Source organism: Carica papaya, chromosome 1 (genome assembly GCF_054855325.1).
Source record: "Carica papaya isolate Zhongbai chromosome 1, ASM5485532v1, whole genome shotgun sequence".
Classification (NCBI taxonomy): Eukaryota; Viridiplantae; Streptophyta; class Magnoliopsida; order Brassicales; family Caricaceae; genus Carica; species Carica papaya.
Genome location: NC_142309.1, coordinates 15,643,969 through 15,716,057, shown reverse-complemented (window position 1 = coordinate 15,716,057; position 72,089 = coordinate 15,643,969). Strand labels below are relative to the sequence as shown.

Sequence of the window (72,089 nt, the reverse complement as noted above, 5' to 3'; positions counted from 1 at the left end):
ATGTCTAATATAGAGCATATACGAATGCAATGAATTTAAATTTATATGCAAAAGTTACATTATAAAATACAAGTACATTTATGAGGCATCGAAGTTTGCTATTAAAATTTACAAATACTGTCTAAGCTACTCCTACAAATTACAAAATAATTGCCTCTCAGAGTACAATGCACTTTGCACTCATCATTTAAGGATCAACGAACGGATCTAAACAAGCATCAAGGGACAAGTTAAGGGATAGATCGTCTTTTTCAATATTATCTGGAGGGATGGATTGGGTGAGTTTCATGAAACTTAGTAAGGAAAAAAAATATTAAATCCATATTATTAATGTTTAAAGGTTCATTAATGCAATCAGTGAAACACATTTTAACATTTCAAACACAAGTTTGCACGATAAAGACTGCTAAAAATTTCATAATAAAATTTTAGTCTAAATTCATTTACAATATCATTTCAATTTCATCCTTAATCATGAAGTTCAGTACATCAACAATAAAACAGTTAAAAAATCACAACTGACTACAACATGGCAAATTAAACAATCTTTTTTTTGTCCTAGTTTTGTCTATTCTAATTATTTGGACTAAATTTTGTTTTCATCCTCTACAGACCTTCGTGTGAAATCATTTAGACCTATATCAACGGAGAGCAGAGGGAATTCCCAACTACAACTGTGAATGGAGAAGTAGTTTAGTTCATGGTATAGTAAATCAATAAAATTCTATGATCACGGTATTGCATCACCACTATGACCTCTACAGTCAATCACGATCCACTCTCGTTAGAGGGAAGGCCAATAAAATGCCCATTTGCAGGGAGTGGTTCACCAACAATCAGTAAATAAAAAAATAACGATAACAACTCTGTGATAACAGTTAAATGGATTTTGGACTTTCTTTGTTGATTTACGTTTACATCACAACTAATTGTTCGTATACTATTCTTAAAATCCATCATATGTTTGCAGATAATCACATAAGTCTTACTATCCATCCCATTGGGCTCACCAAAACACTTTTCAAATACCTTTTAGCCCATTTGTCCCGTTTAAATGGAAATAGGCCCAACAAGGCCCATTATACCAGTCCCCGACCCATAGGGCTCACAAGACCTATTTCAATCCATTAAGGCCCATCAAATAAAACTTAGACCCTATTGAGGCCCACTATCAAATTTTAAGTTCCGTGATGCCCATCAAATAAAACCCAATCCAAATAGAGGCCCATTAACCCTTTAATGGCCTCCTTAAGGTCATTCGAGCCTGATAGAAGCCCATTAACCCTTTTCTAGGATCCTTGAAGCCCATCAAACAACACTTTTGGCCCATGCCAGACCGAGGCTCACGAGGGAAAACCCCTTTATACACTCACCAACTGGGCGGGGTAGAGGCTAGCAGTACGACCCTCTCAACATGTGGGTTTGCCTGGTAAGGCCGCATAACACAAGCGTGCTACATGTTGTAGCGCACCTAGGACAAACTATCCTGGTACTCAGCCATACCAGGGAAGGCCCTCATGCGCAGGGTGCATCTTCACTTCACTCGGCACAGTATGCCATCAAGTATACCCATGGCACAACGTACAAGCACACGCTCACGTGACACAACATGCTCGCGCGCACTCGCTTGACATGGCATGTTAACACTTACATTACCTTGCTCGGCACAAGGTGCCATTATATGCACTTTCTCAATGCATAACACCTGGTAGAGTGACATGTGCGGGCGCACCATGCGTGTCATAGGCTGCCTTAGCACTTTGAGTGCATCGGGTTATTCCCGTACACGCATGCGCATGTCTATTGTGGCTCTCTCGGGGCGTATGCGTGCTTGATAGAGCTTATGTGTTTGTGCACAGCTCGATGTATGCACACAACGTGCCAGAGGGGCCCTACCCTAAAACTCAGGTTTGTTTGGGTAATGTCCCACGCGCACCACCTGCACGGCACGGTCGTGCATGACAGCTATTATGTTGATCTCCCTTCTTTCACTTTGGTAAATTAAATTCCCAAAATTATGTTTCATGCATTCAACAAACATCATACAACTTATCAAATGCTTGAAAATGAGAAAATAGATCAAAATCACTTACGTGCATTAGTGAAAACATAAGCAAACATGCATGCAATTTTAAATATTTTTAACCATCGAAATCATCTAAAAGTCTCATTAAAAGCATTAAAATAAAACTCCATTCCTTACCCAAATTGAAGGTGATAATTCGGGTCTTTAAACAGAAGGAAATGGCTCCTTAAGACAGACATGGGGATCTACTTCCAGAAAACATAAGCTTTTTGTGTCTTTAGTTCGCGAAAAGAAGAGATGTTGTGAGTGACATGATCGAAGGAGGAAAAAGAAAGGATCAAAGGGAATGAGTCTTACCTCTCAGAGAAAAAATGGTAGATGGAACAACAAACTTGCAATAACAGAAAAGAATGCAGCAGCAGCAGCAGCAAACTTGTGACCTTCTCCCAGAATTTCACTTAAATTCCTCATCGAAATGCTCTCAACTCTCTTGAGTTTTTTCATCTCTTTGAAGTGTGAAATAAAATGAAGGAAGAATGAGGAAAGAAGAAAAAGCTCAAATCGGTGAGGCAGAAGCAAGGTGATCCGTCAGATCACATGCAAGAAAAAGTAGCACTTGTTCGAGTGATTGGTCGACTAAGCAGGCTCGTTGTGATCGTGGTGCTCCATGCAGTGGAGAGGAGCTGCGAGGGTGGTGATGGCTTACAGAGGGGGCAATTCGCTAGCTAGTGACACTTGGGCAGAACCTGTCTGTGTCCGCGGGTATACACATGGCCTATCCTGCTGGTAGAGAGAAAACTCTCGTGCGCCTTGTAAGTTTTGCCCTCATGTCGTACTTGCGACACAGGCCTCTTGCGGGACTTTCCTGCATGCTGGGAAATTTACTTTGCAGGTTAAGCCCACGTCTATGAGGCTGATGGTCATAGGCGGGGAAGTCTCATTACTTGTAAGCCACGAGGCATGCCTGAGGGATTTTATCCCACGGTCAGGGATTTTTAATTCCTGTGAGTTTTTTTAGGAGATTTAGGTGATTTTCATACTTTAAATGTTTGTAAAACTTTATGAAAACATAAAAAAATTAATTTCCAAAATAAAATAAACTGAAATGGTTTGAGAGTTTAAGATAACAAATTGAGGGCTGTCACATTCTCCCCTCACAAAAATTTAGTGTAACAACTAAACCCTAAATGTCAGTGGGTATAGACTCTACCACACTAGTTACAATTAGCAAAACCATTATATTTTACATATGCATTGGTATTACAATACATCCTTTGTAATGGAATAACAATTTATTCTCAAATACGTGAGACATCAAAAATTAATTACTGAATTCTAATATTAAATTAATTCCTATTTACTGTATGATTCAACACTGAACCCTACCAGGTTTCCTTTTGTTCCTAGAGGCGTATAAGCCTCTGGGCTCTTTTTCTTTTCCTCTTCTTTATTTTTCTTTTCCTTTTAATTATCTTTATATATATTTTTTATTTATATATATATATATATATACACACATACATATATATACAGATAATTAAAAGGAAAATAAAAATAAAGAAGAGGAAAAAAAAAAAAGAGCCCAGAGGCATGTACGCCTCTAGGAACAAAAGGAAACCTGGTAGGGTTCAGTGTTGAATCGTACGGTAAATAAGAATTAATTTAAGATAAGCATTCAGTAATTAATTTTTGATGTTTCATGTATTTGGGAATAAATATTTATTCTGTTAGAAGGGATGTATATTAATATGTAATACTACTGCATATATAAAATATATTGGTTATGCTAATTAGAACTAGTGTGGTAGAGCCTTTACCCATTGAAATTTGGGTTGGGTTGTTACATTTGGCCCTTAAAATTTGAAATTTAAAGTAGCTCGGGATACTTGTCCCACATCTCATCTTCATGTTCCCAAGTTGTTTCATCAAGCAAGTGATATTACCACGTGACCTTGACTGTGAGGATCTTTCTAGACATGAGAACTTTCTCTTGTCAATCTATAATCTTGATGGGATACTCCAAGTTGGTCATATCTGATCGCACTGGGAGTCGTTGGTGCAAAATGATATGGGAGGAATCATGATGATACTTCCAGAGCATCGAAACATGGAAGATATCATGAAGACCAGTGAACTTGAGGGGTAAAGTAAGACGATAAGCTACGAGACCAACATGTTCCAGCACTTCAAACGGTCCCACAAAACGAGGACTAAGTTTTCCTCTCTTCCCAAATCTCATGTTTCCTTTGGCTGGGAAAACCTTAAGGAAAACATGGTCACCAACTACAAATTCTAAATCCTTCGTTTTGTTATCGGCGCAGCTCTTGTTTTGGACAGTAAAGAGATTCTTGCGGATGATAGAGATTTTGTCCACAATGTCCTTAATAAGGTCTAGTATGAAGGGATGTTTGTTTCTAACTTCATTCCAATATATTGGGGATCAATAAGACTCATCATAAAGAGTTTCATAGGGAGCCATTGCAATACTTGAGTGAAAGTTGTTATTGCAAGTGAATTCCACTAATGGTAGATGTATGTCCCAACTACAACTAAAGTCCAGCACACAAATCCTTAGCATATCCTCAGAGTCTGAATAGTTCTGTCATATTGGCCATCTGTTTGTGAATGATAAGCAATGCTGAAGGAGAGACTAGTGCTAAGAACATATTGAAAGCTTGTTCAAAATTGAAAAGTGAAACGAAGGTCTCTGTCGAACACCACAGAAATTGGAATACCATGGAGTCTGACAATCTCTTAAACATATTGTCTCACCAGTTTACTAATAGAGTCAGTGACCTTTATTGCTAAAAAGTGGGCATACTTGGTCAGTCTGTCAACTGCGAACTTTATAACATTGTGAACTGAACCAGTCCTTCAGTAATCCTATGACGAAATCCATGGTCCCATACTCCCATTTTCATTTCGAAATAGGGAGGCACTATAAGAGAACATCAGGCCTCTGGTGTTCTACTTTAACCTATTGATAAATGAGACACTTGGAAACAAAATCAACAGTGTCATGATTCATACATGGCCACCAGAAGCGAAGCCTCAAATCTTGGTACATTTTAGTGCTTCTGGAGTGCATGGTCAACTTGGAGGTATGAGCTTCCTTCAGGATGTCTAATTTAAGTTCGAGGTCATCGGGCACCCACAAATGGTCTTAAAACATAAGAGTTTCGTCATTAGACATTCTAAAATCTAACTGATCTCCTTATTCCAATTTATTTTTTTATCTTTGCACACTAGGATTCGTGGATTGGGCTTCACTAATTCTCTAAATGAGAGTGGGTTGGATCTAAAGTTGGGTAAGATAGGCACCATAGCCACGATGATTCAATTGAAGATTCTGAATTGCTTCAAGCATCTTTTATCTTGAATAATTAGTTGTGCTAATAGGGATGAGTTCTTCCTGCTAAGGGAATCAACAATAACATTACCCTTTCCAGGATGATATAGGATCTTGCAGTTATAATTCTTTAAGAAATCTATCCAGTGTCTTTACCTCCTGTTGAGTTCCTTCTGGGTGAAAAAAGATTTCAAACTTTTGTGATCGGTATAGATTCCAAAAGTTTTGTCATATAAATAATGCCACCAAATTTTGAGAGTAAAGACAATAGCTGCCAACTTGAGATCATATGCGGGATATGAGTTATCAATATGGGGTAAAGGTTACTTGTTCTTTATAGTCACCTAGTTCAGTTCCCTGTAGTCAATGCACAATCTAAGGGTCTCATCTTTCTTCTTAACAAATAACACCAAAGCACCACATGAAGAACTACTGGACGTCTCTTAGTAAGCAGTGCCGATAATTGACGGTTCAATTCCCTAAGTGCTGTATGAGCATACGGCAGAGAGCTTTAGAAATTGGAAGCATCCCTAGTAACAAGTTGATGGAGAACTCGATTTCCTATCGGGGTGGCATATCTAGAAGTTCTTCAAAAAAAAAATTTGTCACGGATAATCGATATAAATAGTATGTCGTTTTTAGAATCCATAACTTCCTATATATAGAAAATTCATTAGGAAATGACACCTATTTTATTTAAAATTTTATATGTATAAGTAAAATAAAATTCATAAAATAAATACAATTCAAAATACATGTTTTAATTACAAAAGAAATGTTCATATAACATATCAATGAAAAAATTTCCTCTCGAGAAGGCAAAGAGTCACAGTTTTATTATTGCAATCTAGGACAGCACGATAGGCTTCAAGCCAATTCATGCCTAAAATCACATCGAAACCCTAAAAATCTAGAAGTATGAGATTTATGGCTAACTCTTTTACCAGAGATATTCACCTTACAAAACTTGTATATAATGTGAGCTTTTAAGGTTAGTTTGGACGGAGTTTCTACAATTAACATTTTCTCTAAGGGTTCTAGCTTTACCAATAAGTTTCTAACAAATTTACAAAATACAAAAGAATGAGTGGCACCAGTATCAATCAAAGCACGAACTATACATTCATGTATAAAAAGCGTACGCTGAATAATAACTCGTGTCACTACGACCTCTAGTTCATCGAGGTGAAAGACCCTTCCTCTAACAATAGATCTAGCAGCGTTCTTTGGTTTCTAGGGATAATTCTTTACAAAATGTTGGGTACTCACACACTTGTAACAAACATTGTTCAACTTATAGCAAGAGTGATTATCATGGTTCTTACCACAATATCACCACACCTGTGCAGGATTATACATGTTACCTGCAGAGGCGATGAAGGTAGAGAAGCAACCACACCAAAATAGTTGGTGTTGAGCCCGAACATGGTTGATTTGTTAGTACTGGGCAAGAAAGAATTCCTCTACTAGATGGGCATTTTTCAAAGCCTCAAAATAGGTAGCAGACTTCATCATTGCTACCCTATCATAATATTAGCCCTCATACCCTTAAGGAATTTTTCGGCCTTCTTGCTCTCTATAGCAATTAGTTCATTGGTAAAACAGGACAACTGAATGAATTTGGAAGCATAATGACTCACTAACATGCTTCCCTAACAAAGATCTTGAAATTTCTTCTCTTTCTTCTCTCAAACGTACACTTAGAGTAAGTTCTTATGAAATGCACCTAAGAATTGGTCCCAAGAAATAGGAGTGGGTAGGGTCTCCTTCTTGAGATGCCACTAGTGTTCAGCTTCACCAGTAAACATGAAGGCCACTAAGAGGACATTTTGTTCTTCAGTAAGTTCGAGAACTCTGAAGAGTTTCTCGATTTGCATGATCTAGGCCTCATTTACCATGGGGGAGTCCACCATCAAAAGAGGGAGGGTTTAATTTCTTGAATATAAAAATATTGCTAAAAATGGTACAAGCAAGGTTAGATTGGTCCTTTGCAGAATGAGGACGGTCATTATTTTGAGCACGATTGTGGCCCACGATAATAATGAAACCTTGTATAGCCCAGAATAACTCGGTGAATTCTGCCCTAGTTGGGGTAGCATAGGCTTTGGGTCTTTCAATAGATGATCTCTCTCGAGTCATGATCGCCTATAAAAGGGAGACAAGAATTTTATAAGAACAAATTTGTCTAGTGTTTCAAGACGACTATTTTTCTAAAGAGATTTTTTGAACATTTTAACCCTAAACCCTAAACCTTAATGTAAGGGGTGTCCCAGGAGTTTTCGCTCTAATACCACCTGCGATAGCTCACTACCCGGTGAGCAATAATGTCCAATACATAGCAGATACGATTGCAACGAATTTAAATTTGTATACATAAGTTACATTTATCCCTTAAGAAATATAAGTGTATTTATGAGATATCGAAGTTGCCTATTAAAATTTAAAAGTATTGTCTAAGCTACTTTTGCAAATTACAAAATAAATGTCTCTCAGATTATAATTCACTTTTGCACTCATCATCTACGGATCAATGAAGGGATCCAAACAAGCATCAAGGAGCAAGTCAAGGGGCAGATCGTCTCCTTCAATATCATATGGGGGATGGATTGGCAAGGTGACACGCGCTTGTGTGCCATGCATGTCAGAGGCTACCTTGATGCTTTCGGTGCACTAGGTTAGTCTCGCACACGCATGTGCGTGTCTGCTGCAGCTCTATCAGTGCTCATGTGCGCCTACTAGAGCCTGTTCGTTTGTGCTCAGCTCATTGTATGCACAAAGTGTACTAAGGGGGCCCTGCCCTGGCATTTGGGTGTCCCTGAGCAGTGTTCCACACGCACCACCTGCACGGCATGATTGTGCATGCAACTATTCTGTCAATCTCCCCTCTTTTATTTCAATAATTTGAATTTCCAAAATCATGTTCCATGCATTCAACAAACATCATACAACTTATTAAATGCTTGAATACAAGAAGCAAACATGCATGCAACTCTAAATATTTTTAACCGTAAAAATCATCTAAAAGTCTCATTAAAAGCATCAAAATAAAGCTCCATTCCATATCTATGTTGAAGGTGATAGTTCAAGTCTTTAAAAAGAAGGAAATGCTCTTTAAAATGGAAGACAAAGTTGTTGCAAAGGTGGGCATATGCTTTTAGAAAACAAAAGTTATTCGTGTTTTTGGTTCGTGAAAAAAAGATATATTGTGGGTGAATTGATCGAATGAGGGAAAGAAAGGAGCAAGGGGAATGAGTATTACCTCTCAAAGAAGAAAAGACATGGAATAGCAAGTTTGCAGTAGCAAAAAAGAATGTAGAACCAGCAGCAAACTCGCGGCCTTCTCTCAAATTTCACTCAAATTCGTCACTGAAATGCTCTCAATTCTCTAAGGTCTTTCCTCTCTTTAAAGTATGAAAGAAAATGAAGGAATAATGAGGAAAGAAAGAGCTTAAATAGGCGAAGAAAAAGCAAGGTGATCCATTGGATCACATGCAAGAAAAGCTACTTGTTGATCAGGTGAATGGCTTACCAAGTAAGCTCAATGTGACCACAGTGCTCCATGTGGCAGAGAGGAGCTATTGTGGAGGTGATGGCCTGTAGTGGGGTAGTTTGTTGGCTAGCGATGCTCGGACAGGATCTGCACGTGTCCGCGAGTTTACACATGGCTTATTACACTGGCAGGGAAAAAGCTCCCTCGTGCCTTGTAGGTTTTGCCTGCATGTCATGCCCCTAACACAGGCCTCATATTGAACTTGCCCACATGTGGGGAAAGCCTCATTGCATTTGAACGCATGTGTTTATGAGGCTGGCACTTGCTGGCGGGGAAGCCTCATTGCGTGCGAGCTGCGAGGCATGCCTAGTGGATTTTTTTTCCACGATCAAGGGATTTTGAATTATCATGAGTTATTTTGGGGATTTTAGGTATTTTCTTACTTCAAATGCTTGTAAAAATTTAGAAAAACATAAAACAATTAATTTTGATAACAAAATAAACTAAAATACTTCAAGAGTTTAAGATGATAGAATGAGGGTTGTCACATTTTCTCTTGGATTTTCTCTTAAATTTTCTCCTAGATTTTCTCAAGAAATGAGAATTGCTTTATACTTCGACTTGGAAGCTTTCATAACATCTTCAACTCAACTTCTACCACAAGAATTAATTGAATATTTAAAACCAAATCCAAGTCAAATAAGGCATGGGGAATTCGGCCATAACACCACCACTCTTTCAAAAGAGAAGACGTTTTAGTTATACTTAAGTTATGCAAATTTAATTATTATTTTAATAATTTTATAGATTAAGTTGCAATTAACATTATTATAGGATTCTACTTTTCTTAGTTCAATTAGAATTAGTAAGGTGAATTTCTATATAAAGGCCTCACCATTAAGTTGTATTGATCACTTTCAAATTAATCAGATTTAAGTATTATTTGATTTAGCTTTGTTAATTGTGAGTGTTCTTTAAGAAGTTCTTTAACTATCTCGTTGAGTTTGGAATTAAATCTACTTTTCGAGGTAATCTTGAGGTGTCTTTTCAATTCTTTTTCTTAATTCCATATTACCTTAGTTCAACTTCACATGTTGATTGTTCCGCATCAGCAAATAAGGAATCATTTAAAGGGTGGACACTACTAGAATACAATTCAAAGGCATAAGATTGATATTCAAATATGATGCAAATATGTGTGATACAAATGTGTGTATAGATCCAGAGTTAATTAAAACCTTAGTAGAATATTTAGAGGTAGAAAATATACCCTGAACCACATATGGCGCTGCCTCTACATCCTGTGCAGAGATGGCAAACACTCTACCTTCCACCAGTGGCTTGGACTATCCCTTAGCCTCTGGACGGTCGCAGATCATATGCTAGGGACTCCCACACTTGAAACACCCATGAGTGAGACATTAACAGAGCTTGCCAACATGATTTTTGTCCCAGTGTTGGCAAGATTATGCTGGTGTTGTAGTTGGAGTCCAAGACGGAGCAAGCTGTACCCCCTTTCGTTTCCTATCTTACTGGCTGAGAATTGGTATAGGTCTCTTGTTGGGCATGAAGGCCCTGAAACTCTCACCCTACTTATGTAGGGCTTCAATGAGTTGGGCCTTTTCCAAGACCCCTTGTTACGTGGGTAGAGTGAACATGGCTACCTTATTGTAAAGGTCAAGGTTCAGATCCCTCTTGGACCTCTGGGCCTTCTTCACTTTGTTCATCTTTACATCGGGCCCAAATCGACCAAACTCTATGAATTATTGTGCATATTCCACCGCTAGAATATTCTGTTGCCTAAGCTCTATAAACTCTCTCTCTTTTTGCTACCTGATGAATTCTAAAAAGTATTAGGCGTTAAATGCCCCCAAGAATACTTCCCAAGTGATGGGAAGGGTCAAGTCTCCTTTCTTTAGGCTCCACCAAAGCTCAACTGCTCTTGTCAGCATGAAAATGGCTAATCGTACCTTCTACTCTATGGTGACCTCCATCACGTCACAGACATTCTTATTCTGCTTGGCCCACTCCTCTGTTATCATGGGGTTGGATTTGCCTGCGAATGCTGGGGGGCCCAACCACTTGAACTTATCTATGTTTTTGGTGTCAACACCAGCATGCACAAGATTGTAGGGGTGAAACTAAGGAGGATCAAGGTGCTCCTCTCTTTCTTGGGCTGCAGTTGTCAGGCCTTCGACGGTCTCAAAGAGCCTGTTGAAGTCTTCTTAGCTGGGGTATTGTTGGGTTGGTGGTCAGTCCCCTGAATGTTGTCCTCTTTCTCTTCCCCTTCTCATTTTTCTTTTCCTGCATTCTGAAAATAAGGGGCTAGGGAAAAGGAGAAGAGGCATGCAAAGTTAAAAAGCAATTGAAGAAAAATAGAAAGAAAGAGAAAAACTCGAGAGGAAGAAAGAGTGAAACTATGAGTGAGATTTGTGAGAGGAAAATCAAGAAATCTTGGGGGAAATTATGGGGAAATTATGAGAGGAAGGGGAACAAAAGAAGAAGAAAAAAAAAGGAAGAAAAAAAAAAGAAAGAAGCCAAAAGATAAGAAAGGGAAGTAAACTGAGATGCAAGATAAAGGTTAAAATCATCTCGGGAGTCTATCAAAATTTTCAAAGAAAAAGCATAAAAAGCATTCTCGAACTCTGCCAAGATTAAAAATAATCATGGAACTCTGCCATAATTTTCGGAGAAAAAACTTAAAAATTATCCCAAAATTTTGCCAAAATTTCTAAAGAAAAAATCTTGAAGATCGAGGGAGGAAAGAGAAGTGCCCAAAAGAGTAAGAAAGTGAGTAAAGTTTATAGGAGACTCTGCCCGAGTAAATAGATAAGCTAAAGGAGGGATGGTTCAGAGTAACTTTTTTTAGGACCTAATATAAGTGGTTACAATGGAAAAATTAGCACATAAATGTTTTTGAGTATTTTGAATATAATTAAATGTATAAATATGGTATTGATTTTTGAAAATTACTACGCATGTGTTGTGATAAAATAATGTTTTTAATTTAAGTGTTATTATGCCAATATATTTTCAAAAATGAATTTCAATTTATCTTCATCATTTATAATGGAGAGATTCTAACCTTATTGACAGTCTATTCCCATCAATATTATGATTTAAGTTCGTTGTGCCCCGTTGTTTTCGTGTTTCGAGGGGAATGAGTTGTGCCCATACATGCAAGTGTTTGGGACTCAGGCATTATCGGTGGCCTGTGCCTATTCATAATATAGTCATGAGTTGTGTCATCCATAATAATGATGAAATTATGGCTCATTATATAATGCAGCATTGTGAACTCTGATTCCTAAATAGAGTATGATATATATGATTTAATACTTGTGAAAAATTATAGTGTCTGCACATATACTCTGTGTGATATTATACTGCTATGATGTCGTAATTTCTGCTTACTGAGATTTTGAATCTCACCCTTCCTATCACTCTTTTAGATACCGAGGATACTGCTAAGGAATAGTGGGTGATATAGAGAGGGACCTTTTTTAGAGTTAGGCTCTGGAATTGAGGTTAATGTTAATTATTTATATACTGTAATGAAAAATTTTAGAATCTTGTACTCTATGTAAATATTGCACATATTTAATGAATGTATAATGTTGTTTCATTCTTTTTGCATTTATAATATTATGTTATAAATTATGTGTTCCGGTCATGCCTTATAAAAAAGGGTTGTTACACAAAGTATAAATACTCTATGTGATGGAAATGGGTCAACCCATTGAATATAACTTATTTTCACTGCCAATGCTCAAATGTCTACTTTATTCTAAATTTCCTACACATAATAATCAATCATCACACTGAATAATCCACTGAATTTAGAATAAAATTTCTTCAATGGACCGAATGTTCTTACGAGTCAAAACTCCAAAAAAAAATGAAGGATACATAAAAATTAACCTTGAAACTGCATAGGTAAGGTCAACCATCTCACTTAAAAGGAATCAACAGAGATTGAGGTGGGAAATTAAGCAGTAGTTGAGGCCAATATGGTTCTTGTCAAATTAGAAGGAGACTAATCCAATTTCGAAGTCAAATTCATTAAATAAAAATTTTGGAAGAAGAAACAAAAAGGATGGAGGCCAACTATACATGTCAAAATGGACTATCATCGTGAAAGTAATAGCTTCATCCAAGTTCTATCCAACTTATCTTACACTTTGCTAAAGAATCCTCTATTAAAACATAAAGTCTTATACATGTATTTTGTCCAAAATTCTTTCAATCTAGCCCTTCATTGAAATGGATATTCTTCCAAAGTTCAGCCCTTCTACACCTTTTTTATGGTAACTCCTTAGTAAAAAGTAAGAAATAGGGACCTCCTACCTCAATCATGTTTCTTTTGAAAACCTTAAGATGCTTCGAGTAAAAATATTAATCTAGAAATTCCCTCCTCTAGGATTCAAATTATCCTTTGATCTTACCACTTGGATTTTGGACTTTAGGAACAACTTAGCAGTAAGATTCTTCATTGGTTATTTATAAGCTTTCTTTGAGTAGAAGACTCTCCCTAGATACAAAGATAATTTATGATATCATTAAACCATTCTTTGAAAGACAAGTAGTTCAATCTTATGTCATCTAAAAGGATTTGTCTAATAAGGAAGGTATTCCAGAAAGAGAGTATGTCTGCCTTTCTTATTTTTTGAATATGATGTTAGGAAACCAAGATCAGGTATAATACTTTTCTCTTTAGATATCTGGTGTCTCATGCTATAAAATAATTCATAAGACCAGACATCCTAGAAAAAGAAAATGTTTTGGAAGCTCCTATAAGCTGACATATGAAAGTGATAAAATTTTGAATAAGAATGGGATTCAAGCTAATAGATTTCTATAAAAAAAGATGTGAGAGTTACATAGCATACGTGGTAGAAAACATACTAGTGAAATGGATTTGCAACAAATATCAGTAGTAAAAGAGTTTTCAAATGTGTTTCCAGAAGATCTTCCAAGTATCCCTATTGATCGAGAAGTAGAGTTTGCCATTAATGTGATTCATGGAATGAGTCCAATGTCTAAAGCCTCTTATCAGATAGGTCGTGCTGAACTAGAAGTACTGAAAAAACAACTATAAGAACTGTTAGACAAGGGATTATCAAATCCAATGTATCTTCGTGGGGAGCACCGGTATTGTTAGTGAAGAAGAAAAAATGGTACAATGAAGCTTTGCATCTATTACAGACGGTTGAATCAAATAACAATCAAGAACAAGTATCTGTTGATTATAATTGATAATCTGTTTGACCAATTGTAAAGAGCTCAAGTATTTTTGAAGATAGATCTCTGATATGGGTACCATTAGCTAAAGATCAAGAGCGAGACTATTCCCAAGACTTCTTTCAGAAAGGTATAGACATTATAAATTTCTAATTATGCTATTTAGATTAACCAATACTTCGACTATATTTATGGATATAATGAACAAAATATTCAAGTCATTGTTAGACAAATATGTCACTCTTTTCATAGATGAATATTAGTTTATTCATCCAACATGGTTGAATATGCTAAGCATTTGGCTACTGTCTTTGGATATTAAGGAAAAAGAAATTATATGCCAAATTTTAAGAAATATGGATTTTAGTTAGATAAAATTGCATTTCTTAGTCATATAGTTTTTAAGGATGGTGTTTTAGTGGATCCAACAAAAGTTGAGGCCCGAATAAACTAGAAAAGAGCCTACAATAGCGACAGAGATCATAAGCATTCTGGGAATGACAAGTTATTACCAAAGATTTGTAGAGGGTTTCTCTAAGATTGCAGCACCATTGACTCAACTCACAAGAAAAGATGTTAATTTCAAGTGACTGATAAATGTGAGAAGAGTTTTCAAGAATTGAAGAAGTGATTGACGATTGCCTGGGTATTAACAATTCTCGAAGACACTTGAGGATTTTTATGACATCCCTAATGCTAATTAAAGCAGAAGGGTGTCAGATACAAAACAGATTACGAGTGCATATAAGATAAATGTATGTAGCGGAATAAATAATTACAAATCCCTTACAAAATAATAATAGAGTTCCATACAACACAGATGCATAAACAAAATTAATTACAAGCCTCTACAAAAATGGATTCATCAAAGTACGGGACAACTATGCACTCATAACGGTTCATGGATCCATGGGATCCTCAAAGTGACGCAATCTCCGCTGATAACACACTTAACCCAGAGGAGTGCAGGAAGCGAGCAAGTATCAATGAGCTTTCGGGAAACAAAAGAAAGCAATTGCAAGGTAACAATACTCTGAGTTACTTTGTTCCCGATCAAGTATCAAATAACGAGGCCAAATCCATTAGACACAGTTTCCAACCTAGGAAGAAACGGCACCAGAAGGTACCAGAAACTCGAAGGGTAACAGACCTTAATGTTAAGGAACGACTCGGCCCAAAAATCTCGACCCAAGACGAAAGCCCAAATGTAGTATGGGTTTGGGTACCCGTGGGGTACACATGCGTTGCAATGCACATACAGGATACTTAGCCTGCATATCTACCGGTGTTCCCCGATCCCGTGGTAAGGCATTCAGGGCGACCTTATACTCCGCAGAAAAATTAAAAAAAGACAACCTTCTCGAAGTAAAGATCTGGAGGCCCACACGTAGGAATAAAAGCCCACATGTACATCGGACATGCGGCCCAACCCGCATGGTTCCTGAGCATGCACGAACCGCACGCACGAGTGCACAAAAATGCCCATGCATGCAGCCCACTAGGCCAGCGCGGAACCAACCGCGCGCGTAGGCCCAAAGGCAAAACACGCTCATCCCATGCTGACAGGCCCGCAAATGGCCCAGCAGAACGAACCAAGCCCGCTAGCCCGTGATTTTCGTGGGCTTTCCCCCGTGTAACCCACGCGGACCAGCCGACCCTCTTTTTCTTTATTTTAAAATATTATTTAATATTTATTTTATTTTAAAACCCTTTTAAAAAGGCTTGGGACCCACTTTTTAAAACCTATATGTTAAAATTAGTTTCCACATATTTGTTTACTGAATTTTACATGGGATAAATATGAATTTAAAATTAAATATTATTTTAATGTAAGTATATCCCTTAGAATTATTTAATTAATTTATTTAGGATAGAATAATTATTTTATTTTGTATTTATCTTAGATTAAGATAGAATTTTATCTAGGTTAATATTTTATTAATTATCTTAAGATTTTGTACTCATCTAGATTGCCCGAGAAATGCTATAAATAGGTCTTTAACACACCGTTGAGAATAAATTTGAAAGAATTCTTGAGAGTTTCGGTTTTTTTTTCTTTTAGCATTTTTGGTAAAATTAGCTTCTTTAAGTTCTTCTGGAGAGATTATTTTTACTAACTCTTGTCTTTGTAGGAACTCTGTAATGTCTCACCAAAGCGCCAACAGCCGACCAACCACCTTAGAAGAAAGAGTCATGGACATGTTCACCCAGTTAAGTGTCTACTCTGGAAACATGGTTGCCTGTATGGATCACCAGGAGCGAGGCGAGCATCACAATCGCACCAGACGCCAAATAGTGCGCGATGAAACAGGATCGTGTGACGACGATGTAGGTGAAAAACAAGGAGGTCGTAGCAAATAGACGGACAAAGATCTCCATGACTTCAAGTTCTAGATACTAGCCTTTCAAGGGAAGAATGACCCTGAAGCCTAGCTTGAATCGGAACGGAAAGTCAATCATATTTTCAGTTATAGCAACTATAATGAAGAGAAAAAACTCAAGTTGGCCACCCTTGAGTTTCTCAACTATGCCTCAGTATGGTCGAATCAGTTAGCTCTTCTCCAAGAACGAGATGGAGACTTGCCTATCACTGCATGGGGAAAATTGAGATCCATCATGAGGAAGCGGTTTGTGCTAGCTCATTTCGACAGGGACATGAACCTGAGATTGTAATGCTTGACTCAGGGTTCTAAGTCAATGGAAGAGTATTATAAGAAAATGGAGATAACTATGATTAGAGCCTGAGTTGATGAACGCTTGGAAGCCACCATGGCTCAGTTCTTGGAGGGTCTAAACAAGGATATCACCAACATCCTTGAACTCCAAAACTATGTCGACTAGGACGAGATGGTGCACAAGGCCACCAAGATTGAAAGACAATTGAATAGTAGAGGAACTAATAAGGGGAATGTTAATAACACTCCCCAGGGAAACCAAAGATGGACTCGAAGGGATGACAGTAAGAAATTGAGTGACAATAAGGGAAAACAACCCACTAGGAATCCAACAATAAATTCTAAGGCACCAACCACTTGTTAAAGCACTATTAAATGTTTCAAGTACTTAGGAGTGGGGCATATTACATCCCAATGTCCTAATCGACGTGCCATGATTCCCTGAGATGATGGAGATATCGTCAGTGACCACGAAAGTAGTGATGAACAAAAAGATATACCACTGGTGGACGCAGAGAATATAGCTCGACCAATATAAGGAGACGTATTTGTGGCTCAACTAGCACTAAACATACAGGTTAAGCCCGAAGGCAACAGTCAGCAAGAGACTATTTGGCCATGCGATTAGAAAATAAAATTCTATCTTAATTTATAACTTAAAATAATAATTAAATACTCTTAAGGGATATATTTTTATTAAAATAATAATAATTTTAATATTAAAATAACTACAGGTTTTATCCTATGTAATTTTTGAAGAAAAAAAAAACACACGAAAATTATGCAAAAAGGAGTCCAAATTTTGGCCACAAACAGTAGCTCCACGTTAAGCATGCCAACCGTGCAGAAAAGCATGCCCGCATGCGTGCCAATTCGCAAGCATACGAACAGCCCCACGCGCTCGCCCCATGCACACAATTCTCCTCTACATGCAACGTGCGTGTGACCTTTCTGCGCACGCGCAATGCGAGCACGATTCTTCTAGGCATGCATGATTGCCTCCATGCATGCACGCTTCTGCAGCATGTGCCGCATGTGCGCGCAACCTACTTCAAGCATGCGCTTCTCCCATGTCGATGTAGTGGGTTGTTCTGCACATATATGATCCATTGCGTGCGGGTTGGCTTTCCCACATGCCTTATACACGTGCCTCACACTGGTGAGGTTCCCGCAAGCGCGATACCCCCTTCTCACACATGTGGTTGTTCGCACACGTATGTGAGTACGTTCACGTGAGTAGCTTGTGCTCCCATTTCTTCTCCAAGGCTGGTTGGCCTACCTTGATCCTACTATTTGTTTTTCCATTCTTGGGCCAGCATATTAAATGCAAGTTGGAATTTTTTTGCCCGGCTCGTTGTGATGGGCCCATGAGGCATTTGAATTTATTTTCCTAACTCTCTAAGGCCGTCTTCGATCCTCTTTGTTTCTACGTTTGGTTCCTGAGACTGAGTTTCCTTGCAGGTGTTGACTAGATTCACATCAATATGTCTTTGATGAGTGTAACAATATGATCGAATAGCCTTTTACAATTGTTTCAAAGACATAGGCAAACCAATTGTATCAACACCTTGAGGCCAGATCATTGTGTATGCCATGATGTCCAACCTAACCTACAGACTGCTTGGATAAGCAAACAACAAACTCATACAATACCTTATTTAAAACGTAGTTACTCAAGGTATCCATTTCTTTTTCCAAAATATAGTAGTTGTTGACCACATCCAAATAATCTAATATCTTCCAATAATTATCCATTGTATATGTTGCTGATCTTATACTTTCTACTTCTGTACTTGGACAATCTGAGCATCAAACTAATTCACAAATTGAGATTAGTTGCACTTAGTTAGGCCCTGACTAAGGCTTCTAGATATAAGGATTAAAGTGATCTATCAATTCAAGTGGATTAAATTGGTCTAACTAAATATCACATATTTTATAAAAGACATTGTTCAACTTTAGGTCGATTAATCCACCAAATCCAAATTAGTCTAGACTCTTAACAAGCCATGGTCATTACTACTCATCAACATAATCTAAAATCACCTTGAGCTAATGTGGTAAGAGTCTAGAAGCATGGTCAACAATTATGGAGAATGATCAACTAACGAACCTACATCTAAATGTGCTAATTCCTCACAACAATTATTTGACATGATTGGAAATAAAAGGAATGTAAGAGATCTTATGAGTACCCTGGATATAGACTAGCCACTCTTTAAGACTCATATCTTCGAAAGAAATATCAATAAGACTCATAAACGAGAATTTCAAAGTGGGATGATTTCTTTATGTACTTTCACTATATTTTATCTATTATACCTCCTAAGGAAACAACAATAACAAAATGAAGAGAACGAATAAGCAAGAAGTTCTTATAGTATACTTGCTCCAAAAAAGCTTTTTTTATTTATATTTCTTCTTTAGAAAAAAAATAAATAAATGCCAAATCCCTAATCAAGGATTTACCTTCAAAAAGTAGGACCCTCATTATATGTCTACTTAATACTCATCTGACAATAATATGCAACAAGTATTAGTTAAGGACTTTAATAACACGTAATACAATTATAAATTGATAATCTATAATAAATAAATTGAAATTAAATAATTTTTGTATAAACATATTTGATAACATAGATCAGGTTAACTAAACAAACAACACGAATAAAATAAAGTTAATCAAAGTTCCTTTCCTAATAGGTCCTAACAATGGGATGACTTTGTGTCCCTCTTCCTATGGTGGGTGTACCTTGAGATGACTCATATAGAGTTAGACTTAGTATTTAGAATATGGATAGATTGTTTGGCCCTATCCTACGAATAATAGGTTCTCTATTAAGGCAATCTATTCCTTCTTATCCTCACCCGCCAAACATATGTAAAAACCTCATTGTAAAACTATTTGGTTCCTCCTTGTATCTGAGTGATCTTACATTCATATCGATCTCGGTCTCTGATCGTTTGCTCACTAACATTGAAAAAAGTGTCGCACATTGTGAATGACAATAAATGCCCCAAATGTCACAATCACATAGAGAGCCCTTTCCATATTATTGTGACTACCTCCTAGCTAAATAGGTATAAAGTGATTTAATTGATATTTATTATTTGAATATTTTCTTCTCTCTACCTTTTAATTGAAAGTTTCTTTTTACTCTCATCTAAATTGAATTATTATTTGGGTTTCTACTTTCTAGGACTAAAAGCAACGTATTCCCTTTGTCTTATAAATAAACCGTATAGATCGAGATTTTTATTCTACAACATACTACATCTAAAGTTAAAAAGGAAGAAGAAATGCCACAAGTAGGGACAGACAACAACTAATGCACCTAGCAACTAAAATATCACAGTACAAAAGCAAAATAATTTTAAAATCAAAGCCACACAACATAGGAATTCTCCATTGGCATCAGCCGCCCTCATTGTTTGTCTTCTCTCTATGGGGGGAAAAGTTTAAAAAGATGTCTTGCACCACATCATGGACATACATACACAGGGCACACATATCTCAAAATACAGGACGTAACCAGTCTCAATTAAACACAAAATTAGCATCTGAATTGCTAATATGGTAATATCATACAGATATATACATAATTATGATCCGATTTTGTAGTGTAGTTACATTTAATATAAATGACATTTACTTCTCGACCCACTGTTAACCCACTACCAATTACATCAACTAAATGATAAAGGGTGTAATTTAGGTTAAAAAAACAACAAAAAGTAATCAAGTGGGAGGGGAAGGTATAAAAAAAATCTGGGCCGAGCATCACCCTAACTAGAAAATTACATTGGTACATATCTGCATTCCTATTTTGTGTCATCAAAAGTCTGACTTCATGAGCTTTGCTCGAGCCTTTATATTAATATTTTCGAAGGGCTTTGCTTGTTCTACGTGGATATAATCCTTTGTTTTCAGAACCTGCAAGTTCCAAGAACTTTAATAAATAGAGTAAAATAGAGAGAAAAAGAAAAAGGACAGATCCCAATCAATTGATTTCATTATGGGTTTAGCATAACCAAAAGATATTCAAACCTGGTTAAAAACAAAACACGCCACTCCTTAATTTCATAAATAGACAACAGTTAAGAGACCTAGCCCCTACATATCTTTGCTCTCACAAAATTCATACCAATGATTATTATAAGATTCTTCTTCATCAACAAATTGCCGAGCAATCGCACAGAACTTCAAAGTGCCAATAATATGTCCACAATAATTGCTAAAATAACCCAGCTCTTTTTGCTTTTCCCCTTCATTGGAGAAATTGCCTTTACTATCCTACTCTGACATGTATAATGCAACAGCTAAAGATATGAGTTACCTAGGACTTTCAATTCTTAACATTAGATACCGATCAATGAGACTCTCTCAATCAACAAAACCTGCTCTCTTGTTTTTTCCCCAATAAATTATATGTGCCCTCTCTATGGTAGAATCTACCAGACAGTGAAACCAACTTAAATCCAAGAAAGTGGGATACACATACCAGTGTCTCAAAAAACATCCTTGATGCTTCTTTACGAGTTTTACCACTTAATAGATTGTCCATCAAGAGGACCTTCCTTCCATTCACAGCTTCCTTGTCAAATAATGTTTGGAGGTAGTTGGCCACAGCCCTATTTAAAAACAATGTTATGTAAGTCACAAAGAACTGGAAGGACATACTAAAAAGGACTAAAACAATAGTTTGAAAGGCTCATTTCCTCTAAAGAAGTGATAAAATTTTATGTTACTAGTAACATTAGTACTACCAAAAACGGCATTTGCCAAGTCCCGGAAACCCACCTTGTACGTGAAGACCATCCACTGTTCTCAAGAAGGCGAGTTTCTTCATCACAAGGTATGCTGTCGTCATTGTCAGCTACCTCATCATCATCCGCATTCAAAAATTCTGGATTGAAGACACAACTCATGTAAAAGAAATTCTCTAAAGAACAATTCAACTAACCTAGTATTGCAACATTAATTTTCAACATCATGACACAAAATTTGGAAGTCACGAGCAAGTCAGTGTCCTTTATCATCAAAAAAGAAGCTTACCAACTGGGAACAGAAAAAAATAATTTTAAAAAATTAAAAATCTGTTAAAATGAAGTTTCCTATATAACTACCAAAGTCTTATAATTTTTTACAATGGAAATTGCCTGCGCCTATCCACCAAGATACCAAGTTTGCAGTAATCAATCCATTTAGCCAACAAAAGTAATCAAGACGTGTTTGCTTCTGAAAGTCCTCCAAGGATAGGTTCCATGTAGCAGATAAAAGCTTTTTCTAATATCCATTTCCAAATTCATATATTTATTAATAATAGCATTTCGGGTGGTCTATATTAGTGTAAATCATAAATAAAAAAGTTGTCAGGAAAACATGAAAAACAAGTTTGTACTCTTATGTCATCTCACATTTTCACTATCATTTTTCTAAATATCGTTTCCATTTTTAACCGCCACATTTTTTAATGTAAAAAGACATAAATTTAGAGAATAAAAACTGAAAAATGTTTTCAGGAGCCAGAGGGAATCCTAGTTTTTAATACCCGGTAATTGAAAGAAAATAGACCCTCTATCATTTCTGACTCCAGCGTTACCACAAAACCCAAAAGAATTGAAAAGAAGGTCCTTGATAAGTAGCTTTTATGTATTATTATTTGTATTATAAATATTGCCCATGGCAAGCATAAGAAAATAACACAAGGGTCCACATAAGTCAATTAATTCATCCTACTAAATTCATGAAATCGTGTCTACTTTCAAAGATCCAACAAGAATGTTAAGATTCTAATAGAGATCTTAAAAGAAAATCAAACCTGTATCATTCTCGACTTGAATGTTTTCACATTCCTGCATCATAAAGCCCAAATATATATCAACCATATGCATAAAAAACTTTATCAGATTTTTTTTTAGATAAACTAAAAGGCTTTATCAGTTTACTTTACTACATAGAATAAGACACTATGAAGCTACAGAAATCTTCATCACTGTAAGACAAGTTATTAGAAAATTGCAGCTTTACCAGAATTATAATTTTGCAAGAGTGAAATACGAATCAAATCAAATCAATGCTTCCACTCTATTGTTTGGTTTACAATTACTGCCAAAAAAAATTCCAACAGACTACTGTCTGATTTTTCTAATGTGGAATAGGATCTAATATAACAAAATTCAACACAATCCTCTGGCATTTACAACTAAAATAGGCATTCAGAATTAGGATTTTAACAAAGTTAGGAACTTGATTCTACCAAAAGTTAGTTTGGCAGCTTCATCTAGAGACACAACAAAAACAAGCCCACTTAAAAAGATGCAGACACTTCACTAGGAAATTAAGAACACTTAAAAAGATACAGATGCTTAACTTACAGCATTATTTACCATAGAAGCATGATCACCAGCAGTAATTCCCACATCCAAAGCACTACGTGGATCAACATCCTCAAAAGATGGATTTCCTCCATCATTAAATGAAGCATTTTGGACATTACTTTGTTCTTCTGTATACGGAAAACACTTCCTAGTTTCCCCACTGCACTCCTCATTGTAACTTGGAGCTTCATTAATAAAACCATTTTCGGCAACCTGGACTTCAAGACTTGCTACTTCAAGCTTGTTATTTTCACTTTCCCCAACAGTTTGGCTAACATCACCAGCTTCTAGAGTTTTTGAAAGGGAGTTGTTTGTACTAGCAATTGGTGCAGGAATATCTGGTTGAAGATCTTCAATTGCAACCAATGCACCAGCTTTAATTTCATCAAATGGAAAGTCGCCCCTTTCTTTCAAATCACTCTCAACAGCAACAATATCTCCAATATTATGTTCTGCACCTTCAATACCAATAACTTCATCCCTGTTGCTTATATCAACTACAAAACCACCCTTCTCAACAGGCTGACCATCCACTCCCCAATCAGATGGCTCACATGATAGATCCATCCCCATAGAAGTACTGGTAATATCAGTCCTTCCCCCATGCGGTATTTCACTAATATCTTCAGGAATAACACCAGTAAGGGATGCCATCTCCAATTCTCGATAAGCAAAGTGGTTCACTTCATCAGCCATTGCATTGCCTCGCCCGTCAATTTCCATGTCAGACTTCTCCCCCAAAGGTTCATGCTGCAGAGAATCCAGATATACATCAGAAATCGCTCCTGTTTGACATTGCATGTCAAATTCACGTTCTTTACTCTGCTGGGTCTCAGCCTGAATGAGAGTCTCATCAGGTTGAACTTGGACATCATTTCCACAGATGATAGGCGCACTACCTAGCATTCCACTTTTTTCAACAACATCAAGCCTAATAGAACATTCCACATCCTTAACGACTTCAGAGGAAGCACAATTTTCACCAATTTCAGAAACCTTGGTTCTACTTAGGTCATATCTTTCGCTGTGAAGAGACACCAGTTCAGCTGACATGCCTACAAAAACATCATAACTCATTAGCTTATAACATATTTACGAGAGAAAATTTAGGCAGGGCTGTAAAACTGCGCATGGAGATGAATGAAGATATCTTTGCCAGATAAAATCTCTTGTTATTCACATGTGGAAAGGAAAATGGCAACAAAGTGGCCAAATAATAAAGACGCAAAAAAAATATTTTTGTCTGCCGGGCAAGCGTTAGAAGTATCATGTTAAGAATCAACCTTCAGGTGGGACATGTCAATAGCTGTCCAGCTTTCCTCATTCTAGTGACTTACATCAACTCAAAATTTACCTTTCTTCTTCCCTTCCATTACCATGAATATACATGTAGACACACAAAAGGAGAGAAAATGGTTCACACAGCGGTTCATTATCCAATATTCATAATAAATAAAAAAGCTAGTTTATTGGTAGAAAATGCACTTCTATTGCAGCATAAAATAATAAGAGATTCTGGCTTAGTGGCTCTTTAGGTCCAAAAACTCACCAGTAGCTATCGGTTCAAGGAAGATTTCTTCCTCTAAGAACTGCCGCTGTATCATCAAAATTTCAGGATGGGTACAAGGCGCCTTCTTTCGAATGCGGCGTATATCTTCAGTGTTTGTCAACTGTTGACGTATGATACTTGAGAGGTAAAACATGCAAGATCATTGGCATATTAGTATGTACAATGGAACTAAGACAAGGGGCGAAAACTACTAAGTTACTAGAGCAATAAAAATGAACAAAAAATCAAAACATAAGGAAGCTACTGCCAAAAACGATCTCTCTAAGAATATACCATTGAGATTGAAAGTTTGCAAATAGAAGGTCAATGCCACACTAGAAAATACCAAAAGCTAAAATAAATAAATATACATATATTCTCTCTGTCAACAAGATCAACAAACTGTTTAATCTGCAGAAATATTTACTGATAATATTAAGGACATCAATTATTATAATTAAAACTTCCATTCAAGATTGATTATCATACTTAAACACAACAAGGGTTTAAATTAATTAAAAACAATTATATTCAAATTTGAGACAGTTTAAAAAAAATTGACCAGACCCAGAAAGGGGAAATACAGCAACACATAAAGGTAAAAGAGAGACATACTCGCCATGCACCACCATAGTATCGTCCATAAGAACCTTCCTTTTTGAGAGTGTCGAACGGGGAGCAGATCGTGTGCGTTTTATAGACACAACTTCAAGAGGTTGACTGGGCTTCATTCTTAAAGCTGAAGATCTCCTTCCAACTTACACATCAAAAATTCAATAATGCCATGAACTTAGTAAATGAAGTATAACCTTACAAGCCACATGCAGTATTCTAAAAACTTTGGTAACTGCTATTCAACTTAAAAAACACATAGATACCTAAAATAGAAGATAGCAAATCATCGTCATCAGGAATGGACTCAGCAGTTCTCTTAGATAAGGTTAAGCCAACTGACTCAACTGAATTAAAACTTTCTACAGTAAGTGTACTTTCTGTGAAACTACGCTTTTTCCCAGAAATATGCTTGGTTGTATCATCAACTCCATCTGCCCCTGCTACAACTGCTTTGTCTGGTGTAGAATCTACCACAAAATCTTTTGGTTTATCACCAAGTTCTTCAGGTAAAGATAGTACCTTTTCAGCTGTGGGAAAATCTGAAGCTGTGGACTTATTCAATATTTCCAACTGACTATCACTAGCAAGCACACTGGGTTGTTGTTTGTCCAACATCCTGCTATTAAATTGAATTTCATCATGTGAAATGGAATTTGCCATTTGATTGTCCTCGGACTGAATAACATCAGCTATACGGCACCCTTCACCTGGAGACATCATAATAATCAATCACACAGTACAAGGTGGGCTCTTGACACGAATTAAACTTCATGTCAGTAATTCATATCAACTAAAATCCACATAACTAGCCTGTTGAACAAACCTTGCTCAGTCAAAGCTCCAGACGAATGAAGTGCCTCCTGGCTTCTGGCTGTTTCCCCTAAGCATGCCTCTACAATCCCAGGAGATGGCAGATCCGGCTGGCTCAAACTGGAACTGCATGGTTGAAGCCCATGCTTAGAAGCCAATGATGTTTCCCCATTAAGAACTGAGTCATTCAAGTTATCAGGATTCTTTGTTTCCTTACAAGCATGAATTTCAGCATCAATAACTGTGGGTCTACCAGGTGATTCAGATGCACAGACAACATGTGACACTAATTCTTTCTCATAAGTACATGATTCTTTGACATTATTAGGAACTTCACCATTATGAGTTTCAGGCATATTTGATGCCTGACCCACATCCTCCACCTCAGAAGTGACATGCGAGCAGCAAGGAGATTCTACAAATTCAGCACCAGTTCGATCTATAGAGGATACAGCACCATTATGCAAGTGTTTTTCCCCATCCATTGTATTGGATGGTGAAACTCCATCATCAGGAGGCACGTATTCAGTAGAATCATTATGTAGATCATTCTGGAAAGACCACTCTATTGCACTTTTCCCCCTTTGATCAAGATCCACTTTGTTAGCGGCATTTTCACCCCTCTCCATGGCAACCAAATCTGTTACAGTATGATCTTCTGATTCCATTTGATCATCACAGGCTAGTGCCTTCTGAACACTGGATAGATTTGACACCTCAACTAATCCAGGAGTTGACGGGGCTTGGGCATACTCATCATATTCAGATGTTGCAGGCAAAGCTCCAACCTAATCACAAGAGAAAACTGCAATCATCAAACGGAGGTAACAAGTATGTAAAACAAAAACTTGAATGATTTTTCCACATTCATTAACAATTTATATACATATATAGACTTTAGATGCATCTAAATGCTCATGCGCACTCCTACAGAGCCAATACACAGGTAGCACATGTTTACTTGCCCATAGAAAATAGGAATACAAAAACAAAGAAAGATGTAATTTCAGTTAACCTCTTGTCCATTGCCATCAACTGCCATAGTTTCGGGCGCTCCAGTCACTCCCTTATCCTTTGCAGCCTTTTCAGACATTATTATCCTTGCTTCAGCAGATGCTTGGGGATCACTACTATAAGAAAAAAGGCTAATATAAGAATATTTCCAATCATTCACTATTCTAAGAGTCAACCAGAAGAACTAATCACAAAAAGACCTTGGCCTCATCACCTTTTTATTATGAAAACCATTATGTCAGCCTTTCATAAAAAGATTACAGATATCAGTATTAGGCACAATTAGCCGACAACTGGATGGGGAAGAGCTTCATCTATAGGGATGCAAATTATGGATATTGAACCAGCCCAATGCAATATTATTTTCTTCGAAAAAAAAATGAATTCAGAGAGGGAGGTCAATGAATAAATAAGTTTGGATTGTAGAAGGTCCAAATACTACTACAAATCTAACCAACCTGCCCCACCCAGTATGCACATATGTTTAAGTATTAATTTATACTTATAATGCATAAAACAATAAAAGATATTAGGCCAAACTGCCTCACAGTGTTGGATGGTAGCAATGATCAACCTCTGTCAAATCTTACTAATACAGGTGCCTTTTTGGTTGGATCTTTCTACAAATACCTGACTAAGCAGGAGTATTCGGATAGAAGTTTCCCTTTTAAACAAATCTGAAAAATTAACATTGCTCATGGCATTCTTCACTTGGAGGCGGGAAGAGGTTGCATCCTGACTATTGATAAACTGATAAGGAGAGGAAAGACTTTGGTGAATGGGTGTTACTTGTGTAGAAGGGACACAGAATCAAGCAACCATATTCTTCTTTGGTGTCCAATTACATACAAGATTTGGTCTACAGTCTGCGGTCTTCTGGGTATAAACTAGGCGATAGCGGGTTCGGTTAGGGATGAATTATGGGCGTGGAAAGGTATATGTGGGAGGAGGAAATATGTGGATCTTATTTCGTCTACTATCTTTAGAGTAATATGGAAATAGAGGAATAAAAAAGCTTTTGGAGGGGTTGATGATGTCAGGGCTTTTGAGAGGATTAGAAATTGATGGTTCCAAACTCTTGGTTTTATTATTTTGGGTCATCCTCTTGATTCTATAGAGGATTTTGGAGACCTTGTTGATATTCTAATAGATTTGTAAATAATATGTATATGAGTTTGCAACCCCCTTGGTGCATGTTAATACATATTCATACTTTTTATTACAAAAATATATATACTTATATTTTATTTTATTTTTCATATATTGATATCTTTATAGGAGATAGAGGTTTAGCATAGTAGGGAATTAAGTTAGTGTGATAGCAGTCCAGTGAAATAAATTTCATACCCAAAACCAAGTAAGAAATAGTACAGGACACGGGTAGGAACAAGAGAAGCATTCTTGCCATCCTTATTCATCTAAATCTAGTATAAAACAAAAGCACTTTTTACCTTACTTTTTGACTGGGTTAAAAGAAGCATCTTTGGCCATATTCAAAATAAAAGCAATTGGTAACAGATGTTATCCTGAACTACAAAAAGGAGGACCTAACCTGACATATTTAGTCTAAGCACCAACCTATTCAGATGGTTATGTCCTCCCCTCTATATCCAAGAGGGTTAGGGTTCAATACTTATTGGAGCACTTGGGGGACACCAAATATATATGGTATAAGCATCAATTTACATAAGCATCAAATAACTTTCAAAGGACATAAACATTAGAGGCTTGGGGCAAATCATTAGCATTCAGCTTGCCCAGAAGCTCAATCCAAACAAAAACTTTTGATCTCGGAGAGAGCAGAACCTCCCAAAAACTCTTCTTTAAAAATATCATTATTGGAGGCATGATTCTCAGTCCAAAGAATATAATAGGATTTACTTCAATAGATAACTGAGGGTTCCGATGACTAAGTTCTATGATCAAGGTTATTAGATAAGACAACAAAATCAAGTAGGCGAAACAAAGAGGTCATATCATCAACCTACTGGTCATTAAGATTCATAAAGAAGGTATGTTTCCAGAAAGGGAATCATTAAAGTACTCTAAAAAAGAAATGAATGCATGATGAGTCCAAGAATTATACAAACGAGGGAAGCGAGATGAAATGAATCACACAAGGACCTTCACAAAAGAGAAAACAAGAAACATCACCCACCCTAGTTTTCAGCAAGGGTAAGAAAGAACCATAAAGATCGGAAATAGCTTTCCAAGGGATCCTATATGTCCTAGGAACAATAACTCTAGAATCCTACCCATTTCGATACAAAGAAAAATGCTCTTAGTTAAGTTAGATTCCAAAATAAACATTTAAGCTCATTTAGCCAAAGGATATAGATTTTTACAATAACGATTACCAATACTACAACCCCCATCAGACTTAGACAAACAACATTTCCCTACCAAGCAATCTCTTGAGAAATCACCCACCTCACACCAAAGAAAACTCCTCATCACTCTCTCAATTCTCTCTGCGACACCTCTAGGTACTTGAAGGACGGAAAGATAATAAAGTTGGATGCTAGGCAAACAAGATTTATAATACGAGTAAATTGACCACACATTGCGGGAAGGAGGGAAGAAGCACCCTTCCAGCAGGGCACATAGAGACTATTCACAACAAATTCAAAAAGTGATGGTCCTAGGAACCCCCAGAAGAACACTAAGAATTTTTTTTTTTTTTGAGATAAAGAGAAGTATATTAATAGAAGGCTCCAAGGGGGAGCCACCCATGTACAAAATATATTAACATGTCAATGAGCATATCAATAATTGCTCCTAAATCATCAAAAGTATGTAAGTTACAGAAGAACACTAAGATAAAGAAAAGGCCATAATGAGATGTCTCAACAACTGAGTCCATTAGATCTCTCAAGACCAATATTAAGATCCGCTAGGCTGCTTTTTATAAGGTTAATTTTCATATGTTGAGACTTTCTTAAAAACATGTAAAGTCGCAACGGCATGATAGAGCTTCATGGAACCATATGACTTGAAGAAATAGTACCATCCACAAACTAGAGATGAGAAACTTCCGCCCTCTCCTGCCCTAACCTAACACCCCCAATCACACCTCTGTCTGTACCTCTAGAAAGCATACGACTTGAGACATCAAAAACAAGTGTAAAGAGAAATGGAGATAAAGGGTCTCCTTCTCTCAAACCACAAGGCCCAAGAAGCCACTCCCATAGATTTGTCATTAAGTAAAACAGCAAAAGCAAACTCGCCATCTAGCAGCAAATCCTCTTTTCTCATCAAAGAAGCCCCAATTCATACAATCGTAGCCTTTCTCAAAATCCCATTTGAACACCAAAGCATTATTCCTCAATCTCCAAAACTCTTCTATCCAAGAGCAACATCCAGAATCTATCTACCACCCCCCACCCCCCAAAACAAACCAGAAAAAAAGTTATTAGAAGGCATCAGTTTGTTCATGTGCAATTTACGCACGGATAGTGCAACTTTTTTTGGGCTTAAATTGGATTTCTATTTTGGGTTTATTCTTGTAATTTTGGATTTTCATAAAGAAAGAACCTAGTTGCGAGACAAAGTTCATCACTAGTTAAAATTTCATAGGCAGCTCCATGAAGTAGGGACATTGCTAAACCACCTTAAATTCTCAATGGTCTCTCTTAAAATTGTTTTTTGCACGCATGGTGTAAATTCTCCACAAAAATCTAATAGTAGCTATCACACACATAAAAACTCATATATATAAACTTACTCTGAAACTCCATCATTCCCGGTACCCCTCTTGTCTAGGTACATGTCCTGCTCAAGATCCAAAGAAAGATAGCTTAATAAAGGCAAATAAAGACAAAGACAAACAAATAATTCAAATAAAACCACTTTATTTTCTGGTATAACATTCCATATTACAAGTACAAAGTTGGATGTGCTAACAATAATCCAGAAGTCCAAAACTCCATATGGACTCTTTAGTCTAACTCATTTAACAATCTTCAATTAATAACATCCGAACCTTAAATCATTTTCCTCTCATACACAATTTTAAACACAAGAAAGTTAGCCGCTACTGTAGTTGTACGCATAAACAAACATATTCTCAGAAATTAAAATGCGGTCTGCAACTTTCAACAGGCTTATTTCTTTTCATTTTAGAGCAAAACAAGTCAGAAACATCAGCAACTGCTTCTCTCTAAACCTGATCTTACTTCACTTATATGTTAATTTTTTTCTTCAGAAGTAAGAAAAAACTATCATCCCAAGGCAGCAAGGGGTCAACTGAAGCATGATTCTTTTGCTGAAATTAAACCATAAATACTTTATGTTCAGTATGCCTACTTAATCACTGATAAGTTCCTGCTAAAAGAAAAATTTAACATGCCATCCTTTCAATTAACACAAAATTTCCATATGTGGTGATTGAATCCAATCAGAATTCAAGGATGCAAACTCTTAGGAAGCCATCAAGTCATCTACCAGACATTGTAAAAGTGATTTGTTGTTCACGAATAGAAACTAACAAGATCAAGCCAATATTTTGCATCAAAAGGCCAGACTAAGATTAGCTTCCCTAAAGAAAAATGAAATTGCAGCAAACACTTGCAGTTTTTGCAGTGAAATTAAATTGCAACATTAGCAACCAAATTTCTGGAGAATAGATGTTTGTTTAATTGCAGTTTCCTAGTTTATATCCTCATCACAGAAAATGTAATGTTATACATCATATACATAATTATATATATATATATATATCTACTCAATAAAGGCAGGATTATGTGCTAATACATCCAGCATTTGCTAAAGTAACAAATTCTCACAGTAGGGAGAAACAACAAAAGATGACCAACATATATATACATTTCATATCCATCATTTCTACAAATAGTTTGTCATTTTGGTACACAACAAAGCTTCATTAACAGCATGGAAAGAGACAGCTATCTTTGGATCTTGAATGCAAAAGAAATCAAATCTCCATGTTTGATTGTATTTCAATCCTTATTATTTTCAATTCTTATAACATTATTAGTTTCACTTAGGCTTTCAGTTTGGACAGCTGGATTTAAAATATTCCACATGTTGTGATGAGGAGATTTATTTCCTCTCACATATCCACTTGAAGGTGTGCATCATGATAAAGAAGTTTTAGTTCCTCACTCTATCAAATGAGTAAATAAATACATATTTCAATGGTCCTTCATGTTCAAGTTTCTAATCCATAATTTCCTAAAAATAGTTCACGTGCAACAACATGAAGAAAATTACCTCTTCAAGGTCCAAACCAATTTGAGAAGTGTCACCATCACCAAACCGCTCTGAAAAGAAATAGGAAAATACAGGCAGTGTATTTACTTGATCTGTAAAATATATGAACGGAAAAAAATAGTAAAAGGCATGCAGGAGCATCAACTAACCATCCAACCCAAATTGTGATGTAGAGTAGACCACACCATCCATTGTGTCTTGCAAGGTAATCTGCTCCCTTGTACTGATATGACGATCGACATAGTTCCTATAAAAAAATTAAATACTAAAAAGTGATCAACTAGTTGTATTTACAACATTATCAGAAGATAATCTTCCATGTGCTACAGATCTAATATGCAACCAAAATACCCATTAGCAGCCTTAACCACCAGTAAGTTTATGTACTTTCAAGCAAAAAGGTTCACAGTGTACTACAACACACTCTATACCAACATTATCTCAAAGAAAAGCGCACTATATACCATTACAGTTATATTCCGTGTCACCAAATCAACCCCAAAAGATTATCACACGATGATTACTCTCCTGTTCAAACACTTCATGAAACACCCAGAAGAAAGAGCATGAGATAATGAAAACTTTGGAACTCACCCCTGGAATATTTCATTTTCTGGTAGCTCAAAATCATCAAGGTCAAATGTCTCCGGTAAGGTGATCGAGTGATACGGAGCAGTAGATTCTTCTGGCGGTAAATCAACTGCAGTGGAGCGAAAAGCTTGCTTTATCTTAAGCAAAGCCTCACTGCAATCATCGAAAAGGTAATTCACCTTTCTAGAATATATCCTCACCACACCAAGCAGAAGATGGCTGGACAATCGCAATGCAATTGGTATTTCGGGAAAGAGTATGGAATCTGTCCATAAAATACCATATGAATCATAAACATTGAAACACGAGGAAAGGCAAATTTTGGAGGAAATCCTCAATTCAGTTCTCTATACTAGTTGGAAGAAGTGTAGCAGATGCAGATCTCAAATTCAAAACTTGGCCTTCTTTTGCTTGGAAATCAAACACATGACTCAAGGCAAAGTAAAAGGGGAAAAACTAACCTACAGATACACCAATATCAGTATCTGCAACTTGATTCTTTCGAAGCTTCCTCTCCAAGTGCGCTGCTATCCATATCGTTCCCAATGGCCCCTTCTTGGCCAGTATAAACTGTGAATAAAACATTACTCTCCCAAAACCAAGACTCTAATTTTCATACAACAAAAACTCACCTTTTATTTTTTATTTCCAAAAAGAACCAACACTATCCTGTAAAACCATACGACTAAACTTCTTAAAAGAAAAAAATTCCCAATTTCACAAAAACAGCTAAACCCAAGATTCAGCTAAGGTCATTCACCTGAAATTGACTTCCCAAATCATCAAAGTCAAACTAACAGGCATCAAATTGAACAATTGCATAAAATAAACCAACAAAACCCTAACCCGTTGACAAGCTGTTCTCTCGTAACCACGTTCCAAAACCACAAATTCTCACATCTAATTCCAGCGACTAATAAATAAACTCCAGAAAACCCCCAAATCAGACCACAAAATTAGAAACCCTAGCCACTCTTCAGCTACTGCACCACTTTCCGCAAGACACACGAAGCAGAAAAGGCCCCATTTCCACAAAATTCATAGTTTTCACATTCAAGCCAGTCGAAAACCGAAGCCTGGAGCAGTACAGGGATCGAGCCGCATAAACACTGCGTGAGACTAGACGAGAACTTTACGACGAAACGAAAACTAAACTACAGGAACAAACCCTCTACTGAGTCAAGCGGATCTTGAGTTGAGATCGCGTTTGCGCAGGGCTGAATCAGAGATCGAAAACAGCTGACGCAATTAGGAAAGAAGATAAATAGAAAATCGAGAGAGAGAGAGAGAGAGAGAAGCAAGGCTGCCGGAAAATTTCGAACTCTTCGATTTACTTAACTTTGTTAAGGTGTTGGTAAGGTCCACGGGATGTTTTCAAAGTGGCTCTGTTTGATTGGGTTTTCGAAGGTAAAGTTGGGTCCCACGCCGAGATTAGTCAACAGTTTTAGTTCAGAGTTTCAAATTTTTATGCCTCTTTTACGTGGGAACATTATTCTGACATTTTTGTTTTTTGGATTTTATTATTATTCATTAATTAACCTTTTCTAGTTTAGTTATTCGCTAATCTTCCCAGGCAAGTTTTTGCGTGCATCTTTTTTAAATTATATATATTAACGTGACAGGATAATTAGAGAATTCGCATTAATATATATATATATTTTAGTCGCATTATCTGAAATTTAAGTATGGTCATATTTGAAACAAAGCAATAATTTTAATGAAATTTATTTAAAAAATTATAATATAAACATTTGGGAGTGTCTATGGCAATCCATAATTGGGTATGGACAATACTTTTTAAAGCTTTTTTCATGAATATTAACATAAATGTTTCTCATTAAAATTTTTAATTTCTCTTTTATGAAAGTAGATTTTAGAATAATTAAGATATGTTATTATTTTTATTTCCTATATATTATTTGAAAAATTATTTACAACAAAATAGATGTCCTTAATAATATAGGTTCCAAAAAAAATTTATTCATTATTTGAATGATATTTGTCTTTACACATTTCAAAACATGATTTAAATTAAAAGCAACTAGAAGATAAATATTGCCTTTTGAAGTTATTTGACAACAAACATTCAATATCTTGAACTTTATCAACAATAACTCTCTTCATTCCTCAAATGTTAGATAGTATTTTATTTTCTTTTAGCAAATAACTTTTGAGAAAAAACAAAAGTACACATTTTTTAAATGATATATAAAGTAATAGATATAGAGTCACTACAAAAAAATGACCAATAGTAACAGAAAGAAACCGTTACTATAAGTTGAATTTCCGTTAGTGTAGAGAAAAATGATATTGCAGGAGCGAAGAACATTGATGTCACAAAATAAGAGAAAAATAATGTTGCAAGAGAAAAGAAAAATGATGTTGCGTGAGGAAATAGAGATGATATCGTGGGAGAAAACAAAAATGATGACCCCTTGATAGGGGAAAGATAACCGATTCTATCTAACCCTAACATTTCTTTGTCTAGTAGTGTTGTTTCTCCCTTACATGATTCTAAAGATATTTTTCCAAAAAACTTCACAAATAAACAAAAGGAAGTAGATTTGGTTAATCAACTACATGAGAAGTTCCCAATTTGAAGATGGATCATTTTGAAAAATGAGAGTATGATATGAATCCAAGTAGCACAAATCAAACAAGGCCACATGAAATCCCACTACTAAAATATAACTCAAACTCGCATGGAAGACCATGTGGGAGCTCATGGCAATATAAGATCACATGGGAACTCACGGCAACATAGGAGCTTACATGAGCTTGGAAGCTTACGGCCACAAAGTAAACCATGGCTTCATGTGCTTAATGGGGCACAAATTTAGGTCTTATAAATGAGAAAAGCCACAGCAAGGTTCAGTCAAATAAAGATCAAGGTGGAAAAGTCCATGTAAGGAAAGATCCCCATGGCTTAGTCCATCTAGATGAAAATAAATGTCCAACTCAACAAGAGCCAAGTCCATATGAAGAAAAGCGTATGATGAATGCACCTCAAGATACACTTGGCCATATGGATGGGGTATCATTATATCATGAGCCAATAAATTTAAGAAAAACTTTTAAGTATATGTTAAAGGATTGATCCGTGAAAAGAATAACATTATACCAAACTTTGAAGGCCTTGAAAAGAGGAAGTGAGTCCATTAAATAAAGGGGAGAAGCGGTCATTGAAATATCCTAAAATCTAAAAAGCTTAAAAGAAACAGAAAATCCTAGCCACACAAAAGAATCTCATGAGAGCCAAAAAAAATGGTAATAAAAATAAAGAGTAAGTAATAGTCTCGTAAGAGCAACAAAAATCTTATGAAAGATTTTCTTTCACATAAGAGATTTTTTCCTCTTCATATCATGCCAAAACATCACAAAGGATCCGCAATATCAAGGATTCTCAGGAATCAGTCAAGAGAGGATCCAATCGTATCTTTCTTAACCAAACACTTCTTTCTAAAGAGGCACATTAGACATGTAAAAAAATTAAGAACTTTTGTTTCACAAGATCATGCATAGATTCACCTCAAACTCTTAATGAATCAATAAATATCTCCCTAACTAAGATGGTCGAATATCAATCAATAAATCAAGCTCTTATTTTCTTATATAAGTCAAGAGATCTTTTTTAAATCAATAAGATCTTTTCATGGGTGGTTACATCTCCACTAATTAGTCTTTATTTTATTAAATGTAATTTATTACTAGAGATCATTTAGGAGGTTCATTTTTTATTATAATTCTTAGCCTACATGTATAAATAGGCCTCATGTATTGGTTGTATTCATTTAAGTTTAAAATTAATAAAATACAAAACTTTCTAACTTGTTAACTTGTGAGGTTTCTTTAACCTTCTTGTTGAGTAGAGAATTGATGTATACTTATCAAGGTAACTTGTGGTATTTTCATCAATTTTTTTTGTTAAATTAATTTTAACTTATCAAGGTCTTTCTTGTGGCATTCTCATCAATTCATTTATCTATATTATCTTTAATTCCAATCACAGGTTGATTGTGAGTTAAGTAGGAAGAGTTTGTTTAGGAAATAAGTTTTTATGTTAATTGTGTGTATCTGGGTTCATATTGCATTGTTGATTCAAGGTTTCGCATCATACATGACATTCATCAAAATTTAATAATTAATATTTATTCATAAATACCGGGTGTAAAATAAAACAAACCTAAAATTTGGATAAATTCTTTGGATTTCAATCTTTAATGTTTTATTTTATGCAAGAAGATTTCAAAGAATGTTTTTTACCACAAAATCAAGGTTAGTAATTCTTTACATAAAAAATATACGATAGTATCCAATACGTAAAATAACATTTTTGAACTTTATCAGACAAATGATTATGTTATTTGAAAAATCATGCTTATAACTTTATTTAATTATTAATTAGATCATTTTAACATCCCAATACGATATAAAAGTGGACTTGACTTTTTTTTATCAAATAATTCCATTAATGTCTAAAAGATTATGATGCGAAACTCAAAATCAACCAATGTGATCAAAAAATCCAACTTACAATTTAGTACAAAAACTTAATTTCTAAACAAACTCTCCATATTTAACTCACATTCAACATGTGAATGCAACTAAGGTGATTGAAAAACAAGAAATAAAATTGAAAAGAATCCACAAGGTATTCAATAACTCAAGACATTTAATAACGATTTTAGTATAGATGTTTCTCATAATTTTCGGTGCAATACGGTACAGATGTAAGTGAACTGTACCGTATCATACCGCATTGAAAATTATGAGAAGCATCTGTATTGAAATTGTTTATGTGCTATGAGAATATATTATGTTATTATTATGCGCTGGCACACATACTTATCACTGATTCCTCATGTACCTAAATACAGAACGACATATATGAGTACTTAGAAACATTGTCACCCCCTGAACACTAACTGTTTCCCCATATGGGTATATGGAATGATTATATATGGGTACACACTTATTACTTTGCTAATATACTCAAGCACAGAATGGTCATGTATGGTCACATTGAAGTCTAATATAATACAGATACTTTCAGAGTAACTTATTTTCATAATGAGTGATACACATATATCAAAATTACATATCAAAATAGATTCACAATTGCTTCATTATATACTTCATCACTATTATGGAGGGTCAATCAATTATCATATATTATACTAAGGCACACATACTTATCGCTAGTTCCCTATGTATTTGAACACGGAACAACATACATGAGTACCTTCAAACACTACTACTCCTGGAACACGGAATGGTTAGGGTACGCAGATCATACGGTTTCTCAATAAATGAATTACAACTCTAAATTGAAGACCTATTTATAATGCAAGCCATGTAAATAATAATCTCCTAATAACGGTAGACATTATATAGAAAATTAAATTTAGACTAGAATGAAAAACTAGCAAAAATTAAGAAGATTACAACCAAAATAGGATAAATATGATTTTCCTATGAGAATTTTTTTTTTAATAGAGAATATGTTAATTTAATTGAGGTTGATTTAGGAGAATAAATTTTTTCAAGATATTTTTCTCTTTCTCAAGTGTTTTCCTTTTTGTAGAATTTGGCATTTAAGAAGTTTTCATTTTTTTTCAAGATAACTTGTAATTTATGGGCAATTTCTCCTCTTGGCTGATCTTTAATTGTGAAGATTTCCCAAAGGATTAGGAAATAAAATCCCGTGGGAATTTTTCTTTTTCATGTATTGGAGAATTGTTTTCTTTTTCTTGCTTATTTCCTTCTTGCACTTTGGGTAAATAGTATATATTATTATACTTTTAGTTAATAACCTTATTATCTTCTTTTCTTGGGCTTTTTTAGTGGGTCCAAGCTTATATTCCTCATTGATCCATATTTGGACAAACAGTTGAAATACTTGTTGTAATCTTTTAACTCTCTCCCTTATAATGGGCCAACCTGGTATTTAGATATACTTTTTATCAACTTCATCCATGTCCATGCTCATATCAACACCTCTCACTGATACTAGTTAAATAGGTTTTCCAAGTCTTTTAATTATTTTTCTTTATTCCCTACTACACACACTTATAGATACACATACACCTAGAATTCTATTTTTACCTATTCACAGCATACATTTACAGATAAGTACAATAAGTTATTTTCCATAATAAACATATCAATATACACATTAGGTACACGATCACCAAATTGCATGCATAGAACTTACATTCACACAATAACATATGCACACACATCAGTACTTACACTAATATACAATGATAACTAAACACATATATAATCATACTATCTCATTAGGAATTGAAGCATAATTCCTCAAACATGATACTTATACATTTTTACATGTATACATATCACAATAGCACTCACACATAATAAACATACATACATATGATGAGTTTACGGAAAATACATTAGAAAATTTAAATACTTTATAATATCCACAAATAATTCATTTAAAGGGAAACCAAAATTTTACAAAAACATGAGGGCTTTTAAACGAGACTAACTCAATCCCTTACCTAAAGTCTGATTGAAAAATATGTTAGAGTCCTTACTAGTTCGGGTCTACGGTCTCCTTTAAATCTAATTATTATATGGATAATTCCCTTGTTTGAAAATAGATACCCGCGTACTAAATAACGAATAATCTCGAAAATAAATATAATATGGAAAGAGCTAATTTTCACTTTAGCGGTCCTAGTCATTAGAGTCACTATGCACCACCATACGTGTGTTCTAAGTTCACCACGCGTCGCCACTAGAGCACCACACGTCACCTCACATGTGACTGTTGGAACCAGCATGGGCCACCAGAACCACCCACGCATTGTTATGCTTTGGTTGGGAATCATCATAGAATGAGTTGTGCACTCAAATCCGGCATGGATATGGTGAAATCATGCTAGAATGAGCTATAAATTTATAAAATCGCGTGACTGTCCACCGTGGATCTCCTTTTTTTACAATCGTATATCCACATGATTCTTTTTCTTCATGGTCTGGTCACATCTTGTGCTAGGATGGTTAGTCGTCCCCATTCTTCTTTTGCGCATACTAGATCTGTCTCACCGTGTTGTTGTCATGATCTGCCTCATGTAGATAAGATCTAGTGGATGGATCTCCTCACACAACTCCTTTATTCCTTCTCTTTCTCTCTCTATACAGATTTCTCTCTCTCTTTCTCTCTCTCTGCGATTCTTCCTTCTATTTTGTAGGCAAGATGAAGAAAAGTTCAACACACCTCTTCTTCTTTCTTATCCGGCATGGAGGTTCATTCTTCTTCTTCTTCTTCTTCTTTAAAGACCAAGAACGTAAAAAGAAATAAAATCGTGAATTAAACGTGAAAGTGAAACAATAGAGTTTAAGGTTTACATTCCTTACACAATTATTTAGAATATCCAATAGGACTTTGAGAATGACCATTCTAAAAGAACAAACAAAATTAAAGAAATAAATAAAAAGCAATATGCTGAGCATTCTAGGACGACCTTCACTAGCTTTTGAAGGGAGTCCAGGTGGTGAATTATTCACAACCCTCTTGTTGATCGGGATCTGGGTCTTGATTCTCTTGATTTGAAATAGTTAATGAAAGGATGAACTACACTACCCCAATAATAATATCATACTACTCACCGATACAAAAACTTAAGGTTGGTAAAAATTATAAAAATAACCAATAGAGTTTTTGATTTAAATAAATTCATTTATCATAAAGAAAACTATTTATTGCATATCTTTACAATTGTGAGATTTTTAAAATCGACATATAGGGATACAATAATTCAAATAACATTCCAACATCATATTTAAGAAAGTAAGAACTATAATTTTTCCTTTTTATTTACCTACTAGTATCCTCAGAGGCCCATAAGTATGTCCTACTACACGTGAACCAACATTCAATATTATCAATTAACCGACCGTCCCCATACCTCATTTGGTAGGAGTGCCAAAAATATCATCCTTCAATACCCCCTCTAGTATGAGGGTGAATCAGGTCGTCCCCATACCCCAACTAGTATGAGCGTCAAAAATATCAATTCTCGATACCCCGTCCGGTGTGAGTCAACGTTCATGGTAGGGTTCCCTATTGCCTAGTCCGTCCACCATCTCCCACGATATCCAGTGAGGTTATTATTTATTAATTTATATGACCAATCAATTTTTTGTTTGCATATTTATTTACCAATTTCACAAATAAATCGTAAATCACGCAAGACAAACAATATATATATATTAAGAAAGCACAATTAAATCAATTAACCATACCAATACATCATCATATATTTAAAGTTGTAAATTCAACAATCAGTTAAACAGGACAATAAACAAATGACTAACTGATTCCGGCTCAATTGGTAACCTGTAATTATTCTCAAAGTTTTTTAAATTACACAAATACTATATTATCAATTATTAAGCTTTAATTCTATAATAGGAAATAAGGTAATGGATTCTTACTCGAATCGGTGTTCGAAATACTAAACTTTTAGTTGCGCCTACTAGCAGTCCCTGGATTTTTTAAATTTTTCTGCGGAGATTAAAATACGTTTCATGTATCTAAAAATACCCTAAAAAATCCAAAATCGGTGTTTAAACCTTTTTCAGCAAATTTTAAAATTCTAAAACAGTGGCACCGCCATGCTCTAGCGATAGCACCGCCACCCGCTATAGCAGTTTGCCTTGGCCTAGCCATTTTCGACTAATTTTGACTGATTTCGATCGATTTTATACTCATCATTGCGAGAAAATACGTTAGGGGGTTTTTATTGGATGAAAAAAGTCAAAAAACAAAAATCTACCAGCAGCAAAATTTTTCGGTGCGGTGACTCCACTGGCTCACCTTGGCGGCTGAGCGTTTTTCTTTGTTCAACTTGTAGAAAAAAGAATAGTGAACATAATAGTGGAAAAATTTCACGAAATGGGAAACGAGAAGGGGCTCATCGGAGGCAGTTTCGAGTTTTGTTCGTAGTTTTCGACTCATCTGCCATTCTTTTTTGCTCTGATTTAGTCATGGGTGTGTTCAAAATCAAAGTCCGACCGGATAGGAAAATTTTTACCTTTTTTTGCGGTCGGAGGTGGCTTTAGCGAGCGGCAGTCAGCTCCCTTCTCTGATGACTTGTTCTTTTTCTCCAGCGGGAGACTTGCAGTTAGGGTTTGGGTTTGATGTGATGCGAGATATTTATATCCATCTCCATTAAATCTGGACCATTCATCGCGTTTGATCTCAATCGTACGATTGCGTTTATCGTAATTTGATCTCAACCGTACGATCGTGTTTAAAGAGGGAACGAATCTGTATTGTTCATCGCGTTTAATTGCGACCATCTGATCGCACCTGAAGAGGGAACATATCCGGACTGTCCATTAACACGAGAACGCATCCAGGCCGTCCGATTGCAGGCACGCGGATTATCAGCGTGGCCTCCTGCGTGGTATTGAGTCAACGTGCCATGCCACGCAGCGTGCTCCGGTTTGTTGGGGCCGCTGACTGGACGATCCTACGTGATGCAATTTTTTTTAATTACATTTTGACCTCCCAATTTTCGATTTTTCTTTCAAAAATATCATCCGAACCAAACTTTCACACCTTTTTTCTAAAATTATTTTCAATTTTATTGTCAACCTATTTTTTTTTCTAATTTTACATTAAATAAAAATTTATTAATTTTAAAACTATATTTTTATATATTTTTTAAATTTTAAAATTAATCCCGAGCCAAATTTCGGGTCCGGGTATTACAACTCTCCTCCCTCTTAAAAGAAATTTGGTCCCTCAAATTTGTCTCTCTCTCACTCAATCAAAGAGTTGGGAATTCTGGGCTCTAAAGCTGATTCTAGCTCCCCATGTGGCATCTCTCTATGTGTGATTTTGCCATAGGACCTTAACAAAAGGAATTTTCTGCTTGCGGAGTACTCTACTCTTTTGGTCCATAATATCCACCGGTATCTCCTCATAGGACAGATCCTCCTGAAGTGAAAGGGGCTCATGGGCCAAGATGTGAGAGGGGTCCGAGTTGTACTTGCGTAGCATGGACACATAAAACACATTATGGACTCTGGATAGTTCTAGAGGTAGTGCCAGTTTATAGGCAGCGGTACCAATTTTGTTTAAGATTTCAAATAACCCAATAAACCGGGGATTTAATTTCCTCCTTCTGTCAAACCTACTGATTTCCTTGAAAGGAGTGACCTTAAGGAACACTTGATCACCTTTTTCAAATTCCAAATCCCTCCTCTGGGTATCCGCATAACTCTTCTGCTTGCTTTGAGCCGTTTGGATGTTCTTCTTGATCTTAACTATTTTGGCTGCAGTCTTCTCCACAAGATCTGGGTCGAACAATTTCCTATCACTCAACTCTTCCTAATAGATCAGTGATCTACATGGGTGGCCATATAATGCCTCGCACAGAGCCATGCTGATACTTTATTGATAGTTGTTATTGTAAGTGAACTCTATTAAGGGTAAATGATCATCCTAATGGCCCCCGAAGTCAAGAACACAAGCTTGGAGCATATTCTCCAGTGTGCAGATCATCCTTTCTGATTGTCCATCGGTCTGAGAGTAGAATGCGGTACTAAGAGACAGTTTTGTTCCCATGACTTGCTGAAAACTAGACCAAAACCGAAAAGTGAACCTGAGGTCCTTTTCGGATACTACTGTCACTGGCATTCCATGTAACCTGACTATCTCCTAGATATACATTCTTACTACCTTATCTAAGGGGTCGGTCAACAATTACACAAATGGCATCATATCTCGAGCGTGTCTTAGGCAATCCTGTCACAAAATCTATTATGATGTGTTCCCACTTCCACTCCAAAATCAATAATGACTAAAGTAGCCTGTCTAAGTGTTGATGCTCTACCTTGACTTACTGACATACCAGACACTTAGAAACAAAGTCGATCACATATCTTTTTATCCCGTTCTACTAAAATTGGGGTCGCATACTTTGATATATCTTAGTGCTTCTGGGATGCATGACAAAGTTTGAGCTATCAGCCTCTATCATGATGTCCCTTATTCTCTAGATTGGAACACACACCCTGTTTTGAAATCTGAACAACCCATCGGTAGAGACTCGAGATTCTGAATTTACTCCATGTTCTGCATCTTTCCTTATGGCTTATAGGTTGGAATCAGCGGATTGAGCTTCCTAAATTCTCTGGATTAACTCAGATTGAACAATCAGGTGGGCCAAACATGTAACTCTCTTCAGGTTCTAAAGTCGTACCTGTTGTGCGGCTCCTATTACCCTACATTCTGAAACCATTAGGTGAGCTAATATACCTACATTTTTTCTATTGAGTGCATCGGCTACCATATTGCCCTTGCCTGGGTGATATAAAATATTACAATCGTAGTCCTTGTTCTATCCATCGTGTCTGACGCATGTTGAGATCCTTTTGAGTGAATATGTGTTTCAAGCTCTTATAGTCGGTAAAGATATGAAAAGTATCTCCATACAAGTAATAGCACCAAGTCTTCAAGGCGTGGATAATCGCGGCAAGTTTTAAGTCATGGGTGAGGTAGTTTTTCTCATGACTCTTTAACTGCCTGAACCCATAAGCTATGACCTTCCCATACTGCATCAGAACACAGCCCAACCCAGGTAGGAGTCATTACTATAAATTATATATCTTCCTGTCCAGCACAGCAATGCCAATACAGGTGCAGTAGTCAACCGCTTCTTTAGTTCTGAAAAACTTCTTTCACAGTTCTCGTTCCACTCAAACTTGATGTCGTTCTTTATGAACCGAGTCAAAGGAGCAGCTAGGCTAGAAATTTCTTACACAATCCTGCGCTAATAACCTGCAATCCCTAGAAAGTTATAAATCTCCTTAAATGATATCAATTTCTCCCAACTAAGCACTGCCTCAACTTTTTCGGAATTCACTGACACTTCATCCTTTGATATGATGTGCCCTAGGAAAGTAGTCTGCTCGAGCCAGAACCTATACTTACTCAACTTTGTATACAACTTCTTTTCTCTAAGAACCTGCAAAACTTAAGTCAGATGGTAAGCGTGTTCCTATCTGCTTTTTGAATAGAGCAGGATGTCATCGATAAATATAATGACGAACTGATCTAGGAATTGTCTGAAAACTCTATTCATCAAATTTATAAAGATGGTTGGTGCGTTGGTTAGTCCGAATGACATGACCAGGAATTCATAGTGTTAGTACCGGGTTCGAAAAGCTGTTTTGAGAATGTCTTCTGTCTTGATCTTTACCTGATGGTAACCTGAACATAGGTCAATTTTAGAGAAGACTTAAACACCCTATAACTAATCAAAAATGTCATCGATCTTGGGGAGTGGGTATTTGTTCTTGATCGTTACCCTGTTTAGTTTTCTATAGTCAATACATAACCTTAACGTCCCTTCTCCCTTCCTTGTAAATGTGACTCCAGCACCCCAAGGGAACACATTATGTTGGATGAACCCACTATCTTGCAGTTCATTGATTTATTTCCTCAGTTCTTTCATCTCAACACAGCTTATGCGGTAAGGGGCAACGGAGATAGGTTGGGTGCCTGACTGAAGATCTACAGTGAATTCAACTTTTCTATCCACTGCAGTTCGGGTAGTTCATCTAGGAATATATCTAGGAAGTCTTGGACTATTACAATCTCTCGAATACAAATTTCTTTCTTAGATTTACTTAATTAGAGAAAACAACCGTGTTAAAGCACTATATAATAAAGAAATTACTATGAGGGAATAATATTCGAAACTTTTATTAGCTTGTAAATGATTCTTTGTTAGGAGGCTTAAATACAAATTTTCTCGTGAAAATAATCCACGGTGGCGTGATATGTCGCTAACCAGTTCATTCTTGGACATACTTCAGGGTCCCCCGTGTTAATCTCTATCAGGTCCATCATGGGTGAAACTGAGTCCCGTGGAAGAGGGGCCAGATGTTGTTGGGGAGAGACCATGTGGCCCTGTAACAATGTCAGATGATATGATGGGGGTTCTATATTATATTGTGACGGTGTCAGATGACACGATGGAGGAGTAGGGTTACATCGATGTGGCGTTAGATCCTCTTGTTATAGGGGTGGCTTATATTGTTGAAGTGGTGGAGGGTCAGACAGTTCCCTCCTCACTTCCTTAGCCCACTGGACAGAGGTGAGTCTCTCTAAAATCTTGAAGAGCCGATCGACATCCTCTTGAAGCGATCTATTTTAGGTTTCGTGTTCAGTAATGGACCTCATATCCTCATGTACTTATTTTTCACAAGGAAGGGTTGAGCAATAGTTCATATTTGGTGTTTTTAAGTCTGTGTGTAAGGAAAGGTTCCGAGGAACGCGACTCTGCTACTAACTGTAAATGCCCGGAACTTAAAAGGAAATAAAGTCATAAATTAAATACGGAAACGAAACAATAGAGTTTAGGGTTTACATTCCTTACACAATTATTTATAATATCTAATAGGGCTACAAGAATGACTATTCTAAAAGAACAAATAAATTAAAAAAATAAATAAAAGGCGACCTTCACTAGCTTTTGAAGGGAGTCCGGGTGGTGAACTATTCACAACTCTCTTGTTGATCGGAATCTGGGTCTTGATCCTCTTAATTTGTAATAGTTAATGAAAGGGTGAGCTACACTAGCCTAGTAAAAATATCATACTACTAACCGATACATAAACTGAAGGTTGGTAAAAATCATAAAAATAACTAATAAAGCTCTTGATTTAAGTAAATTCATTTATCATAAAGAAAACTATTTATTGCATATATTTACCGTTGCGAGATTTTTAAAATCGACCTATAGGGATACAATAATTCAAATAACATTCTAACCTCATATTCAAGAGAGTAAGAACTATAACTTTCTCTTTTTATTTGCCTACTAGTATCTTTAGGGGCCCATATGGATGTCCCACTACACATGAACCAACATTCAACATTGTCAACTAACCGGCTGTCCTCATATTCTGTCCGATATGAACACTAAAAATACCATCCCTCAATACCCCGTCCGGTATGAGGGTGAATCAGGTCGTCCCCTTACCCTGTCCGGTATGAGCGCCAAAAATACTCATCATCTATACCCCGTCTGGTATGAGGTAACATTCACGATAAGATTTCCTATGTATTCGATTCGTCCACTATCTCCTAAGATATCTAGTGAGGCTACCATTCATTAATTTACATGACCAATCAATTTTTTGTTTGCATATTTATTTACTAATTTCACAAATTAACCGTAAATTACGCAAGACAAGCAATATATATATCAATGAAGCACAATTGAATTAATTAACCATACCAGTACATCATCATGTATTTAAAGCTGTAAATTCAACAATCCGTTAAACAAGACAACAAATAAATGACTAACTTGTAACGACCCCGGAAATCCAAAAGAAAATATATAATAATTTAAGTGCGAAAGCGAAATAGGTTAAGGTTTACTTCCCTTACACAATAACTTAAAAGTACTAAACAAATATCATAGAATAAATTCTCTGAAAGAAACACGAGAAATGAGAAAAGTAAAGAAAAATATAAACTATCTAGCATCTACTAGCAATCTTCTTGCAAATCGGGCTCGGGAACCAGGTCCTCTTGATCTGAAATAGTTAAATAAGGGGTGAGCTACGCTAGTCCAGTAAGGACATCACACTATATCACCAGCACAGAAGTAAAGGTTGGTAGAAAATTAAAGCAATTAATGGAGCACTAAATTTAAACCAATACATTTATTAAAAATAAAATCATTTACCATTCACTTACTATTGTGGAATTTATGTAAACAACCTATAAAGACAATAACATCATACAGATCATAATTTCATGCACAATCAGTAACATAGAATATATCATAAATTCATATTCATTAATAATAACTAAATCATAACTATTTCTCGTTTTATCAGCCCACTAGTATCCATGAGGATCCATAGGGGTGTCCCCGCTACGCGTGAACCCTTTCCCTTAACAATTTTAATTACAGAGCCGTCCCCATACCCCGTCCGATATGAACGCCAAGATGTTAAACTTCAATAACCCGTTCGGTATGAGGGTGAAGCGGGCCGTCCCCATACCCCATCCGGTATGAGCACCAAATGACCAAGTCTCAATACCCTATCCGGTATGAGACAACGTTCACGGTAGGGTTCCCTATGAACCCGGTCCGTCCACCATCTCCTAGGATATCTAGTGAGGCTGTCGTCTTATCTGTTTATTTGATCACACCCTATCATATTTTCCCTTAGTCTCCGTTACCAAATCAAATATAATCACGTAAAGAAATAAACGTATATCAGGTAATGCAATCATATCTCAAATCTTAAAATCAAACAGTGGTCAAGTAAGACAGTAATACATGCATTTGAACCCTAAAATAGATAAATCAGAAACCATCATGTTTTTAGACTACAAGATCAATCAACAGAAATTGACAGAGAACAATGTCCGATTTGGGCTCCATTAGCAATTCGTAGTTAATTATGCACATCTATTTAATTTGTACAAAATACAGTATTATAATTTATTCAAACTTCAATTCCATGATAGGAAATAGGGTGAGGGTGTCCTTATATGATTTGACGCTGAAAAGCTAAATGGTTTACTACGTTTATGGGCGGTCCTTGGGTTCCCTAAATTTTTCTTCGGGAACTGAAACGCGCTTATGATACCTACAAATGTCCCAAATAACCCAAAAATAATCCCAATGCCCACTCGGCCAATTTCAAAAATCTGGTACGGCGGCTCCGCTGTGCTCTAGCGACGGTGCTGCTACAAGTAGCGGCGATCTGCATCGGGTTGGTTGTTTTCGGCCATTTTCAGCCGAATTCAGCCAAATCTGCATCAGTTCCTGTGAGAAAACACACTTAGGGTCCTCGGTTGGCCGAAAAAACGTAAAAAACCGAAACTCATCGGCGAGGGGCCTCTCCGGTGTGGCGGCTCCTCCGGCTCACGTTGCGGTTGGGCTTTTTGCTCCGGTTAACCTGTAGAGAAGGAAATGGTGATCACAACGGTGGAAAAATTACATCGAACGGGAATAGGGAAGGGCCTTATCGGAGGTGTTTTCCGAAATACCCTGCGATGGCACAACCGGGCTTTGCCAGTATTTTTCGGCCAATCGGCCGGTCCTTTTGCTCCGATTTGGTCATGTTTATTATTTTTTTACCAACCTTCAGTTTCTGTATCAGTGAGTAGTGTGATATTTTTATTTGACTAGTGTAGCTCACCCATTCATTAACTATTTTAAGTCAAGAGAATCAAGAATCAAATCCCGATCAACAAGGAGGTTGTGAATAGTTCACCACCCGGACTCTTTCAAAAGTTAGTGAAGGTCGTCATAGGATGCTCAGTTGTTTACTTTTCGTTTATTTCTTTAATTTTTATTTGTTTGTTTAGAAAGTACATTCCCATTTTCCTATTGAGTATTTTAAACTATTGTTTAAGAAATGTAAACCGTAACTTTATTATTCCGCTTCCGCATTCGATTTATAATTTTATTTTATTTTAAGTTATAGACTATTACACATTATATAGAAATACTTAATATATCACTATAATGCTACTAAATTCTTCATTTTTATTATTTTTAGAAGTAAGAAATTAGCTCTTTGATAAAATAAAAATATATCTTTTACTGTACATATTTTCTATTTTCTTACACTTTATATTTATATAAATTAAAATTATTACTTTTAATTTTTAAATAAAATTGTTTCCTATTTTATAATTATATAATTCTTATTTAATTTTATTTTTGAAAATTTTAATAAAATTAACACATATGTTATTTTCAATAGTTTAAATTAATTCAAAAATAATAAATAATAAATTCCATTATAATTTTATCCATTTTAAGTATCACAAAAGATTGTTCATTTTAAATATCTTTTAACGCATACAATGTATCTAAAAGTATCCTCTTCCTCCCTCTTTCCTCTTCCTTCATACTCATGAGTAACACCTCCATTTCAGCTTGCTTTCATAGAAAATGGGTGTTCTTCACTTCTAAGTTGTTCTAAAGTAGGTATCTGATTATGGGTTAGTACTCCTTTGTCAAGCAATTTATTTTTATGTTGATAGTACAACGCTCGCCTATAGACAATTGATTAATAAACCCGAAGAAAATTAAAAAAATTAAATTAAACACGAAAAATTATAAATTAGGGGTTTAGGGTCTTAAATGAAGAAAAAATTTAAAATTGGGGGCCCTCTATAAAATAAAAAGGACTTAAATAATAAAATCTTCAAAGAGGGGCCAACCTATAAATTCTGAAAGTTTTGATTTCTCAGCAAGATCGGTGCGACGAACGACCTGAGCAGATCCGCGACAGAAGGAGGTTATGCACGGCTTGGAGAAAAGGAATCGCGCGGCAGAGAAGATGTGATCGGTTGTTGCAGCTCCCTTTGGCGCACGACCATGAGGCCAGAAGGTCGTGTAGAAGTCGGAAAGGGAGGGCAAACGACTTGAGCAGATCCGCGACAGAAGGAGGTTATGCACGACTTGGAGAAAAGGAATCGCGCGGCAGAGAAGATGTGGTCGGTTGTTGCAGCTCCCTTTGGCGCGCGACCATGAGGCCAGACGGTCGTGCAGAAGTCGGAAAGGGGGGGACATGCGATGAATCTATCCGAGGAAGAGGATCCACAATGGTCGGATGCATGAAAACTAGATCTTAGCAATTTTCGGCGATATTTCACGAGATCAATTCCGGATCTGAACTCACCATAGTTCTCTGTGATTTTCGTTCAAATTTGGCGGTGCGTGGTGATCCCGGTGACGACGCATGTGGCGCCGCGTGGTGATCCTAGTGATGATGTGTGTGGTGGCGTGTGGTGATCTCGGTGACGTGCGTGTGGTGACACGCAGTGACTCCAGCGACTAGGACCACATGTCCAAGGTAAAAAACAATTCTTCCTTTCATATTGTGTTTAATTCTGAAATTGTTAGTCGTTTTATTCATATATTTTCTATTTTTAAAACCAAAAAATTATCCGAAGGGTAGCTAGGATTTGGAGAAAACCTTAGACCCGAATCCACTAATGATCTCAACTCCTTTTTCTGATCAAACTTTAGGTAAGATTTGGGTTAATATTCTGTATGTATATACGTAAGTATATACATGTAAACTGTGTGTATGTGTATATATATAAAAATATATGTGTGAATGTTTATTATTATGTGCATAAATATATATTATATTAAATCATAAATATCTAAATTGTGTATATGAGTGTGTGTGTGTGTACAAATACATATATATATTTGTTGTTATGCGTACGTATGTGTATATATATGTTATCCTGTGTGTGGAAGTGGTTATATATATATAAACACTGTATATATGTTCGGGCGTGTAAGTGCGTACACTTATATATATTAGTACTATGTGTGTACGTGTACATAAATGTATATAAGTTTAAATCTGCACAATTATGTGTGTTGTGTATTTATATATAAACATACATGTATACATATATATACCGTGTAAAGGTATATATGTATAATATCTATTATGAATGTGAATACATATATTTGTATAGTATCTACTGTGTGTGAATATATATATAATCGTATGTGTGTGAAGGTGTATATATAGATACCTGGTGTATGTGGGATGAGTATGAGAATGTAAATTTGTGTGACTAGTATTGAATGGGAAACCAGGTTTTAAGATGTGTGAGTGTGTAATTAATATGTGTAATATGGGTGTGTGTTTTATAAATATGTATAGTATGCATGTATATATGATTGTGTGTGTATATGTAAATACATTTGTGAATATATGTTATTTTGTGTTTGAATATACATTAATACATATATAATTTTATCCATTTTAAGTATTATAAAAATTATCCATTTTAAGTATCTTTTAGCTACATACAATGTATCTAGAAGTATCATTATCCTCCCATCCTCGTCCTTCATATTCATAACCCCTTTTTTCGCTCTCTCCATTTCATTTCTTTGTAAATATGGAGTGCTGTAGAGAATAGAGTTAGCAGGTTTCAATAATACTGATCTTTTAAGTACAGTTATACACTTGTATGCACCTATACATGGGTAAGCATCTCCATTTCAGCTTGTTTTCATGGACAATGAGTGCCCTAATTGTTTCATTTATAAGTTGTTTTGAAGTGGGTATCTGATTATGGATCAATACTCCCTTCACTAAGCAATTTATTGTTATTTGATAGTATAATGTCTACTTATAGACTATCGATTAATAACCTGAAGAAAATTATAAAAATTGAATTAAACACGAAAATGATAAATTAGGGGTTTAAGAACCTAAATGAAGAAAGAAATTTTAAATTTAGGGACCTTCTATAAATTAGAAAGGACTTAAATGATAAAAATATTCAAAAACAAGGTCAATCTATAAATTTTAGAAGTCGTAGACACATCAGCACAAGGGGTGTCAAAACGAGTCAATAAGGTGGGGCCGTTCAGCCACGTGAATGCATAGGTGGGCGAATTCAAGAGTGAAAAGTCAGGATTGAACCGTGTACTAAAATGTCAATTGAATGAATCAAGTTAAGAGGTTGGATGAACAACTTAAATTGTGTGAAATAAACGACTAAGATGTAGAGGTGGGATGAATTGATGCAGGAGAATATAGGGAGGATCAAATCAACTCCTATAACCCACTCACCATATGAAATACCGGAACTTAACCGCTTAAAAAATCATTCTCTTTAATTGAATCTACAATCTTAAAAGGAATGTAAAAACAAAGATTAGGAAAAATAAACAATGAAAGGAAAAATATCACGAATTTATTGATAAATTAATTCTTACTCTTTGGCTTAACAAGACTTTTGAAGACTTCTGTTTCTTGAAGAACTTAAAGAAGCTAAAAATGAGCAAAAAAACTCATTGAAGAAAAGCCTAGAGTTTTAAGAATTTCTCTCAAATTAATTGTAGTTGAATGTGCTTACAACCTATAGATAAAAACCTATTTATAACATTTCCTGAGATAATTTTAGATGATTACAATCTTTTGAGGAAATTAATAAAATAATATTCTAGATAATATTATATTTAATTTTAGGATAATTACATAATAAAATATTTATTATATCCTGTTTAAATATAAGATAATTAATTAAATAATTAGTGGGATATAATTTACATTAAAATAATAATTAAAATGAGATAAAACTTATCCCATGTGATTTTTATGTAAAACACATGGGAAAATTAATTAAAACATGTGAGAATTAAATTAAAAACATGGAAAATTAAATGGTGGGGTCTAAAAGCATTAATTAAAAATAATAAAATAAATAAATTAAAAGGTGGGTGAGGGCCGGTTTGGACAACTCGTGCCAGTTGGGTCAGCTAGCCTGCACGCGTCAGGCAAGGCAGACTTGTAGGTTGGGCCGGCTGGGCCATTTCTTGGCCTGGCCACGTGTTCAGCCCCTTGGGCCAACGAGGGCACAGTTGGTTTTGCGCGCGGGCCTAGAGGGTCGCATGCATGGGTGCAGTCGTGCGCTTGTGCATGTGGTCCATGTGGGCAAGTGTGGGTATACGCATGCGTGGGGTGTGCGATTTGAGCTGCATGCTTGGCGCACGTGTGGGTAACCTCATTCGCTCGTGGGCCTTTGTGTCCATGCATCAAGGAATTTGCCCGTCTCCTCTTTTTCGACGGGTTATAAGGTCATTCTGATTGGTTTCTGTCAGGACCTTGGAATATCGACAGACATGGGGGTCAAATATCTTGTATATGCATTGCGACACATGTGTACCCTATGGGCACCCATACCTAGACTATATTTAACCTTTCTTTTTAAGTCGAAATTTTCAAGACGAGTTGTTCCTTAGTAATGAGCCCCGTTATCCTTCGAGTTTTTTACACATTCTAGTGTCGTTTCTTCCTAAATCGAGATTTTTGTTTGGTGGATTTAGCGTCACTATTTTATACTTGATTAGGGATATAGTAGCCTAAAGTATTATTACTTCACAATTGTTTTCTTTTGCTTCCTGGAAGGTAATCAATATTAGCTCGCTTATTACCTTCCACTAGTTTAGGTTTGTCCTCAACGGGTATCACGTCATTCCCCCTTATTTGAGAGGATTCGTTCTCAAATCTGTAATGATTATAAATTTTTCATCTAAGGTCAAAGAGGATAGAGGATTTGGCAGACAACCGGTTGGGTGCTCGGTTTGTTCTTGAATGAAGAAGCAACTTTTGACTGGGTCTGAACTGTGGTCCTTCTCTACCTATCTTTAGTGAACTCATCATGTAACTTTTTAATTTTCAGTTGGTCTTCATAAGCATCTCTCTTGACAAAGGCGTTAAAAACTTGGGTGAGGTTACCCATTTGGATAGAGTACTAATTCCGTTCACCAGCATGACTAACAAATCGATCATATTGCCAAGGCCCGCCTAGCAGTAGGTGTCTTACTTGTATGGGAATTACATTGGACAATATCTTATCCATGTACTCACAAATAAAAAATGGAACACATATCTGCTAGGTGACATCGATCTCTTTGCTGTCATCCAACTAGTGTAATTTGTAGGGGTTAGGGTTCTGTTTGCTAGTTAACCATGCCCAATTCACCAACAAGGTGCTAGCAACGTTAGCACAACTACCTCCATCGATTATCACACTACAAACCTTTTTGTTAACCAGACATTTGGAGTGGAAAATAGTTTCTCTTTGGTTGTTGCCTTTGGGCTTAAGTTGTATGTTTAGTGTTCGTTGAGCCACAAACACATCTCCCTGTACTGGTTGAGCAATACTTTCTCTACCTGCATCTATTAACGGTAGATCTTCTTGCTTGTTACTAGTTTTGTGATTACTAACAATATCTTTGTCATCTCGGATAATCATGGCATGCTGATTGGGACATTAGGATGAATATGTCCAACTCCTATGCACTTGAAACACTTAACGATGTTTTGGCGAGTGGTCGGTGCCTTAGGATTAACTGTTGGGTTACCAACAGGTTGTTTTCCTTACTGTCGTCCATCTTCTTACCTTCATCCCTTCGAGTCCATCTTTGGTTTCCTTGGGGAGCATTGCTGACATCCCCCCCCCCCCCCCCGTTGGTTCCTCTACCTTTCAATTGCCTTTAAATCTTGGTGGCTTTGTGCACCATTTTGTCCAGGTCGACATAGTTTTGTAGTTCAAGGATATTGGTGATATCCTTGTTTAGGTCCTCCAAGAATCGAGTAATGGTGGCTTCTGGTCATTCATCGATTTGGGCCCTAATCATGGTTATCTCTATTCCTTTGTAGTACTTTTCCACCAACTTGGAACCGTGGGTCAAACATTGCAATTTCAGGTTCATGTCCTTGTCGAAATGAGTTAGCACAAACTATTTCCTTATAGTGGATCTTAATTCTCTCCATGTGGTGATTGACAATCCCCATCTCATTCTTTGAGAAGGGTTAACTTATCCTACCATACTTCTTAATTTACTAAATTTAAGAAATGAAAATGGTGAAGAATGAAGGGAAAAAAAGCCTTTTTAAAGAGAAATAAAGGACCAGATTCGCCACTTAACAAAAATTAGAGGAGCCAAGTTTGGGGTGGCTGTGGGCCCCACACGTCAAGGGGTTGTCCAATGTGATAGTCGGTCACGTTGTAGTGGCTAGCTACTAGTAGCAAGCTTGTTGCTAGTGGTCAGTGTAGGCCATATCGCACGTTGTGTGCGCATAGGGTGCAGCATGCACGCGCATGGCTTGTCTGCTGGCATCTTACAACGCGCAGGCGTAGCCATACTGCTAACAGTTGTGCGCAATGCACATCGCATGCATGCGACCGTGCCCGCACGAGCTGACCGCGTGTTAGGCCATGGTCTCGTGGGTATGGGTCGCAAGCTGCGGGGATTTTTCCCGCCTTTATTGCGCCGAATTTTTTGATTCTTTCCATTTTCTCTGAAAATATTATGACTCAAAGTTAATTTTTTAAAAAAGAAAAAATAAATAAAATTACTTAAATTAACGTAATTCAAAATACCAAAAGTTTTAAGTACTAACAAAATTCAAATGACCAATGGAACTAAAAATAATAAAGTTTTTTTATCTCGATCTATCATAAAAGTTTGGGGCGTTTCATTTCTCCTACCTTATAAAAATTTAGTCCTCCAAATTTGAATAAGTTCCTAAAATAATTTGGGAACTCGTTTTCGCATATGATTTTCCACCTCCCGAGTCGCCTCCTCCAGAGTTTGGTGCTGTCATAATACCTTGACTGTGGGAATCCTCTTATTGTGCATAACTCTCTCCGTTCAATCGATGATCTCCGTAAGATACTCCTTATATGCTATATCTGTACTGATAGGGATTATCAGGTGTGGAATGATATGAGAAGGATCATGGTGGTACTTTTTAAGAATGAAGACGCAGAAAAGATTATGTAGAGCTTCATACTCTAGGTTCAATGCAAGGCAGTACGCCATAGGGCCTATACACCCCATGATCTCAAAAGGTCCAATATAGTGAGGACTTAGCTTTCCTCTTTTTCTAAACCGTATTTTTCCTTTGTATGGAAAATTCTTAAGAAAAATATGGTCACCAACAACAAACTCCAAATGCCTTTTTCGGTTATCTGCATATCTCTTCTGATGACTCTGGGCAATGACGGGGTGTTTTTGAATGATGTTGACTTTTTCGATGGTTTTTTGGGCATAATCTGACTGAGAGAGATGCTTGTTCCCAACTTCATTCTAGCATGTTGGAGACCAGCAATGCCTACCATAGAGAGCCTTAAATAGAGTCATACTGATGCTGGAGTGGTAACTGTTGTTATAAGCAAATTTGCAAAGGGAAAGGTGCCGATCCCAACTACCACCAAAGTTCAGAACACAGGCGTGTAAAACGTTCTCCAACATTTGAATGGTTTGCTATGACTAAGCAGTACTGAAATATAAGCTGATATCAAGGGACTTTTGGAAGCTTTTCAAAAAGTGAGAAGTGAAATGAGGATCTCGTTTTGATACTACAGAAGCAGGAACACCATGGAGTCGGATGATCTGCTTGACATGTAACCGAGCTAATTTCGTTATTGTGTTAGTGGTCTTAATTGCGAGGAAATGGGTGGACTTGGTTAGTCTGTCCACAATAACCCAAGTGGCATCTCAGTTCGTGTTGGTCTTTGGCAAACTCGTGATGAAGTCCATGGACATGCTCCCATTTTCATTCGAGAATGGAGAGACTTTGTAAAAGACCATAAGGTCTCTAATGTTCAGGCTTGATCTTTTGGCAAGTGAGAGATCGAGAGACGTAATCAACAATATCCTTTTTCATTCTAGCCCACCAGTAGTGGCACTTCAAGCCCTGATATATCTTGTACCTGGGTAAATGGACAGCTTGAATGCATAAGCCTCCTTCATGATATTCGAGCTAAGATCGAGGTCTTTGGTATGTATATCTAGTCTCGGAACTTGTATAACCCATTATCAATCATCTTAAAGTCGTGGGCCTCCTTGGAGGTAAATTTATCGATGTGTTTCAAAATCTCCTAATCCATTGCTTGGGCTTCTCGGATTCTCATAAGAAGCATGGGCTGAATTTGGATTTAAGCAAGGTACGCACTGTTGCCGTAATGATTCAAATAGAGATCTTGAATTATCTCGAGCATCCTCCAGTTAGAAACCAACATCTGGCCCAACATGGCCTATTCTCTTCGGCTGAGAGCATTAGCGACTACATTACCCTTACTAAGATAGTAGAAGATCTTGCAGTCGTATCTTTCAAAAGATCCATCAAATGCCTCTATCTCATGTTCAGCTCTTTTTGGGAAAAATAGGTACTTCAGAATTTTATGATTAGTATAGATTTCAAAAATTTGACAATACAAATAGTGATGCCATGTCTTTAGGGCAAAGACAATGGCGGCAAGTTCAAGATCGTGTGCGGGGTAGTTATACCCATGTGGTTTCAATTGCTTGGAATCATAAGCCAATACCCAACTATGTTGCATGAGTATACATCCTAGACCAACATGAGACACATCGCAGAAAACTTGGAACCGTTTGGTATCGTCATGGAGGATCAATATTAGAGAAGCGGTGAGTCGACACTTGAGTTCGATAAAGCTTTCTTCACACTTTTACCCCATTTGAAAGTGATTCCATCCTTGCTGAGCTTAGTTAAGGGAGCAGCAATATGGAAAAAATCTTTGATGAAGCATTGGTCCTGCCAATCTCAAAAAGCTGCAAATTTCTATGATGTTGGTTAATTGGCTCCAATTAGTAACAGCCTCAACCTTAGAAGGATCCACAAAAATTCTTTCACCAGAAACCACATGACCGAGGAAAGAAACTCGATCCAACCAAAAAGAACATTTGCTCAGTTTAGCATAAAATCAGTGTTGACAAAGGGTTTCCAACACTTGGATAAGGTGAACAACATGCTTCTAAGGGTTCTTAGAGTATACTAGGATGTAATCAATGAAGACGATGACGTACTAATCCACTACAGGCTTAAAAACCCAGTTCATATGATCTATGAAGGCGGTGGGGGCATTAGTCAGCCTAAAGAGCATGACCTTAAACTTGAATTGATCGTATCTACAATGGAACACCATTTTCGAAATATCATCAGCCTTAACCCTTAATTGGTGCTAGCTTGACCTAAGATCAATTTCAGAGAAGACAAATATCCCTATAATTAGTCAAACAGGTCGTCAATACGGGGTAGAGGGTATTTACTCTTAATGGTGACTTGATTTAGCTCTTGATAATTGACACAAAGTCAGAGGATCTTATCCTTTTTCCTCGTGAACAACACAGGAGCTCTCCAAGGGAAATGACTAGTCTCATAAACTTCTTATCCCTCAAAATTGTAATTAATCATTCTAACTCTGTGAGTCTGCTCATCCCATTTGGTATGTGGGTTTTGAGATAGGTTGCGCTCCAAGGATAAAGTCGATGGAGAATTCAATTTCTCGTCGAGGAGGTAAAACCTGGTAGTTCTGCTAAAAAATATTCAGGAAGTTTCAGACAACAAGAATTGTTTGAACTGACGGCTCATAATCCATTTGCCCATCACACAAGTTAGAGAAAAGTAGGTAGAATTTGAAATAGCCCCTGACGTAGGAAGATATGGGGAGGATTGAATCAACTCCTGAAACCCACTCAACGTATGTAATACTGAAACTATAACCGCTAGAATAACCCCTCCCTCTAATTAAATTATCAATCATAAAAAAAAAACAAAAATGAAGATTAGGAAAAATAAACAAGGAAAGGAAAAATGCCATGAACTTACTGATAAGTTGATCCCTGCTCCCCGACTCAATAAAATTTCTAAAAACTCTTGCTTCTCGAAGAACTTGAAGAAACTAATTTTAGCAAAAATGTTAAGAGAAGAAAAGCCGAAGCTCTCAAAAATACTCTCAAATTTATTATCAAAGGTTGTGTTTACATCATAGAGGTAAAGACCTATTTGTAGCCTTTCGCAGACAATGTAGCTGAGTACAAAATTTTGAGATAATTAATAAAATAATAACCTAAATAAAATTCTATTTTAATCTAAGATAATTACATAATAAAATAATTATTATATCTTAAATAAATTAATTAAATAATTCTAAGGGATAGAGTTATAATTAAAATATTAATTAAAATAAACCCATATTTATCCAATGTAAAATCTATTTTAAACACGTATGAAAATTAACTTTAAAACATGGATATTTTGAAAAGTAGGTCCCACGCCTTTTTAAAAGATTTTAAAATAATAAAATAAATAAATATTAAATAATTTAAAAAGAAAAAAGGGGACTGGTTGGTTTGGGTTACCCGGATGGACCGAGTCGGCCGGTTCGCATGGGTTGCGCGGGAGAAGGTTCGCGGGAGTCGCGTGCTGGTGGGCTTGGGCTGTCCGAGGGCCCATTCGTGTGGGGTGCAGGCGTTCAGCTCCTTGGGCGTGCGTGCGCACGGTTGGTTCTGCGCGAGCTTAAAGGGCTACGTGCATGGCTGCTCCAATGCGCTCGTGTGTGTGGTCTGTGCGGGCACGTGTGCATGTTCGGCGTGCGTTTGGGCCTACTCCTCGAGCATGGGCTTTCTTACAATTCTTGAATCCCGTTAATCTTACTTGTGCCTTAAGCCTTCTGGCTTGGACAAAGTTTGTCCATCTCTTGGAATAATCCTAATTAGGAAAATGTTGATGGATGAAACTACTCTCATTTTCTGGCGTTCCTCATTGATGCAAGGTTGCATCGTTGGAACTAATTCTAGGCTTTCTAGGATCACATCAGCCCCTATTTATATATAGTCATATCTATTACATATCCAAAAGTTAGGAATTTAGGACAAAATCTTTTCCATTAATGCCTTAGGATGGTTTCCTTTTTTGGTGAATGCAAGTTACAAGTTTATCATCACAATCTATAATGGCTCGGTAGTTTTTTAACTAATCCATTCCTAAAATGATATCAAATCCAGAAAAGTTAAGAAGTATTAGGTCTGTGGCCAATTCTTTACTTGAAACATCTATCCTACAATTCTTATAAACAAGGCGTGCTTCTAAAAGTCCTCTAAAGGGTGATTCTATTACTAGGACTTGTCCTAATGGTTCTGGTTTTAATTGTTAAGTTCATGGTAAAGTTACAAGATACAAATGAATGAGTAGCACCAATATAAACCAAGGCACGAGTGGTGGAGTTGTAAATAGAAAGCGCACCCTAAATGACAGCTGGTGTAGTAATGGCGCTAGGCTCATCCAGATTGAAGACTCTCCCTTGTGCGACTGACTTTACAATGTCCTAGGGCCTCTAGGGATAATTCTTTATTAAATGTTGTGTGCTCTCGCACTTATAGCAAGAGTTGTTTAGACGACAACATGGTCGGTTACCATGATCCCGTCCATAGTGTCGACAGGACTAGTTAAACTGAAAGGGCTTTACAGGAGGTGGGGGCAAGGTAGGATTTGGTGTAATGTGGGGTTTCTTATTAGCATGTATGGGGAAAAGTTCGGTTATCCTTCTTTTAGGCTACTGATGAGCCTGAATGTGAGTGATACGTTGATGTCGGGCTGAAATAAGCCCTTCGGCCAAAAGGGCATGCTCAAGGGCTTTGGCATAGGTGTTGGGTTTCATAAGGGTAATGTGGTAAAAATATCCGCTCTATGACCCTTTAAGAATTTCCGAGCCTTCCGGCTATCAGAGGCAACCAATAAGGGAGCGAATCGAGATAGCTGAACACACCTAGTGACATACTAGCTAACCGTCATACCTCCTTGGCGTAGGTCTTGAAATTCCTCTTCTTCCGTCTCCCGAATATAAACCAAAAAAAGTTCTCTAGAAAGGCATCCATAAAGATATCGCAAGTGGTAGGAGTGGGCAAGACATATTTCTTAAGTTGTCACCAATGCTCGACTACTCTAGTAAACATAAAAGTAGCTATGGGGAAATCCTGTTCCTTAGTTAGGTCTAAAAGTGAGAAAACCTTCTTGATTTGCAAAATCCAAGCTTCTACAGCTAGGGGATCGGGTCCACTGTCAAAGAAAGGAGGGTTCAATCTCCTAAACTCATAAATATTTTGGGAAATGGTCCTTTCTATTTTATGAAAATCGTTGGCAGGAGGTGGTTGATTTTGGTTATGACCAACAACAACAGTCAAACCCTAGATGGCTTGGGATAGTTCAGTGAACTCGGCCTTGGTCGGAGTGTCCTGGGCCTCGGAGCGTTCTATGGATGGTCTCCCTTGAGTCATTGGTCATACAAAAAGGAGACAATGAACTTGATGACTAGATAAAAAAGTTCATTTTTTAATTCTAAGAATTTTTTTGAAGTTTTCTCTAAGTCTATACTATAGGCCTTAGTGTAAGGGATTCTTCTAAGAATCGTGCTCTGATACCTTTTGTGACATCCCAAATACCTGATGGTAGAACGGAGCTAGATAACATAAAGAAATATGAGTGCTACTAACTAAATTAACATTAAAGTGGAAAATAGAATTCCCTTATACCAAAAATCAAGGTTTACTTCACTCTTGAGGCCAATGACTGACTACCAAATATAAATATACAAAAATAGAGTCATTTAAATGTTTGCGAAAGTGTCATTAGAGCATAGGCATTACAACACACTCATAACTATCCTAAGGATCCAAGAAGGGATCCAGACAAGCTTCAAGGGGTAGCACATCGAGCACATCATCGCTTTCATCATCTGGGGGGTACGGATTGTGGGTGAGTTTCATGTAAAATCAGTAAGAAAAATAATATTTAAACTATATTGCTAAGGTTTGAAAGGTAATTAGCCTTTGAAAGAAAAAAAAATGTAAGTTTGAAATGTGATTGACTTACCTCTTAAGCTTCCACGAACGAGCATATTTGAAATACTAAGAGAAAATAGGTAACCATAACATCATAGTAAAGATAGAGATAACATAGAACATATCTTGAACAGGAAATCTAGCAGAACCTATTTAAATCAAGGTTCATAATAAAAAGCGCCATCATTATTTAACCTCAACTATATTAATATCAGTGATTTTATTAATTCTTTTACTGATCTTTCCACGAAACCGTTTCAATATATATCTGCTAAGGGTAGAGGAGATTCCCAACTACCACTGTAAATGACCAAATCATTTCATTTTCCTCATTGGGCTAGTTCATTTCCCATTTTTGGGACAATTTTATAAATTTCTTAGGACAGTTCCATAACTTTCTTGGGTCAGTTCCATAACTTTCTCGGGATATTTCCTTAACTTTCTTGGGTCAGTTCCATAATTTTCTTGGATATAATCTATGACCACAATTGTTATTCACTACTATGGTCGTCATATCATTTTTCGAGTCCACTCTTGTCAGAGAAAAATGCCGATCATTCACATGGAGCCATCCACCAACATTTATTCAGATGAGGGAAAGACATAAATCCATAAGACTCTTTGGTGAGAAATATTTCCTTGCCTGCGCGTACGTCCCATTCATATGAGGTGTAAGGCGCGCAGTTTGTGCGCATCACATCGTGCACATACAACATGTGGCTCCGCGCGTCTGTGTGTGAGCTTGGGTATGCAGGCCCTCAGCCAGCGCGCGCGACATACTTGGGCAGTGTTTTGCCCCTTGGGTAATGTGCGCTGCCATTCGGACAGTGTGCCCCCGCTGTTTGGGAGGTTTGCGCCAGCCCTCATCTGACATGCCGTCAGTTTTTGTACTGCAATCTTCTCGTCGACCATTCGTTAGTCACGTGTTTCAGTCATCACATCACATCAGTCACTTTTTCTCCTCTCTGTTTTCTCACGGATTTGCTCCAATTAGCAGAAATCCAACAGTTCCCTTTCTCTATAAATAAGAAACTTTTCTAACACTCCATCACTTCATCTTCATTCTTCCATTCACCAAGGTAATTCTAGAGCGAGAGAGAAGGAAATGATAGAAGGAAGATGAGTGTAGGAAAACTTCAAGCTTTCATTAAGAAAATTCAGTATTTTTTTGCACGTTCTAAGGAGTATTTCTTGATAAATAAAAAGAATATTGTATGAATATAATATAGCTTGTAGCATGTTTAATTATCATTATGATTAAAATATATCTACGTAAATATGCCATGATATTGCATGATTTGTATCGTTCTAACAAGTAAAATGAATATGATGGCATGGTAAGAGTTGACGTAAGAAGCATGATGTTGTTTAACGAACATATGGGATGAATATTGACATTTGCATATATGATATTTAAATTAATATGATCCGTTAGGCTTTTCATCTCTGAGAGGTTTTGTTTCTCCCCTATCTCGTATGAAAAGACGTGAGAGAATTGCTCTATGTAGTTGACGATGTACCCTTTGAGGAGAGTAGTGACACGACATTATTGTAGGGGTTACCTTAGGATGTACGGACGTGACTATAGTTTATATATAGGACCACTGTATTTGGCACGACCGTGGTCATTGAATATGTCATAGTTTGACAAGCCGTAAATGTGTTGTAGTTTAGCAAGCCGCAAATATGCTGAAAATGATATGAAATGAAAATGTCATTCCACAGTGGTAGTCGAGAATCTGTATTGGCCTCAGTAGATAGAGGTCAGAACAGCTTCTCGCGAAGAATGAGTAAAAGATGAAAGGAAAGCATGATATGATATGATTTGTTCGATTTTTTCAATTTTATACATGACGTGATTATATATTAGATGTGATGGACTTGACATTTTTCTAAATAAAATAAAATATTTTCTTTATTATTGAAATGGACCCACATGCACATTCTTCGATGGTAAGTGAAAAAGGTATTATTTCTAAGTTTAATAACTTTTAAAATCTTAGTAATGTCGATTAAATACTAATTTTTTTACTGAGTATATGGAACTTACCCCTTTTTATGTGGCCCCTAGATGAGGATGATAGTGAGGAACTGCTCGTTGATTTGCCCATCAAAGCCTTCGAGGATCCCGTGGATCTGTGAACCATTATGAGTGCGTGTTTTGTTTCACACTTTGATGAGTTCACTTTTGGAGAGGCCTGTATTTATTTTTGTGTTGCCTCAGTATTGTAATATTTGGAACTTAAATTTTATTTTGTAAGGGATTGTAATATATTTTATTCCATTGCATATAATTATCTTAAATACATTCGTATGGATTCACCATTGATTCCATATCCTGCAGTGACAAAAAAAGTTTTGGTTAGATGAGCTACCAAGTTTGAAGACACATCGAATGATGTTGCGTAAAATAATTTTGCTTTTTCTCTGGTTGGGGTCTAATTTCCTTCTCTGTCCTCCCAACAAACTCATTGTAGGCTTTCTTGAATTTGAGCTGGTCTTTATATACCTCTTTTCGGGATAATGGCATAAGGACATTGTTTAAGTCGTTCAAATGTAGAGAATACTAGTTCTTCTCTCCGTCATGAGTAATGTTTCTGTCATACTGCCAAGTTGTCCCAATAATATATGACTTGTTTACATCGGGACCACATCACATAGTATTTCATTTGTATAGCTACCAATTGAGAAAGACACTAGGACCTGTTTGGTGACCTTGACCTCCTTATTGTCATCTAACTAGTGTAGTTTATAGGGGTTTAGGTGCTAAGTGTAAGACAACCCCGCTATTTTTACGAGTAGAGTGCTGGCTACATTGGTGCAAGTCCCTCCTATAATGACCACACTGCATATCTTATTGTTGACAAAGCACCGAAAGTGGAAAATTTCCTCCATCTGGTCCGTACCTTCAACTTTTACCTACATAATTAATGGCTGTAGGATCACAAATATATCTCCCTGTACTGGTTATATGGTGTTTTCCTTGCTCTTGGCTACTGAAGGTAGCTCTTCTGCCTCACTATAACTCTCATGAGTGCTGATCACATCCTCGTCATCTTGTACGATCATGGCCTATTGGTTAGGGTACTAGGACGTAATTTGTCCAACTCATAAATACTTAAAGCTTCACAACACTTTTTCTAACAGAGAGTGTTTTAGGAATACATGTTGGGTTAGCAGCAAGTGGCTTGTCCTTTCTGTCCTCAAACCATTTGGGCTCATTCCTGTTCTGCCATCTAGAATTAAGTTGAGAACTGGAATTGGGGATCTCACTCAGGGTTCTCTGCCCTTTCAACTACCTTTCTATATTAATGGCCTTGAGCACCATTTCCTCTAAGTTGACATAGTTCTGAAGTTCAAGAACGTTGGAAATTTTCTTATTCAAGCCTTCTAAGAACTAGACCATAGTAGTTTTTGACCGTTCTTCTACTCCTTGTGGTACTCTTTCACCGATTTAGTGCCCTGAGTGAGACGTTGTAGCTTCAGGTCCATATCCCTATCAAAGTGAGAAGGTACAAACCTTTTTTGTATAATGGACCTCAGTTCTCTCCAAGTGGAAACAGGTGCGTCTCCATCTCGCTCTCTAATGGAAATTAGTTTATCCCACCCCATGGACGCATATTTTGTGAACTCAAAGGTGGCGAGGTTGATTTTTTGTTCCTCACTATAGATATGGCACTTGAAGATGCGCTCGACCCTCATTTCCTGGTTAAGATAGGCTTCTGCATCATTTGTTTTGGGGAAGGGCAGTATCTGGGCTTTGTAAGAGCTAAGACCTTTATCTTCCCTATCTCTATGATGTTCCCTTTAGTCACTGGTTCTTTTATCCTCTATTTCCTAGCATTGGCCCCTTCTAGGGTTGGCATCATCCTCATTGCAAAATCTGATCTCATTCGCCACTACTTGACGATGGGCTTGGCTATGATATCGCCCCCTCTCCAACCTGTCATATGAGCGGCCATGTTACCCAAGTGGATACTTAACTGTGTGAACATGTCTGTGATCCTCTTTTCTAGGTTGATAGTTTGGCTAGTTGTGCTTTAGTGAGACATTATGGATATACCTGCAAAAGAACAAGGTTAGAGAAACAAGGTCTCATGCCCTTGCCTTCGCTTGTGTTTACCTCACAGTTACTCACATTATAGCTTCTTCCTCCAAATTAAGCATCGAGAATCAAGTTTTCTTTATCAGAAACTACACGTTAGTCTTAAAGATACACCGAGAAATTGTAAAAAGATCTTGTATTTTAGAAACTCGAATCAAGCACTTAAAAGAAGAACTTGATGTGCTTTAATTAAATGCTAAGTAACTAGGAACGAATGGCTACTCAAATATATATTGGAACAAAAGCACAATAAAAGATAGAAACTTGAGCACAAAGAAACAATTTGGACTTATAGTGTAGGAGATCAGATTTGTAACACCCTACCTATCACTGTGCTAGAATAATTTAGAAACTTTATTTATTCGGGCATTTGGCCACATTAAACTTAAATTAATTTACGCCATTTAATATTTCTCGTGATTCGTAATTACAATTTATTATTATTTTTATTAATTTTTATTTTATTTTATTTTAAATTATTTTATGTATTTTAAATTATTTTAGCTTATTTTAAATTAAAAAGAAAATTTAGAAAAAAATCAGAAAATGACAAAACAAGAGAAAACTTGTTCGTAGGAAAAAAAATCCTGTGGGAAAGTAATTTGCACACACGGGTGCTGGGCATTGTGCGCTCGTGCATGTACGCACAGTGGTCGTGTGCTGTTCGCATAGTGTGCATGTCCCACCCGCATGCCAGTGTGCACGTTCCCTCCGCAAGCACGGTGCGGGGTCAGGACCTGCGCAGCCGTCTTGTCGCGCGTAGGCAAGCTATCGACGCGTCACTTCATACACGAACTAGCACCGCACACTGTGCGGACAAGTCCTGTGTGCTTGGGCCTGCTCGCAGGAGGCCTGTGCGCGCGATAGTAGCCTTGTGCGCCTGTAGGCTAGCTTGTATCTCGCCGGTCAGGTATTTCTACCTCAGGTAGTGCGTCGTTGCTGGCTTGGGCAGTATGCCGCTACCACTGGTGGAGAAAATCTTTCTCTCTCGTTTTTCATGCAAAGAATCTTTTTCTCATCTCTCTTTACTGGATTTCACCACTTGGGCTGAATCTAATGGTTTTAAAGCTCTATAAATTGACCTTCTCCTTCCCTTCCTCTTCATGCTTCCATTTCTTCCATTTTTCAAAGGTTTAGAGATGGAGAGAGAGAGAGAGATAGTAACTTAGTGAGAGAAGAAGAAAAGAAAAGAAAAATGGTGAAGAAGAAAACATCAAGGTTTCGGTAAGGAATCTAATATTACTTTCAACGTCTTAAGGAGTATTTTTAGATAAGAAAATTTAGTCTGATTGATATTTTGCCTGTTTTGTATGCCTCTGTGTTTAAATTAACACAGAGTCAAATTGTTCTGGTTTTCAAGCATGTTATGTGAATTACAGACACTTGATAAATTTGCATGTAATAAATGTAATATATAATTCATAATAGTAAAAGTAAAAAGAAAAGAAAAAGAGAAAAAAGGAATAAAGCCTGTATGGTCCGAAGTGTATCTGTAGTAATATACATATTGCATCAAGTATTTCGTTAGACTTTTTATCTCTGAGGGGTATCTGTTCTCCTTGCCTTTTGGGGTATCTATTTCTCCCTCCCCTATCTGGTCTAGAAAGACATAAGAGAATAGCTCCCAGTGGATGACGGCGTGCCCTCTGACGAGAGTGGGCCTGAGCAAATTGTCGTTTCTGTATCTGATCTGGTCATTCAACTTGAGTAGTTGTAAATCTATATCTGCCATCAGAGACGGGAAGTTTATAACAATTTCGCAAAGCATTACACGAAAAATCTGTGCATTTTATGATTTATTTGATTTTCTCTATTATTTGGCATGATATATATATTTGATTTTATGTGCTAACATTCCATTTTCGTATTCAAATAAATGGTTTTCATAATGATGAGTTAGGTAAACGAGGAAGCTAAACGGTAAGATAAAGTAATAAAATTTTAAAAATCTTACGATGTTAATTTAATAATATTTTTTTTACTGAGCATATGAAACTCACTCTTTCCATTCCCCCTAGATGAGGAAGAAAATTAGGAACTGCAAGCTGACCTGCCCTTAGAAGTCTATGAGAATCCCGTGGATCCACAAGTCTAAGTGCATGACTGTTCCCGCACTCTGATGAATTCCAGTAGCATAGAGAAAGAAATGGCCCTTATGTTTTGTATTTTGTAGCCACTTCTGGCCTGATGATGTATGTATTTGGAACATTATATATATATTTGTAAGGAATTTATTAAGGTTTGATTCTGCTGCATAAATTTTATCATGCACTCATTATTCTGACGCCCATTTGCCTTAATTGGCACCTGGGATGTCACACGATTAATCCTGATGGATACAACATGAATGTTATTCCTAGTTGTACTACCTTGATGAGAGTTATGCTTTACGAATAATTAAATTTCTCTATACCAAATATATGCAAACTTAATGATGCTATGCTTTCAAATCAAAATGTGGAGCAACGGTTTTTGCACGTCTATAAAGACGACTAATCTTCCTTGCTCATGCAAATGCAAAACAAAAGTTTTTCGCGTACACTTGGTGCTGAGATAATCTTCTTTTGATGAGTCAAAAATTTTCATCACACTAGTAGGCAACTATTCTTCTTTTGTTTATGATGCAATATAATGACTCGAGTTGCCTTAGAGGTGCAACTATTTTTCTTAAAATTTGTAATTTTTTAATTTTTTTAAACTTAATATCACAAATAAACTATCACTTGATTAAACAAACAAGATAGGATCAAGTGGGATGCAAATCCACAAGTAAAACAGATTAACAACGAGGTGTTTTTGTTGCTAATTATGTAAACATAATGTAAAGCAAAATAACATAGTAAGTTCAAAGTAGGTGCCTATGCATTGATACCAAATGACACAGGGTGTAGTGCGTTTACTCTATGGATCGAAAATATCTTGATCTTCAACCCACTTTATTAAGCAGTTCAAAACTCGATTACCTAAAATAAACCTTCCTTATTGGAATCACATTCGACTAAGCGAGTGCATATCGAAGTAACTAGAAGAAATAAAAAGAATAGAGAAGGACGCCATGATATACCCGATCAGTCGATCCCTAATTTGCCACTCAACAAAGTAGTATGAAGCTCTTAACTTGAAGACGCTTGAAAAACTTAAAAATTAGCAAAGCTAATTTAAAGCAAAAGCTTTTTTTTAATTAAATGCTAAATAAATAGGAACGAATAGCTACTCAGATATGTATTGGAACAAAAGCAAAATAAAGGACAAAAACTTGAGCACAAAGAAACAATTTGGACTTATAGCATAAGAAATTTGATCAATCCCGATGAATACAACTAGAATGTTATTCCTAGTTTTACTACCTTGATGACGGCTATGCTCTGTGGATAATTAAGTTTCTTTATGCCAAATATATATAGACTCAATGATACTATGCTTTCAAATCAAACTGTGGAGCAACATTTTTTGCGCATCTATAAAGACAACTAATCTTCCTTGCTGGTGCAAATGCAAAACAAAAGTTTTCGCGTACGCTTGGTGGGTGAGATAACCTTCTTTTGATGAGTCGAAAGTTTTTGTCACACCGGTAGGCACCTACTCTTCTTATGTTTATGATACAACAAAATGACTCAAGTTGTCTTATGGGGTGAAACTTGTTTTCTTGGATTTTGTGATTTTCTTATTTTTTTACTCTATCATAAACAAACTACCACTTGAATAAACGAACATGATAGGATCAAGTCGAATGCAAATTCACAAGCAAAATAGATTAGCAATGAAGTGTTTTTGTTGCTAATTATACAAACACAATATAAAGCAAAATAACATAGTAGGTTTTAAGTAGGTGCTTAAACATTGATACCAAGTGACATAGGGTGGAGTACATTTACTCCACGGATCAAAAATATCTCGACCTCAAACCCACTTTATTCAACAATTCAAAACTCAATTATCTAAAATAAACCCTCCCTATTGGAATCACAATCGACTAAGCAAATGTTTGTCGAAGTAATTAGGAGACACAAAAAGAATAGAGAAAGACATCACAACTTACCTGATAAGTCGAGACCTGGTTCTACACTCAACAAAGTAGTCTGAAGCTCCTAGCTTGAAGAAGTCTTAAAAAATTGAAAATTAGCAGAGCTAATTTAAAGCAAAAGCTTTCTTTATTGCTCTTCTGAATTGTGTGTGTACAACCTATATGCAAAAGGCCTTTATATAGGTTTTTTCTGGGATAGTTCTAAATGATTAGAAAGACTTAAAAATTAATAAAATAATTAAAAGATAAAATTCTATCCTAATGTATAACTCAAAATAATAATTAAATAGTCATAAGGGATAGATTTATATTAAAATAATAATAAATAAAATATTAAATTAATGCAGATTTTATTCCATGTGATTTTTGATAAAAAAACACATGGAGAATATGAAGAAAATGATAGAATTTTTAGATAGCCTTGTTGCAAAACTAAGTGGAGCATGTGGTATGTGCGGCTAGCATGCCTACATGCACACATGGCAGCACAGGGGCGTGCGTGAGAATACACGAAGCATGCGTGTGGGCGCGCTTGCCCTGTGTGTACGAGCGGGTCCCTCACATAGGCGCACGTTGCTTGGGCATGTGACTTGCTCATACGCACGTGCGATATGGTGTGCGCATGAGTATGTCTCCTGTGTTGGTGCCGCTGGGCACCTTGCACCTGTGTACGGCCTAGAGTACGACCCATAGGCTTTCTACACATCCGGTCTGCTTCTTACCCGTGATAAAAAATCCCCTGGATGCTGGTTCTTCCAAAAATTCCATGGTTGTTGATGCCTCCCATTTTTGCAAGTCAACCAGCATATATGTACTCGATAGGTACTCTAATCCATACGAGGGGTGAGAATTCCCCTTGGTATGGGATTATCGGACCCAACCTCTCTTTGGCTATGAGACCCAATAACTTCCTCGTCTCATATAGCTTTTGGTTTTTTTTTTTTCAGGCTTAGCCACTGTCTCCTGGCACTAGACAATTCATTAGGGGTTTTTCTCATCCTTTTTCGTGATTGCTTCCACTCCTTAGAGATTTGGGGTTATTGTTCCTCTTTTATCACATCATGCACTGTTGTGTGTATAGGTATATATGTATGTATAATAACTATTATGTATGTGAATATATATTTTTATAGTATTTATTGTGTGTGAATATATATATATATAATCATCTGTGTGAAAGTGTATATATATATATAACTAGTTTATATGGGTGAGTATGAGAATGTAAACATGGTGAGTAGTATATATAACTAGTTTATATAATCGGGTTATATCGGTTTACTTTTAAATACTTATCCTCTTCTCCATTTGTTTAAATTCCTCTTTACTTGCTTTTTATTTATAAATCTCTCCATTTTCAAATTTAATTTTACATCCCTTGTTATTAACCCTAAACTTCCTCTCATCAATTTGCTTCTTAATGTTCACCCTTAGTTATTTTACGTTATCATAGTTCCTATACTTAAAACTCCACCAAATGTTTCCTTATTCATTCTATATTTGTTTTAATATATCATTTATTCTTTTCTATTTATTTTTACAAAAAACATTATCATTTATCCCTTTTTAATTTATTTTAATTTTGATACGAATCTTTGATTTCTTCTTACACTAAGCCATTTTTACATACCTTACTTTTCTTTGTTTGAATAATTTCGTAAGTGATAACTTTATTATTAAATTTCTATTTCCCTTTCCAAGTTAATTTCTTCATTATCTATTATCCATTTTCATTTATAATTCCCTTAATGACCTACTATTT

General features: G+C 36.5%; 1 protein-coding gene and 1 long non-coding RNA gene across 4 annotated transcripts; one reads left to right on the top strand and one right to left on the bottom strand.

The window, feature by feature from the left end:
- Positions 1-20,323: 20,323 nt before the first annotated feature.
- On the bottom strand, positions 20,324-34,331 carry SYN4 (sister chromatid cohesion 1 protein 4). Of its 3 annotated transcripts, none has more exons than XM_022047626.2 (15): positions 33,435-34,331; positions 32,977-33,238; positions 32,532-32,629; positions 32,383-32,432; positions 30,875-30,921; positions 27,152-27,266; positions 26,150-26,924; positions 25,590-26,033; positions 25,327-25,468; positions 24,712-24,848; positions 23,172-24,217; positions 22,604-22,637; positions 21,583-21,688; positions 21,284-21,413; positions 20,324-20,715 (listed from the first exon to the last, which is right to left on the bottom strand). In XM_022047626.2, the coding sequence occupies exons 1-15, from the start codon at positions 33,556-33,558 to the stop codon at positions 20,617-20,619; spliced, it is 3,609 nt and encodes a 1,202-aa protein (XP_021903318.2). In that variant the 5' UTR covers positions 33,559-34,331; the 3' UTR covers positions 20,324-20,616. The 3 variants fall into 3 exon arrangements, with proteins under 3 accessions (XP_021903318.2, XP_088076585.1, XP_021903325.2); XM_088220459.1 differs by having other exon boundaries at positions 23,160-24,217; positions 33,435-34,330; XM_022047633.2 differs by having other exon boundaries at positions 23,160-24,217; positions 27,152-27,263; positions 33,435-34,330.
- A 15,677-nt stretch (positions 34,332-50,008) lies between these two features.
- LOC148270362 (uncharacterized) lies at positions 50,009-64,523 on the top strand. Its single transcript, XR_015819332.1, has 2 exons — positions 50,009-50,859; positions 64,270-64,523. It is a non-coding gene; the product is annotated as an uncharacterized LOC148270362 (long non-coding RNA).
- The last annotated feature ends 7,566 nt before the right edge of the window (positions 64,524-72,089 follow it).

Excerpts from the sequence above, each read along its gene's own strand:
- SYN4 (XM_088220459.1), bottom strand. The coding sequence starts at position 33,558 with ATGTTTTATTCACAGTTTATACTGGCCAAGAAGGGGCCATTGGGAACG. Across the intron at positions 32,630-32,976 it reads GAAAATGAAATATTCCAGGG|GAACTATGTCGATCGTCATA; the intron begins GTGAGTTCCAAA and ends ATTTTTTTATAG. Across the intron at positions 30,922-32,382 it reads TTGGTTTGGACCTTGAAGAG|GACATGTACCTAGACAAGAG; the intron begins GTAATTTTCTTC and ends GATCTTGAGCAG.